This window comes from Triturus cristatus, chromosome 3_1 (genome assembly GCF_964204655.1).
Source record: "Triturus cristatus chromosome 3_1, aTriCri1.1, whole genome shotgun sequence".
Classification (NCBI taxonomy): Eukaryota; Metazoa; Chordata; class Amphibia; order Caudata; family Salamandridae; genus Triturus; species Triturus cristatus.
Genome location: NC_140583.1, coordinates 473901619 through 473973707, shown reverse-complemented (window position 1 = coordinate 473973707; position 72089 = coordinate 473901619).

Genomic DNA, 72089 nt, shown 5'->3' with positions numbered 1-72089 from the left:
ATGGAATGCGTTGTAAAGGTAGTTTTTAAAAATGCGTTGTAGTGTCATGCTATGTAATGGAATGCGTTGTAATGGATGTTGCGTTGTAAAAAATGCGTTGTAAGTGCATGCGTTGTAAAAGTGTGCGTTGTAACGACATACATCCTCATGAGTACGTGCTGCACTGTCAAATGTACACACACACACACATATCACTTAGCATACCATGCAACCATTGCACTGAGCCCCATAGTACCTGGGAGGCTGGAATTGTGCTCATATGATAAAACATCTTTGTAAATACACACACTAGCGTGTGAGCTGAATCTCAACAAACACACAAAAAGAAATTGAAAAATCCTGAAACTTGAAAATATACTGTATGTGTGAAATGAAATTGGCAGGATATTTGATTTTTGAAAGCACGTAATGCACATGTAATTTGTGATCCAATGCGATATCCTTTACCACTGTGCTTGTTTATTCTTCTGGGAGCTCTAAAAAATCCACAAGGAAAATGCGTAGAAAGCAGCACCATAGCAGGAGCCTGTTGCTTACTGAAAACCACTTATCTTTGTCTATTCTGCACTGGGATCAGGCCCTCGTGTGCACAAAAGAACCGTTGACTATAATCCATGTGGAGAAGATGTTTGTGGTGTGTCATGAAATGTGAAACAAACAAAGGTGACGCCTCGTCAGGAGTAGTAAGCGCTATATAAATGCAATTACAATACAATAAATAGGAATGAATCTATTGTGTGAGTAACATGAACTTGATTTACCAGTGGCATACTGCAGTTACCACCCCTCCCCGGGGATCGATCCTGTGCATCAGCAGCATTGCCCTTTACAATCCAAACCAACACATTATGCAACCTGATGCAAACTCGTGCTCCCTCCTTCCTTCTGTTCAACCAATCCAGTTTCCCTCCACATCCAATCAATGTTCAATCAATCCCATGCTGCATTTTCCATCCCCTTCCTATTCACAGAAGACCAGAGCAACTACATTTTACCACATCCTCGACCCCAGCAAATGCAGTGAACCTTTCCACATAGCACAGCCTCATCCTTTCCTCAAACCTGACAAGGAGCCACACTGTAGCTACTTTTGCTCTTTAGCTAGTGGTTCCCCAAAATGACCAATACTGTCTGTCACCTTTGTTATGCACGCATTTAGTCTCTTTGACGGCTGTAGAAACATTTGTGTACAGTGGCGTGAAAAGGAAGATTAGTGCGTTGAAATGCACTACCGCTCTTTAAAATGGAGCAATCCGGGCAAGGCACATTTTCTGCATTTCCAGTAGCTTTTCAAAGGAAGCACCAATGATGTAATTTTCAGCAGCAGTGGTTGGCTTATAGTTCGAGAGTTTGCTGACTTCTTCGCAGAGCGTATCTTGAATGACATTCCTGGGCAAAACATTGCACTGGACACCTGTTTCCAACTACTTGGTCACCTGCTTCTAGGTTGGGGTTCCACTTAGTCAACTGCTCATTGGCTCTAAAGATTGCTTGACTGGCAGAACTAAGATGTGGTGCATCTATGAAAAGTGCGAATGCTGTAGCCGTTGATATATATACACCTGGTACTGGAGCTGGAAATTAATTGGTGGGCAAGCCTTCCGCCCATCAACATCACTCTTTGTTGCGGCCACACCTGGGAGGTGGAGTGGCTTCCATATGACCAATGGCCTCTTCAGACACAAGAGTTAGGATGTGCTTTGGATGGAAATGATATTGTATCTAGAAAGAAATGATCAAATACTTGCATGTGTTTGCTTTTTGCAAAGCTTTGTTAATGTTGGAGTCAACTGTTCAGAGACGTTCGCGTTCTAGTGAATCATACGTGGTCAATATCAAGGTGCAATATACCTTCTGTATCTCCTTCATTGGGATATAGCTACCAGTGGCTCGTGGTATACATATGGTGTTGTTTCACTGTGTAACAAATGGGCTATACACAACATTGAACTTACGCCTAGCAGATTCAGATGTCCCTCAATACCTTCCTCAATGCCTTCTTCCCATTCTGCTACAGCTGTACGATCCTCAAAGATAAATGCCCTTCCTTCAAAAACAAGGGGGCATTCTATTGGTCAAAATGCCAAAGATGGTTTATGATGATGAGTCAACAGTTCAACATGGTTTGATTACTTTGGAACCTTGTGGTGTCATCTTAATAAACACACATACACGAATGAAAGCGCCTTCAATCTTATTCTTAGCAAACCGGTTTTTGAGTGGAGCTATGCTTGTGTGTGAATAGTTACAGCTGCTTATGTTAAAGGCAGCCCTATGCTTTGTTCTGGTATAGGAAGAAACAAAATGTCAGTGTTAGTTGAATAAAGCAATAGGTAAAGATATTAAATGGTACATACACTATGTATGTGTGTATGTGTGTGGCGCACACCTAGCCGAAAGTGAGTATTTAATCAAAATATTAATATGCTTATTCTATTTTTGGTTTTAAAAATATTTTAGAAGTTATGATTTTGATTAAAGTAGCATACATGTTTAAAGCTACCCTGGAACCGGTCGTCTAATGTAATCTCCACAAAGCCATTTGAAATAGAAATATTTTAAGACAAAAGAAGTGATCCTTAGGTTTGTGAAAGGAGTGTTTCAGCTCTGACTGTAAGCACAATGCTTGTGTATCAGTTGAAGACTGCAAATATTAACTTACAAGGGAAATATGCTCTGTCACCTTTTGTGGGGTTGATAGTGTGTTCATGCGCTCAGAGGCTGCTACTCCAGTAAGGCAGAGAAGCAACGCCCCACTGCTCACGAGCAGTGTAAAAGAAAAAAGAAAATGATATAACTGAAGTTATTATTGTTTTATTATTAGTATTGTCTGGTTAGGGCGGGGCTTGGCTCACCTGATGTCGGGGAGGAGGAGTGGTTGCTGCACTCTAGAGTGTGCATGACACTTTGGCCAGCCCTCTTGGGCTGGCCAAAACGTCATCCGCACTTTGCATGTTCTCCACCCAGGCTGCCTTACAGCTGCCTTATTTCATTTGTACCTCCCCCCCAACCCCGCCACCCCCATACCATACCGGCTGCCACTGCATGCCCTTGCCTCTCAGCTCAGTGCCATGAAGTAGCTGAAGCGAGGGCATATAATATCAATACTTTTTGCACTGGATACCGTTGCAGGAAACCATGTGCTGGTGCCATGTAAGGAAATCATGCCTGTCTCTGTTGCCCTACTGTTAGTGCTGGTGGGTGTAGGATTGAGGGGAGTAGGCCTGTACCATTGTTGGTGCTGGTATGCGTAGCACTGGGTGTAGTAAGTCTGTCCCAGGGTTAGTGCTGGTGTGTGTAAGATTGGGTGTAGAAGGCCTGCCCCAGTGTTGGTGCTGGTGTATGTAGGATTGGAGGTAGTGTGCCTTGCTTGTGTTTTTTAGGATGCTAAGTGTTGACCTCAATGAATCTCTTGCTGCTTTGTGGAAAGTTTCATAGGCCTGCTGGATTTGTGTGTGGCTTAAAAGTTCAATCCAGGATCCCGTGGCAATTTTTTAAATATACGAGAGAGGTGCTTTTCCAACTCGACATTAGAGGTAAGGTTCCTCTATGTAATCATTTTAACCTTAATTTGGTCGATACCAATTATGTCGGGACAAACTACCACTATGCTTGCTCTTTGGACTTGGTGCAAGATAAACCCACTAAAGAACTGAGCGACCCCCCCCCCCTCCTATGTCTCAGCCAATTTTGATTACTAAACTAAATAGTATTTTGCAGAACACAAGATCAGCAATCAAGCACAAATATGAACTCTTTGACTATCTGTACTTGTATACTCCTGACACCTGTTTTTTATCTAAAACCTGGGCTGATAAGTTTATAGACCCAGATATAGTGACCACTCTCCCTGCAGGCTATGTTATTTCTAGGTTGGATCGAGAGAAAAAACGAGGCAGGGTTTGACAATAAATTATAGGGACATCATTGATATTAAGTGTGAACCTCTTACTATGACTGGTGCTGAGGCTCTTGCATTCAACTATAAATGAAACCATAACACTATGCTTTATGGTTTATTGATTTACCACCCACCTGGCCCAAGAGCAACATTTCTTGAAGCTCTCACTGGCTTTTGGTAACTAGCATACAATATGTTAACCATACTATCTTAGTAGATTTCAATTTTCATTTAGAAGACCAGGCTAATAAAGATTCTAAGATGCTAATTAACAACATGTCCAGTTTTGATGTCAGTTGTTGGTTAACACCCCCACTCACATTGCGAGACATACTCTTGATGCTGCTTTTTCCAACTACCCGACTTGCAGATTGAGGATATTCTCCCAGACACCTAGTCGGATCATATGATTGTAAATTTCAGTATTCTTACTCCTTTTACCAAGTGGAGATGGACAAATGGGGTACATCCAAATCTGTACGATCCTGGAATAAAGTTGACAGAAAGGAATTATCTGAGATTTTAGAATCATCTTATACAGGCAAAGCAAATGAAACTGCGCCCAACTTTTCTACCTGAATTAAGGAGGCAGCCAATAAATTGCCACCACTTTAAGTAGCCAAAAGCCATAGAACATGCCCTACAACTGGTTGGTATTGCTGAAGCTTAAGGAATTAAAAAGAAGCTGTCGGAGACAGGAAAACAGTTGGAGGATCAACTACTCACCAGCTGAGAAGACTAAGTATAATCATCCTGTTTTAGACTATAAATTGGAGATAAAAGCTGAAAAAAGAAATTCTTTGCTGACAAAATTAAATCAACAAGTAACTTCTCTAAGGAGCTTTTTAAAGCAGTTCAGCTGCTCTCACGCCCCACTAATGCTAATACCTTTGTCCCTACACAAAAGTTATGTGATAACCTAACAAAATGTTCTAAGAACAAAGTGGAGGCAGTCTACAGGGACTTCAAGGTAGGTCATTGGGATGATTCCTCATTCCCTGGTGTTATCTCCATGGATGACAGCCACCTATCTCTTTGTAACTTTCGGTCTCTCACAATATAAAAGGTGGTGGAGTTGATAAAACTGACTAAGTCAGGGCGCGATCAGATCCCTGCCTCTCAAAAATGTTTCAAGACCTGGCTGGCATTTTAGCTACTCCCCCACAACATTACTGAATAACATCTTAAAAGTTGGCAGTGGTGTAGGAAGGGGGGTGCAGTGGGTATGGGCCGCTGCGGGTGTCATCACTGAGGGAGGTGACAAAATGGCAAAAATATGTGTTTTTAACACATATTTTTGCCATTTTGTCAAGCTGGGGGTGACAAGTGTCATCACTGAGGGGGTGACAAAATGGCAAAAATATGTGTTTTAAAAACATATTTTTGCCATTTTGTCAAGCCGGGGGTGACAAGAAATTTTCTGCACCGGGTACCACCTGACCTTGCTCTGCCACTCAAAGTTGGGAGCTTTCCTTTTAGAATTAAAAAAGCATGAATTCTACTTCTACTTAAAAACCCATCCCTCGATACAAATGAAGAAAATAACTGTTGCCCCATCTCTAGGCTTCCAGTACCCACTAAAGCTCTGGAGCGACACCTGAACTCGGTTCTCTCTGAATTTCTGGAGCAGAATAACATCTTGATGGAACCCAATTTGGTTTTAGGAACTCACGCAGCACAGAATCTGCACTGTTGGTGGCTAATGAAGAGATCCGTACCATCATGGATAATGGGGGAAAGGCTGCGGTGGTCCTTTTGGACCTATTCGCAGCCTTTGATATGGTCAGCCATAAGGTCCTGAAATAGCATTTAGTGGAGATAGATATTGGAGGTGCAGCCCTTAATCTACTGGAGTCCTTTCTTAGTAACAAAGTGCAGTCAGTCTCCTTTGGAGGCTATACCTCCAGTTCCTTCTCCTTCCCATGTGGGGTTCTACAAGGGTCCTCGTTGAGCTCTACATTGTTCAACAGTTATGTGGCTCTGCTGGCTGAATTGATTAGATCGTTTGACTTTAATACAATATCATATGTGGATGATGAGTAAGTAATTGTTTCTATCACCAGTAACGTAGACGAGGTAGCTCTCAGGTTTAATAACTGTAGGAGAGCGATTGCTAACTGGATGAACAGCCAATGATTTAAACTGAATGTGGGTAGGACAGAGGTACTCCTGTTTGGAAAACATTAGACAACATGAATCCGCTTCTAAGGGGCTGAGGGAGCTTCATTGGCTTCCTATAAAAAACAGAGTGCTCTGTATTGCACACAGGGCCTTGCATGGAATAGGCCCAGAGTACCTGAAGAAAATAATGCTGGCGTACTCTCCCAGAAGATGCCTACGGTCAGCTATGGCCAAGACTATGCGGGGTCCAAAGATTTTCAAAACCTCTTGGGGTGGCAGGAGCTTTGCTCGTGCTACCTCTCTGTTGTGGAATCAAATGTTGCTGCCTCTAAGATCTCAACCTACGTTGCTAACTTTCAGAAAACATTTAAAAACCGAACTTTTTTCTTTATCTCTGTGATGCTTATGGTTTGACTTCACTTTTCGCAGTTTTTGCTTGACAGATGCTAGCGCCAAGACAACTTCTCGCTCTAACACTACTCAAGTCAAATCAAGCTCCATGGAGCATTGTGCCTAATGGTCCTGTGTAATGGGAATGGTTCTGATTCAGAAACGTGCAGCCTCTGTTTATCCATCACCCTATATCTGTTTGCGTGAGCCTCCAGCATCTACCCTGTTTTCCATCTTGTAGAGAGATAAAATACAGCTGGTCGTTGTCGTGGAGATGTGGGTTCATATGATTATACACACACAAGTGGTAAACGTTGACAACGGTCGAATTCATCCTTTGCAATATCTCATGGACTATCAGTGAAATTCTCTGCCATGCACACTGCTCACTTCCTTTGTCTGGCTAGTGTACACCAAAGGACGTCAGCACTTCAAGGGCCTCTAAATCCCTTTTACTTTGAGCTCACACTATCCTAAGCACGCTGTCTCCAGCACACACCAGACACTAAGGCAAGAGCAAGTATATAACAACCTGCATCCATATGTAATCACGATTTTTCGCCATCTCTAATTTTTGCATTCCCAATTGATATGCATGTAATCTAAAAACAAGATAAAACATTTACATGCAATAAACCAAATATTGCTCCACCTATATGACACATTTCGACTCTGCCAACCTTACACAGAAACCATCTTGTTATGTTCATATAATGTCCATTTGAGGCACGAGACGGCAACTTCCGGTTATATCGTCGGCTATTAAAAGAAGGGCAGCCTGCCACTGCATACGAAGTCAGACTAAAGCTTCTCCTGTTTTTCGTCATTCCGCCCCTTCTGGGATGGCAGCAGCCCTTGACACCTGCAGGAAGTATGCCTTCTGACATTATAAACATTCTGAGCTGGGCCTGATCCCGCTTCATGTGTGTAAATGATCCATGGGAATTTCCTATGAGCTCAGTTCAGAGGACTTCAATAATTTAAGAATTCAGCTAGGATTTTTTCGCTGAAGCCAGCATTGGAATGTGACACCTCCAATCTGCAACAGAGCGAGCGGCATAAAACAGCATAAAGCAAGGCGTCTTCAGGGATTCGGTGTGAAAGAGGTAGATGACAACCGCATGTTAAATCAGATATACCCTACTCTTGCTTTCACTGCGCATAAGCTGACAAATCTTCCCACTTTTTTGACATTGATCAATTTTTGATTGTGAACACAGGGCGGTAGCTGCCATTGGTGCAGCAGGTGCTGTGACACCGCGGCTTGAGACCTGAATGCCAATTGACGCGTGATAATTGCTGTATTTTACCGCCCCAACATCAGTGAAAAGTGCCATTCTCCTTGCTTGCACCAGGGCCCGCGGAATCCTTGCTACGATACTGTGTATAAATATGGTATTACACAAGGGAATGAGTTGGTTTTATATAGAGAGGAGGGGTCAAATGTAATGTTTTCCCTAGCCTCGGGTGAGTATGCAGATATTTGAACGGGAACTCTCCCCCTGCCGATACGTGATGCCAACAAGATCTACTCCTTTTACTTAAGAAGCTCAAAACCTTCCCTTTACCTGCTTTCTGAACTGATTTGCATAGTGCTCTTCCCTGTGATGTACCTTACTCTTGCTTTGCTCTAACTTAGCTCCTACTCCTTCACCTGCCTATCCTCACATCCCTTCTTCTTTCCTATCTTCCCACCTCCTACCCTGCCCCTTATCACCATGCCCCCCTCCTCCCACCTGCTCTTTTCTGTGTCCTCCCAGGCTTCCTCTCCTGCCCACCCCGTCTCCCTTCATTCATGTCCATATCCTATCCACCTCCCCATCTTCCTCCACTTCTCTATTGACGACTGAAGTTTCCCCCCTCCCCCTAACACCCCTTTTGCCCTCTTCACCCTGCTACAGCCTGTCCAGGGTTCCTCCCCCACCCTTCCTCCACCGCTCCATCCTTCCTTTGATTCTGTCCCCATGCATTTTCTACTCCTCCCTCTTCCCCTCTACACCCACTCTGCTGCTTCTCCCTTACTACTCTGTACTTCACAACCCTCTACATCACCCTACTCCACCTGCTCCTCGCTCTTCTTTACTCCTGTTACGCATCATCTCCTGCCCCTTTCCACCCCGCCCTACTGTGTCCCCCAGTTAACTGTTCAATGTGCTCTAAACAACCCGGGCTCTGCCCTACACTATGCCATCTGTGTTACTTCTGTTTAATCTCTCCCTATTCCTGATTTATTTTCTCAAACCTTAATGTAATGCAATATGATTTAATACACCTCACTCTACTTGTTGCTCTTGATAGTTAAATTGTGTTTTTTCCCTTGAAAATAAATTTATGAAAATAGGATGCCGAACTTTGTTGCACATGGCTCAAATCCTGCAGAAGATAAACGGACATCCTGCAATTTGTAAAGATATGAGTCCAATCACTCTGCTCGTCCAGGACTGTAGGAAGCCGAAGATCAGCAGAATTTACTGATGTAAGTTTTTTTTACAGAAAGGATTGAATCATTTATAAATATTTCCAGGGCCCCTGGACCAAATGGTCGTGCTTCATTGAAGCTGTTTTATTGGATTCTTCAAGCAGGAATAGTACTTGAATTCTAGTCAATGAGTATGCAGTTGTCCATCTTTAGAAATGGCTATAGGAAGGATGTAAGAACTACTGGATGTTCACGTTGTTGGTCATAGAAAGATAAATGTTTGTAAATTCCTTGACAGAGGTGAGAGGACAATTTCAGACGAGTGCTGCACGGCAGAGAATGGGAACAAGCTTTAGAATTCCCCCCACAGATATTTCGTAACTCCAGTTTTAAAAACATATCATTTTTTTATACTTCACAGAGCCTACCTTACCCCAGTCCACTTGAACCTCTACTTCCCTGATTCGCAGGTGGGCTGCTCTGCCATGCCCCAGACACAGGACTTGCCCACATGATATAGTCCTGCCCTCTCTACATGAATACTGAAAGCCTGTGCACAGCACTCTACGTGAAGTCATGGAACTACCAGACATTTTCAAATTCCACAAACAACAGAAGGTATGTGCCGGCTTTGCATCCCTGATTGTCCTCCTTGCCAAGCGCACTCACCCTCCAATGGCGCTCTCCAACGGCCCCACTGCTGGCAGAATGGCGCAGGGTGGTACGCAATTGGGGTGCAGCTGATGAGGATGCGCTTTGCTATGAAAAGGTTTGACACTTGCACAAACGGCCTAACTCCACCTAATGGGCTATCCTCTTTTCACGGTTCCTACATGGGGTGGGGAATGACGGCCTTCCCCCGTGACTCACATGTGCCCCTCCTGCGATCCACCACCTCCGAAATGGGGAGCTCCGCGCTTATGCTCACCTGCTGTCTTCATTCATATGCGCTCCGCCACCACAGTAACACCAGTCTCTCTACCTGTCCACATTAATTTCCCCACTTCACAGACATGACTTGCCACTGCCTCCTAGTTCATCAACGTATCATCACCCCAGCTCATGGGTTTATACCCGGATTGCATCGGTGCGGCAGTACACTCCCAACATTTATAGTGACTCATTGACCGAGTTACCATGTACATTGCTGTTTCACATGCACTTGCTTACTTCCTGCTCCATGTCTTCATAGGCAATGCATTGCTAGTGCTCTACTCTGCTGTGTTTTGTCGTCCTGATGGACTCCGCCAATTGTAACCAAGGACCTCATTTGGGAGTAGTCAGGGGTCGCAGCTGGGACCTCTAGCTTGCTCCTGCTACTCCTGGCACTTCCTTTGTGACCTCTGGTCTCAGAGGGGGTAAAACCTTTGCCTTTTCAGAGAGCATGGGTCACAAAGGGAGTGCCAGGAGTAGAAGGGAGCAAGCTAGAGGTCACAGCTTTGAACCCTCACCACTCCCAAATGACGTCCATGATTGTAACGGTTGTTCATATAGAAAAACCAAATAATTATATTTTCAAAAAATGTCTTTTTGTAAAGTCCTTGTTACATAATGTAGTAAAATAGATTAAAACATTCTTCACTTGTTTTTCAAGCAAGGTTTAGAAGAGTTCTGTGAACAATTGATAATATAACAGATTTCTATTAGTCTGTCTAATCTTAATGGCCAAACCTAACAATTACTTGGCATTTTCTTATCTTCCTGATTGTCTGCCTCTGGATCATTCAATTTTCCCAAAAAATGTGCCAACTCATGTTCTGATAGATTGTTGATGCAGAACAGTGCTGTTAACTGCCAATCATATTTCAGGTTAAATTTAGCACTGCTATATTTACTGCAGGAAGGGCCTGGGGTGCTGTGGGTGCTTGCATCCAATTTTTGCATCCCTGTAGAAGTCTGGTATTACAGAAGGGGCTAAAGATGCCTGTGGGACTTATTAGATTGAGTGGACACACATTTTGCACCTGCACAATCCCATTAGAGCAGTGCTTCCCAAACTATCGGAACCACAACCTATTTTTCAGAACTAAAAACTTTCACGAACCAACTAGCTTTAAAGGACACAAGGTGGGTGTTTTATTATTGTAACTAAAGCATCGTGTGGTAGCGCAATGTCATTTACAGTCAGGATATTTTTCATTGTATTGGCCACTAAAGTTACACAGCTCTACAGTTTTACTAATAAAACTATACTGCATAAAAATGATAATGTGTGGAAATTGTGTTTCAGCGAATACTTATCATTTGTACATCATCAAGTAAAGTGTCTTGATTTGCTGTGATCCTGTTAAAATCTTTGATTCTATCAGATTTAAAAATTACATAAAAATTGCTTCATTTTTTATTTCCTAACTGCCTAATGTAAAAAGTTCATTTACAGGTATGTGCATTTTGTTGTGTGCTAGGAAAAAAATGATGTCCTACGTCTCACATTCCATGTACCCCAGGACGATTGTCACATAATTCACTTTACTTTTCTTTCTCTGACTGCAAAGTGAGAGGAGTTTGTAAACACCGCATCCCATGTTAAAAAATAAGCTGAAATTTGTCAGAAGGCATAGCCTAACATTTGACCTCTTTTTTTGAAGAGAGGCAAATGCAGCATCTTTATTTATTGTTCGGACTGTGTCCATGCTGATGAATCTGTAATACAGTGTGTGCACCAGGGTCAAGGCATTCCCTTATTTGCATGAGACAACACCACCATCCAGAGAAGAGAATGCTCGAATGTAGTGTTTCCCAAACTGTGGGTCGCGACCCAAGCTGATTCGTGGTGGCTCGCGACCGACAGTTTGGGAAACACTACATTAGAGCATTCTCTCCTCTGGATGGTGGTGTTGCCTCATGCAAATGAGGGAATGCCTTGACCCCCGTGCACACACTGTATTACAGATTCAAGGGCATGAGCAAACAATCTTTTGGAGGCCCACTGATGGTGTGCCACATCTCATTGGGAGTGGCCACAGGGCTTCTCTCCTATCGATGGATGGAGTCACACACTGCACCTGCCTCCGGGAAGTTCTCTGCTCCATCTCAAAGTGTTCCCGGTCCCCCTGCATTGAAGTATGGACTCTTGGTTTTCAAGTCTCTTGTTTATCTTATAGTGTTATGCTGATCTCAGTGTAGGGGAGAAGTTCACACCTGAACTGGGGGCAGTGCATTTTGTATGTAATATGGCACACTGTCCCTGTCTGTAGGTAAAGGCAGGTGCAGTGCAAACATGGACAGTGCACAATGTTACGCCCCATGAGTGAATACAATTATAATGCAATTCCTACTCACCCTCTGCGTGTGTGATATTTATCACAGAACAAAAACTGGCACCGATAAAACAGAATTATCAGAATAAGGATCATCAGGGAGAGTGTTATGTAAAATGGCCCAAACAGGGATAGTGTGTCTTATTGTATGAATTTCTGGCTGGCTTCAGTAAAGGAGCAACTATGTGCTAGCAGTGCAGACAGCACAGCATTGAAAGCAGAAAGAAAGGAACAGGGATCCCCCTGTAGGTGGATGCAGTGTGTGACTTCATCTGCATGCTGGAGGGTCCCTGCAGGACCCATGGGACCCCCACACCACTCTCCAGAGAGGCACCCTGGGGTCATTTTTACTGGGGCCCTCTTAATGTGAGGCACATAATCAGTTTGACTCCTGGTGGCCAGTTTGCACCAGCGCCTGCATCTGAAATATGACTTAGGCGCATGACGGTTCTCTTACTTTCATGGTCATGCCCCCATGTAAATAAGCAAAAGCGCCATAGGGATAAAAAGAGACAAAATATGGGCTAGTATTATTATGGGGCTGCATTAGCAAATACGGTCCCTTCTTTAACACCAGAGTCCCCCGGAAGGGGACATAAACCAGCACAGATGCCTGGTGCGCCCGAGCTGGACTCTTTGAATAAAGCCCCTGATGCAAATTGGTCCTGGTTTGAAAATTGAATAATAGAGCATGAGAAAACAAAATAGAATGAGAGGCCATAGTTGGTTTCATATGAAGAGCGTGCAATGGTAGACATGGAAGTGAAGACATGTAATGATACCCTAGAAGAGCATATTGATTTATTGAAAATGAGGCGGCGGGCTGCGATGACGCACAGAAAACCTATTTTCGGAAGGACGTAATGTCAACCCTAAACCTGACGGCTGAATGTTGAATGACAAATTAAAAGTAAATACACATCACTGAATTAGATGATTTTAATTTTGAAATGTGAATCACCGAAGACAGGGCACACTGCTGCTCGTCGGAGTGATTTCCTTCTTGCTTCCCCCGACAGGGATGTAAAATCAAGGGCTACATCACATAAAGTGAGCGCTGGAAATGCTGCTTGAAGACGGCTCTCTGCCACCGTTTTGGGCTGTCGGGTGTCTTAAATTGTTGAAGTTTTTGTCTGGGAATATAACCGCATTTGTTGGCATATTAAAAGTTATTACAGAACACAGCACAATGATATAACATAAACCAAAATAACACGACATAAGCAGAATAGGGTACAACATAACATGGAAGCCAACAGAGAATACAACACATCACACACAGGACAACATACCAACAAAACAATGTATTAATAAAGCTCAGAAAGCAACCCACCACATCAGCACAACAGCAAAATGCAACACAACAAATATACCCCGACATTATTGTCAAACATTGCCACCTACGCAATTCTGCTTTCATGATAGGGTGGTAAAAGGAGCCTGCAGGAAGTGCCACCCTTCGTACCACCATAGACATACAGCAGCCACAGTCCGAATGATTCAGGATCTAAGCCTGAAAGTCAAGTACTGGTGTTTATCTAGCTTGAGAAACCTCTGATTGAAGTTGCAATAATGATTGAAAACTGAACAGTATTGGTTTTTGTGAAAAATGAACTAATTTACTAAGTGCAATATTCATCAGTGTCAGCTGACTAATACTTTAATATATGCTTAAATGATATCCTTTTAATCCGGGCAGCAAAGTAGATTTTCCTAGTAGAAATACAGAAATGTATTGACCTCATTTATAAATTAACGTCGTGTACGACGATAGGTATAACGGAGGCGTAATTCCCAGCATTTTCATTCCAACCATACTTAACCCACTATTCAATGTATGAATTTGCACACAGGATGTTACTATTAGCAATGGCTGCATATATTTTTAATTTACAAAAACATAGTGAAAATGGAAAGAATTAGATGTTTGTTATGGGGCTTTCATAAATCTGCTGTCGAGCTCGATTACATCAATCAACATTGGCAAAAGGCAAAGGATCAGATATGCCATTCCTCCTTTGAGTTTGCCCTGGGTATCTCCACTTTACACCCCAAAACTCAGCAATAAAAACCGGTATTATGGGCCTATACCAGCATTAAAGTGCAGTTATCTAGCCACAGGTACAGATCCAAAGTATAATCCAGAGGCTACCTCAAGGAGTTAAATATATGATAATTGCATAGGTGGAGGAGAAAAAGAACACGTACATTAACTGACAATTGTTGAAATTATGACTGCAGTAGGGAACATCGAATCCAGAATATTGACGGGACAGAGTATCATTACAACAATATCAAGGGACAAAATATCAAAAGGTAAGTGAAGGTAAGGATTCACTATTCCTAACTTCACATCAACGTACTTCGAATATATATATATATATGAATTTTGAAAACTGTCCTTCTACCTGTGAGCAAGGCCGGATGAGGCTGAAACGTTAGCAGTAGGAAGGAATCTGCTGTGCCAGACGGTGAATAAACGCCGATGGTTTGCCAGCAATGGGCCTCTTGTGTGTTTTTCCGTGTTGGTAATTGATGGGCTGCTCTGTGTAGGGCAGAGGTCTTCAAACTTTTGGATGCCGAGACCCCCCTGTCAACATTTTGAGGCGTAAGGACCCCCTCCTGACAAAAATGTCTAAACCTGTTAACTAAATTGCGTGGGATGAAAATGTAAATGAGGTTATGTGATGCCGCGTATTTTGGGATAGCATTGCTTCATTATTTTGATGTTTGTTACACACAGTAACGCTGAGGAAAGATTTCACCCAATCAGTACCCATTTATAACCAAAATACAGCAATTATCATCAGAAAGATTTCAAGTCAACCTTTGTGAAGGGCCTTCCACTCTGCAGCAATACGTGCTGCCACATTAGAAGCTCACCTGGCCCTGACCGGAAGAAGCAGGGGTCCCTTAAAACCCTGGCGGTTTTGTGTAGAGTTAAGCCGTTTACCCACGCAGCTTTCCTCTCACCCCCTCCCTTCCATCCCTCTCTCCTCTCCTAACCCCGGATCCCTCTCTCACTTTGCAGGTCATTTTCTTTCACCCCTTTTTACAACTTCTGAACTCTCCCCATTCAACCTCTCACTTCACCTTTAATCACCTCTTGACATTCTGTCCTTTCACTGCCCTCATCTCTAACAGTCTCTCACATTTATCTCATGGCCTCTCTGGCCCTGTCACCTCCCGTGCCCCTCAGCACTTCTCATTCACCTCGTCTCTTCATTCAAATTTTTGTCTATTTGTATCTTACACCTCTCCAGTCCCCCCATTCCTCTTTCACATCTCCCCTTTGTTCTAACAGAAGCCCTCACCTTTGGATCACACTCACTTCTTGCGTGTCCACACTTCTCTTCGGCAATTCACATTTCTCCTCATCCCTGACCTCTTCAATCAAATTCTCTCACTCCCTTGCTGTCCTCTCTCATTTTGGGTGCGGATGCAAGTTCAGAATGGGATGAATGAATGTATGATTACTGATGGGCTTGTTTGAGTGAGTTGCATATTGAGTAGTGAGGGGGACAGGTGAGTGAAGTGTCACATGAGTGCAGGATGAGTAGTGTACTCGTGTACTCGTGTGACTGCAGGTTGAGGTATAGTGTGAGCAGGACAAGTGCATTTTGAGTGCAGAGTGATCACTGTGAGTGCAAGGTGAGCGGGTGAATGGTGCAAGTGCATGGTGATCAGTGTGAGTGCATTGTGATCGCTGTGAGTGCAAGGTGAGCGGGTGAATGGTGCAAGTGCATGGTGATCAGTGTGAGTGCATTGTGATCACTGTGAGTGCAAGGTGAGCGGGTGAATGGTGCAAGTGCATGGTGATCAGTGTGAGTGCATTGTGATCACTGTGAGTGCAAGGTGAGCGTGACAATAAAGGGCGAGAATGAGGAATGAGTTGTCTGAATGCAGGGTGCATTCCCAGACCCATGAAGTAACTCAGCATGTTATTGACGGGGGCGTAGACTTTAAGATCTAAGTTAAACTATTGCGGCATTTAGACACTTATTTACCCATGTCTTCTTCCATACATTTTTAGCTATACATATATTACAAATATTTTTTTTTCATAAAGACACATATGTCATCAGCAGAAGATTGCGGTCGCGTGAGTTATAGTTGCCTGCACTAACTATAACGGGGGAATTTCATTGTTTTTTTATCAGTAAAATTTCCGCTAACTATAACATGTGTGAAACCTATGGTTTTTTCAGTGAATTTGCAAGGTTTTTTAAATGCTAATTCCTAACTATAACGTGTGTGAAACCTATGGTTTTTTCAGTGAATATATATATATATATATACGTATGTATTTGTAGAGTTAATTATAGAAAATGTATAGAAACGTACCTTACTTTCCCAGCGTAGACCAGAGATTATTAAATCAAATTCTAATACAGTTATAAACTTTCACTAGCTGATTTTAGCATCATGAAGGATGGTGAGATATCCTCTGGGTCAGGTACGCAGTCAACTTTAAAAGCGTTTCACATTTTCATTTCATCTACTGATTGACTAGACTAAATAATAAATGTTTTGATAAAAAGTTAAATACTTCAAGAATCTTTCATGAAGTTCACAATGTGCTTGTACATTCTTTTAATTCTATTTTACCACTTGTGGCAAGTAAAATGCCAGATTATTTTTTCATAACCACTGTTCTGTTTTAAGATTATAGAGTAATGGATTCTGACAATGTAGATTTTTTTCTATCACATTTCACACTACGGCAGGAGAACGTTTTGGATTAGATGGAGCAAGGGAGATGCCAATTTTGTCCATGTCTAATAATAAGATTGATGTTTTAGTGCATTGAACAGGCATATTGCATCAATATGTATTGGAAAAACTGTGGGCCCGATTTAGGGTTTTGAGGAATGTTGTGTATCTGTCAGAGTAACAGAGTAAATCACACCGTCGCCATGATGGGCATTCTGTCCCCCAATTCTAGAGAAGTCCACTCCTCTGCAGACATCTTTTAACATTGGCAGGAACCTCCATCATGGCAGTTCCTGTCAATGCTGTAATAGGTTTATTGACAGCTCCATCCAACGTTTATTTAGTTTTACATTTTTCAAAACTAACACGAAATGCAGGAGTTTGTTTTGGAACAAAGTGCGACTAATGTTGTTTTCTTCCATGGTGTGGGGGTAATTTTTTAATTTTTACTGTCCCCCAATGCCAGGTTTTACCTGGTGGTGACAGACCAAAAAAAAAGCAATCCAATGTCCACATATTAATTGGATGGACCATATCGATGGCTAGCCTCTGACTGCCCATATTATGTCGGGGAGGTAGGAGGAGTATAACAGCAATGAAGCTGAGTAGGCGCCATCTTATTCATAGTTAAGGTTCCCCCATCCATAGTTGAGGCAGCAGTACCCTGAATTTGGCAGAGAGGGTACTCCATCACAGTTGTGAAGGAGTACCCCGTCCAGCACACTCTAAGTAGCCCCTCTGTCTGAAGTAGTCTGATTGGGGCATTTGGTTCTAATTACCAGTATACCAAATGTAAAAGAGTTAGGAAATTCAAGGCTAGAGATTTACATATAATATGCTTTTCAGTGCTGATTAGCTGAAAGGTTTAATACTCATTTTCAGGTGGGCGGTAGCCTGAGCATGTCTTTAGAATAACATTTTTTTGAGGGACTGCCCCTTCAAAGTATCCATCATATTTCCTGTTTTCTTTGACCAAGGTGATCCATATGTTATCACATTCACGAAAGACAAGGGTTTCTTCTTTTGACTAGGTGACTAATGCCCACTGTAGGGAAGGCATGCTCAGATCAGCGCAGTAATAAGTGACACACAAGTAAACAAGCTGTAAAGGTAAGTGGAGGCATTTGTTAGAATGAATCTAGGACAGTCTGATGGTTGGGCACCTGCTGGTGATCTATGAGAGATGAAAATAAATATCTGCAGTCTGCAACAGAAAGTCCTGCTTGAGCCATGAGATGCAATTTCAGATGCCTTGGCCGGCCATCCATAGACCTGGCATGCACACACACCCAGCAGGACGGAAGAGGAGCCTTCATTTATATTCTAAATTTCAGGGAGACAACACTAGTCAGTTGTATCTAGAGTTGTAATGTTGGGATGCTCAGTTTTATTTTGGTCTCGTGCTTTGGGCAACCAGCAATTGTGGGAGCTTCTGTAGACTGAGGAGACTTAAATATTTCGATTAGGATGTATTGTTGGGTAAGCTATGCCTTGAGTAGGGTAACCCTTTAGCACTTTAAAGTACTTGCACTTTTTTATTGCCTAGATTTATGTGGGAAGGTTGTACTCATCATATGTACTCTTTTAGTCCTCGGTTCTTCTCAACCCAACCTGGATTTTATACTCTCCTCAACGTTTTAAATATATTGGACTGTAAGCTTAGCATTTTTATTGTATTTTTAACTTGCTAGAATGATAGGCAGTTTCTTTTTTCCTTTTTAGGTCTCGCCTGGCGTAAGACTGCGCAGACATGCGCAGTCTCGCTGGCGAGATTTAACGTTTTGGTTAGATTTCCCTAGTGGGCTTTAAGCCCCGCCCCTCCTTTCCGTTGGCTGGCGTCACCGTTTATGCTAAACGGTGGCCAGCCATTGGAAAGGAGCATCTCGTGACGTACACTTTTCTCTTTTAGAGTCGTCCCAGTTGGACTGGCTGCCCCGACTTACTGCTGGCGTAAAAGGTTTTCTTATCTCTATGGGGCCAAACACATGGCCCCATAAAGATAAGAAACCAGTCATGCGAGTCAGTCCAACTGGGACGGCTCGCGAGCCGGTTCAACTGGGATGGCTCTAAAAGAGTAAAAGACTATCCCTTCATTTATCTCCTGCACACACATGGCAAATTCGCTCTCTTCCTACATACACCATACCCCTCTAAGCTCCATACCTTGCTCTTGGCGCACGTCACGCTCCGCAGGGCTCCGTAGAAGATGGGCAGCAGCGCCATGATCATTAGGCTCCCGTAGGCTAGCGCCACCCCTCGGGGGAGGCCGGCAGCTGGGCAGATGCGTTGGAAGCTGTGGGGTCCGAGTCGTTGATCAGCGACGGGGGAGGCTCTACCTCTACCATGGCTGGAGGTTTGGGGAGCTGCGGGTTTCAGAGAGGGAGGTGGGACGGGAAGGTGCAGCGCCGAGGCTGCGTGGAGCTCTGTACAGGGAAGGACAGGGAAGAGACTGCTCTTTCAAGCTCCGCTGCTTTTTGGTACTGGTAAGGCCACGTTTTTTTTTCTTGTTTTTGCATATTTTATATAGCGCGAACTCGACCCGAAGGTATTGGTGCGCTTTACATAGCACCGTATTTACATTACACATTCAGGCACGGAGATTAAGTGATTTGCCCAGAATCACATGAAGTGGACGCGACCTCGAGGCTCGAACCCTGGTTTCCTGCACCAGTGTCGGCAGCGCAGAGTGACGTCCCTCCCGGATGAAGCACTACGCAAGCTCCACTTTGTCCTTAGCAAATCCGGCAAACGTGCTTAACCTCAATGATAGACTGTACAGGTAAACCTTCATTTATTTCAGAGACCACAAGAAGTTCCGAAATTGAGACTGCATTTGTGAAACAGGGCAGGCAGCAGAGAACACTGGGCGCCAACAACCAATCGGCTTCTTTGTTGTTCTTGGAGCACACGCCAAAAAAGGGGCCGGAAAGATGCCACCCGCAACCGATATCTAAATGAACATCTGAGCGACATCTGCACAGCGCTCAGTTTCATTTGACAAAACGGGCTGGGGTGAGAGGTCACTTCTAAATCTCATTCAAGCAGGAGCGGAAATATTTTAAGTCACAGCAAAAAGCAAAATCGTCTGTCTGCCATCTATTTCTAGCATTAAATAGATTGCCAAACTTACTCCATAGTCAGCAATGTCAGTAGGGGCGGGATTCCCAGTAGAGCGCGCGCACTGGTACAGAGCAGCTAGAACAAGAACGGGCTTGCAGAACGGAAGAGGGGTCGACGAGTAATGGTTTCCTCTCCGCACTGTGCCACTCCACACTGTCATGAGTGAGTGATGGCCGGTGCTACCAAAGTGTACTCAACACTGTCAGCAAATCATTCGACCAAAAAGAAACAGACAAGATTCCAGATCACACGTAGGAGATGGACGCCGTTATACCATGTGTACCTTAGCCCTCAGGTCGGTTTGGAGGCACTGCTTAATTTGTATTAAAACAAGCATTGAAAATGCAATAGGCCTCGCCTTTTATTATGTTAAAGCCATTTGCTTTGCTATATAATACCATTAGCAAAGCAAATGGCTTTAACTTAATAAAAAACGAGGCCTATTGCATTTTCAATGCTTGTTACTAAAATTGTGAACATTTTAGTATCTGCTCTAAAGCGTACCTGTGGAATGCCCTGTATTTTAATTGTGCTTCATCAGCCCATGCATATGAATTGTTACTATGTCTCTTTTATGGTTTAAGCAAAACCGAAATAAAGATTCTTGAGATTAGGATCTACAAAAAACAGCTAGATTTTATTATTATAGTACTTGTGCATTAATTTCCCTTCTTATTTTAGCATCTGTGGAATAAAACGTGCCCTTACATGCCACAATATAGCGGTATGGTAATTAAAAATCTTTTGTTCAACAAAAGGAAGGAGAGTAAAAAGTGGTGGGCTATTTTTAACGAGGTCCTACACATAGGCCCTAAGTAACTGTGTCAACAAGAGATGTGTAGTTCCTGCAGGACAGGAAGTCGACAGGGAATAAAGTATTCCAATTCAGACTTCAACCTAACGAAAGAAAGTGCACAAGGGAAGGGAATCCCTTCAGGGTGGAACTAAAACCCTCACACACCCAGCAAGCTAGGTGTCATGCTTCATCATCTGGGTTCTGCTCCTCGTCGGGTCGGCGGTGCAATACCCGACGGGCACCCATACAGGGGCTCTTTGTCGGAGATCTTTTGTTCCCTGCCGTATGGTGCATGCGTGTGAGGGCCCGGGAGTGTAGATGTAGGTGATTAAAAAGGTTGGTTAATCTGAAATTGAAGTTTATTGGCTCAGTCAACCACCTAGTTAAAAAGGGGAGTGAGTGGCGTCAAAGCTATATGTGCTCACAACGGATGAGTGGCTAGCTACGCTCAACTCTTATGGTCAACATGTTTCGCGCGCATTGAGTCAGGAGGATCTCGTGGCGCTTCGTCAGGACCTATAGTGAAGTGAAGTGTGCTCGAAAAAAACTATCTACAGTGTGGTTATTCAACCTGCCCGCGTCGCCGAACCCGGAAGCTTCCGGGTTCGGCGACGCGGGCAGGTTGAATAACCTCCAGGGGATGTCTGTGTAGGAACGAATGTGTTTCTCCCCCTGTGGACGCGCCATGCACCTGATGAGGAGCTCTTTTTAACATAAATTGGTGACCCCCTCTTAAATCAAATACATAAGGTAGGGGCGCCTATTAAGGGTTGACCAACATTTTTGTTCTCACCCTTGTTTTTCTCACCACACTGTAGATAGTTTTTTTCGAGCACACTTAAGCAAGAAACATGTTGACCATCTATGACCACAGCGTAATACAGTCAATCTAACTGTAATATTACGCACTGTATTGCTTTTATTGTAAGAGTGGGACCCCAGTCATTTAATAAACACTATTCAGGCTCCCCACTACTTATTTTTAATACACTCCACTCACCACACTCTTTTCACTTTAAGGCCCTCACTTGCATTCACCCACCGGCAACTATGGAATGAAGATCTCCATTAAAAGGCGCCTTTGGGGTCGCCGATCGGGGATTGCAGCGCCGCCCCGATTCGGAGCAGACCCGATGATGACACTTTACATCTGGGCCACATGCTGACGACATATGACAGCTAGTCTGCCGGGTGTGTGAGGGTCTTTTTCCTAAAGGAGGATTTCCCTCCTGACATCAGGGACTCATCTATCTCTTTTTTCACTAATAATTCTCTTTAGGAACAGCATACTTTCTTATTTATTTGAGTACTTCTGGGCTATGTATGCTGGACCTGTCATAAACAGCCCCTGTTCCTCCTCTTTTTAAGTACCATGTTTTGCACGGGGTCATCCCGTAGGAACGACATAGGATACCAGAGACTTTCATTATTTTGAAGCCTTGGTCCACCCACACTACTTAAGGCACTAGATTATCTGCTGGCCTTATATGTGTATATTTTTCGTTGTGTCACACATAACCTACTCCTGTTTTTGGGTACATTGACTGCCCCTCTATTTTAGACTAACCTTATACTCAACCATGGATGATTGCCAAGGTTTGAGTTTTGGCGATGACATAGCTGCAGAAATTCTACGAACTCCGTCCCTTCTGGGGCCTGATAACAGTTCCACCTCTGGAGCCCAATCAGACGACCTCATGACCCTTACCACATTGAAACGAGAATGGCTGAAAATCACATTGCATGGAGCGATGATGACAGAATACCTGAGGGCCAACATCGCCCCGAATGGGTTAATTGTAAAAAATTTTCCCCGCCTCTTTCTTGACGATATGATTTTCAAAAAGGAATGGTCCCTGGTGTCATGGAAATGCACCAGGGACTGGTTGATTCTAATAATTAATACGTCCAAGAGACTAGCTGATGCTCTTCTGATCAGAATTCAGAATGCGGAGGGGGCTGTTAAAGTCACCTTAACCACGGCAATTTTTAAAACTAAATTGTCTGAAATCAATAATGAAATAGCGGAGAACAAAGAGTTTTTAATGAAACAGAAGATTACCAATCTACAAAAAGACATAAAAAAGTTTGATAAGGAAAAGGTTTATCCCTACCTTAAGGCGGATTATACATCCACGCTTAACAGCTACTCTTCTGAAGAGGAGTCTAGTGGTTCTAGACGCAACTCCAATACGAGTAGCGATTCTAGTGGGGGCAGCTTTTCAAACAATCGGAATAGACAGAGACAACAGAACTACTCCCACTATCCTATGATCCCGTTCCAGGGACAATATCAGCCAACCCCACCCTTCTGGCACTTTCCCAACTTCCAACCGGGTCCCCCTCCGCCCCCACCCTTTTACCAACAAGGCCCCCCTTTTTTAGGCAGAGGCTGGGGCAGAGGAAGAGGGCGGAGAAGAGGAGACGACAAGAAAGTGCACTGGCAGGAACAACCCTCAACATCCATGGAGACCAGGAGTCAAGCCCAGAACAAGAGACGCTAGTTGTTAACCTCTCTTCCCGCACTCTTGATGACACAGAAAGACGGGTGCTTGAGAAGGGTCTGGGCTTCGTACCAACACCTAAGGTCGATCACTTTAAAGAAATGTGTGAAATTCAAGCCTTTTTTCGCAAAGTACGTCTTAGAGCTTACTTTCAGGATGGACCAGAGGGTCAATGTGAAGACTCTGGCCTCCATAAACCCTCTACCTTTACACCACACAGCGGGATGGTCCCTAACGAGGTGTTAACTTATGAACAGGCCGTTCTTAAAGATTGGAAGCAAGCTAAACCCACTGCGACCTTCCACAATATCACTAACGAGGAAGAAGCAGCACTACGCTCACTTAATGACGACCCCCTGATCACCATAAAACAAGCAGATAAGGGTGGCGCAACGGTTATCATGTCAACCTGTGATTACCGCACAGAGTGTGAACGCCAGTTACGGGACAGGAAATACTACACTCCTATCCAGGAGGATCCCACCAACAGGCTCAAGTCCCTGATCACGAGCATGGTCTTCCATGCCGAAACTCAGGGATGGATCACGAAAAAAGAGGCTAACTTCCTAGTCATTGGCGAACCAAGAACTCCTTACTTCTATTGTCTCCCCAAAATACATAAGGGCACAAATCCGACCCCAGGGAGACCTATTGTTTCTGGGATTGGTTCCCTTTTGGAACCCCTTTCCCAGTTTGCAGACTACTTTCTCAAACCTCTAGTCCAAAGCACCCCTTCATTCTTAAGAGACACCACCGATGTACTCAGGCTTCTAGAGGACACCCAACATCAGGGAGAGGTTGACTTCCTCATTACCCTTGATGTTGAGGCCCTCTATACAAATATCCCCCAGAGGGCTACCCTTGATGTAATAGAGGATGCTCTGAGTAATCTGGAATGGGTATCACCTACCCCCCGCCCTTTCATTATTGAATGTGCCACTCTAGCTCTTACAGAGAACTTCTTTGAATTTGAAGGCCAATTATTCCATCAGACACAGGGCACGTCGATGGGCAGTACCTTTGCCCCTAGTGTGGCCTGCCTCTACATGGCAGCATTTGAGGAACGAGCCATCCATAACGAATCGAACCCCTACAGAGCTAATATCCTGTTATGGAAGAGGTTCATTGATGATATTTTGATCCTTTGGAAGGGTGATCAAGCACACTGCATTGAGTTTTGCCAATGGATTAATACTTTAAATCCATATTTAAAATTCACGAGTACCATCTCTGACCACCAGCTTCCCTTTTTGGACCTCCTGATCATATTAGACGATCATCAAATGAGCACCACACTACATCGCAAACCGACTGATAGAAATAGTCTGCTACATTTTAACAGCTACCACCCTGGGGCGCTCAAACAAAATTTACCCTTTGGTCAATTCCTCCGTATTAGGAGGAATTGTAGCACTGTTACTGACTTCAAAAAGGAGTCTATAACCCTTATGACCAATCTCCTCCAGAGGGGGTACCAGAACCGGGACATCCAGAGATCCTACAAACGTGCCCGTAACAATAACAGGGAAGGGTTACTTGAACCAAGAGAGAAAAAAACTGACGACTGCCTTACCTGTGTGATCACCTACACCCCAAACTCTTCACAACTCAAGAAAATCATTAAGAAACATTGGGGTATCCTCCACACCGGGGAACTTACAATACCTAACCCCCGGTTTGCCTTCAAACGCACCACCAATTTGAAGGAGAGATTAATACATACCAGACCTAAACCCAAACCACCAGTGAATACCATTCAATCGACCTTATGGAACCTTCCTCCCGTTAGGGGTCATTACCCTTGTGGTAATTGTGTGGTATGTCCTCAAACTAAAATAACCAAAGACGTCGTCTTTCCTAACGGGACCACGTGGGAATGCAGAACGCACACCAACTGTAACACTGCTTACTGCGTCTATCTATTAACCTGCCCGTGTAATTTACCCTACATAGGGATGACGACCAGATCAGTGAAGACGAGAATCATTGAGCATCGGAGTAATTTCCGATGCAAAAAAATGAACACTAGGATGACCAAGCACTTCTGTGAAAATAACCACTCCCCTGACTCTTTCAAGTGGGTAGTTCTGCAGTCCCCTAAGAATGTCACCAAAACTAAACTATTCACCCTGGAGCAGAGGTGGGTGATGAGACTATCCTCTAATACCGATGGATTGAACGAGGACATCCCGTGGAACAGCCTCACAAATATGTGACGTGACAGAATTAGCTGTCTCCAATAGACGTCTTACACCTTTGTGGATCCACCCTCGTTCTAGCATATGACTCTTAGACACCAGAGCATATTAAGACTTGTACCTTTAGGCATCCTCTGATACACTTATGTCAGTTTCCCTAACATGCAAGTTGTCAACAATATGATCTCTTTGCATTAGATACCCATTGAGATCCTATGATATATGCTTGCCAATTTCCTTAACATTCGAACTGGCTACTTAAAATATGCGAACTGGCAATACAACGATGACACTACTCCATGTGCTAACAACACGCATTTGTCATATATATAAAGATTCTTTCGCGGCTCGATTCGTGGAATTAAGTCCAATCCAAACATTTCGGACTGATACGAGTTCACTTGGTTACCATAACAACCCTAGCAAGAGCAACCAATAAGGGCTCATCACGTAACACTGTTGTCACACGTGACCCCGCGTCATCACATTCTGTGGTTTACGCGGCGCGTCCTGCCATACGCACATATCCCTCCCCTTTCCTTTACCGGAAGTAGACCTCGCGCGCTAGTCTCTCCGCCAGTACCTTTCTGACGTATCAATTAGTGCACGGCCCGGATTGGCTGATCTACGCTAGATAATCCCTTCGGGAGTTCTGAGATTCGTCCCCCGAGTCGGCGTGGATCAAGGGTAGGTGGATAGGCGTCCTGTACTACGGACTACGGACTTCTGTAAGTATCCCCTCGTGGTACCTGGGTCTTCATACTATGCGGATTTCCTTTTTATGTGATCATGCTACTAAATGATCAGCTCTCTATTTCTTTTTCTTGCGGATGTACCTTCTACCCGCTGGGCGCCGCTCTGTGTATCATTAGGACACTGTACTATCCGGTGTCTGCCTCCAGCGCCAGCTCGTTGGATTTTTCAGCCCTGCAGTTAAGGGTGAGTGGTTGAACCCAATTAACTGTTGTCTCTGCCCCGATGCCACCAGACACCTCACGCATCCGGCGTTCTCAATTTTCTGCCCCAGCACCAGTCACAGTGGGAAATGGTCAAAAATAATCATTTTGATTTCTCCCGTTTTTTAGCCCACTTCTATAGGGTGTTCACAACTAGTTCCACCTCATAGTTGAACACTTGGTAGTAGTGAATTTGCATGACAACTGATGATCGTAGTTGTTAAGAGATGAGACCTATCATGCTTGTCGCGATGTGATTGTTTTTTACATGTATATTTGTGTCCCTGCTTTTCTTTTTCAGGCATTTTTCCTAAACCTGCACTAGTCACCACTTATTAGGGTGCTGTATGTGTGGTAAGTGCCATATTAGCCACTACCACTACCAATGAGTGTGTGAATCACTTGGTCCTGAAGAATTGCGGTTACTATACTTAAGCAAGAAACATGTTGACCATCTATGACCACAGCGTAATACAGTCAATCTAACTGTAATATTACGCACTGTATTGCTTTTATTGTAAGAGTGGGACCCCAGTCATTTAATAAACACTATTCAGGCTCCCCACTACTTATTTTTAATACACTCCACTCACCACACTCTTTTCACTTTAAGGCCCTCACTTGCATTCACCCACCGGCAACTATGGAATGAAGATCTCCATTAAAAGGCGCCTTTGGGGTCGCCGATCGGGGATTGCAGCGCCGCCCCGATTCGGAGCAGACCCGATGATGACACTTTACATCTGGGCCACATGCTGACGACATATGACAGCTAGTCTGCCGGGTGTGTGAGGGTCTTTTTCCTAAAGGAGGATTTCCCTCCTGACATCAGGGACTCATCTATCTCTTTTTTCACTAATAATTCTCTTTAGGAACAGCATACTTTCTTATTTATTTGAGTACTTCTGGGCTATGTATGCTGGACCTGTCATAAACAGCCCCTGTTCCTCCTCTTTTTAAGTACCATAACTGCATTGGGCCACAAGGAAATATAGGCTGAAATCCGGGACGCCAAACCCCCTCTATCATAGGGTAAGGTAAGTGTCTGCCACCTAACACGGGGTCTCTTGCCCCCCCACGTTATTCGAATGAGATAAGAGCGCAGCGTCTGGAAAAAGTGATTAGTGAGTGGTATGGGGATGTTGTTAAACAAATATAAACATTTGGGGAGGACAATCATTTTAATCAATGCGACCCGGCCAGCAATAGACAGGGGGTGCCGGAGCCATCTCTCGATTTGTGATTCGAGAGCGTCCAATGCCGACCATAATTAAGACGGATGATTTGAACTGTATCTAAGTGTAAGTGAATACCCAGATACTGAGTGGATTACGTGCACCATTCCAGCAGAAACTCACAATCCCACCTCGTTGTGCTGGTGGTCAAGGGGAATATTATCGACTTAGACCAGTTGATATGGAATTCCGAGAAGCGACCAAATCGGATCGTCTACCGTATTAAGGGTTCGAGATTTACCTGGGGTTCGTGAACATACAAAATGATATCATCCGCGTACAGAGAAATTAATAACAGGCCGGTGTTAAACTGAAGACCCCGTTGAAGGTGCCGTTCATGGAAGTGACGGACCAGTGGGTCCATGGCTAGGATTAACAGTAAATGTGACAAAGGGCACCCCTGCCGCATGCCTCGGGAGAGAGAGAATGGTTGCGATAGTGTGCCATTCAAACGGATTCAAGCAGTAGGTCTGCGATATAGCAATGCAGTGGTGGCAACAAAGCCCAGAGGCATCACCATCCTGCACATCACCGATAGGAAGAAGGGCCCCTCTAAGGAGTCAAACGCCTTCTCGGCGTCCAATAGTTCTGCCGCAGCGGAGACGTGTGGGTTAATTCTGTGCAAGACCGCGAACAGTGTCCTGAGATTTAGCGACGTCGACCTGTGAGGAACGACGCAAGTTTGCGCTGGGGAAATAATGGTTTCCATCAGCAGAGATAGTCTGAGGGCAAGCTTCTTAGCCAATATTTTATAGTCCAAGTTTAGAAGGGACAGAGGTCTATAGGAGCTACAATGTTTGGGATCTTTTCCTGGTTTAGGCAGAAGGACTATGACTGCCTCCCGGAGCATAGGGGGTAGTTCGTTTTTTTCAAGAGCTTCCGCATATACCTCAACAAGTTTAGGGGCTAGGAGCTCTTTATATGTTTTATAAAAGTCCCCGGTATACCCATCCAGGCCGGGGGCAGTACAACCGTTAAGAGCCTCAATGGCGCTTATGATTTCTTCCGCGTAAAAATGTTCAGCAAGGAACTCCTGTATATTTTTTTCCAAGTATACCAGGGCGATTTCTGACAGGTAAGCCTCTTGGGCTGTTAAGTCTCCTTCCGTTCTAGTGGAATACAATGTATTGTAGTAATTGATAAACTCTTCCCAGATATCTACAGTGTCAGTGAGCATGTGATCATCTGGATGGTGCAAGTCCGTGATATAGGCCTTGGCATATGGGGGTTGAAGCATCTGCGCTAGCGAGCGCCTAGGGCGTTCGCCTTCCCCATACCTGTGGGCTGTCTGGTACTTATGCAAAAAATTGACCTCTCGATCTGCGGCATCCCTGTGGTCTAACAATAGTGAAAAGCGACGTTTAGCGGCGTCCGAGGTGGGATCTACCTGCATCTCGTCATCTAATTTAGCCAGGTCCCTTTCTAATCTAGCTGTCGTAGAGCACAAGTCTTTCAAGACTCTGCCGTGCTTGGAAATGCACACGCCTCTGATGTAGGCTTTAAAGGCTTATGCAAAAACAACAGTTGATGGGCAGAATGCAGAACAATGTCATACATTCACCCCAGTACAGAGATCTGGGCCTAAATCCATCGTTTTTTTGCTCACCATGCCGTTCCAGTTTGAACCCAGCCATATGCAAATCAGTCTTGACCCTGTGCCTCATGGGAACAGTCCTGCCCGAACTGCCAAGCCAGGTCCTCCCTGGACTGGAAACAAGCATCCTAGGACCGGTTTCGGGGTTTCATTCCTCTTCAGCCAGGATAGCTTGATTCCTTTGGCATGGAGAGCACGGGACCCACGTCTGGGCATATCCTTCCCACTCAGGGTGACAAATGCAAAAACAACAGTTGATGGACAGAATGCAGAACAATGTCATACATTCACCCAAGTACAGAGATCTGAGCCTAAATCCATCGTTTTTTTGCTCACCATGCCGTTCCAGTTTGAACCCAGCCATATGCAAATCAGTCTTGACCCTGTGCCTCATGGGAACAGTCCAGCCCGAACTGCCAAGCCAGGTCCTTCCTGGACTGGAAACAAGCATCCTAGGAGCGGTTTCAGGGTTTCACCCCTCTTCAGCCAGGATAGCTTGATTCCTTTGGCATGGAGAGCACGGGACCCACGTCTGGGCATACCCTTCCCACTCGGGGTGACAAATGCAAAAAAAACAGTTGATGGACAGAATGCAGAACAATGTCATACATTCACCCCAGTACAGATATCTGGGCCTAAATCCATCACTTTTTGCTCACCATGCCGTTCCAGTTTGTGTGTCTTTGGCTTTAAAGGCTTCCCATAGAACTGCCCACGTATCTACGGAACCGGTATTTATCCTGAAATATTCCTCTATGGCCTCACCAACCTCGAAATGGAAGGGCTCGGCTGGGGAAGCGCCACTGGCGTTCGTAGCCTTCCGGCTGCGGCACCTGGAGAGGTAAGATCAGTGGGGAATGATCAGAGAATGTTCTGGGAAGGATGGCAATGGAGACGAGCCACGTGTATACAACAGGAGATAACAGCCAATAATAAAAACGGGTCCATGTGTCGTGCATCTGTAGGAAATTGTTACCTGCACTCTACAGGTTCCAATCAAATTAGATAGCTCACAAGGTGATGTGCCTGCTGCAGTGATCTCTTGTAAAAAGAACTTTCAGGTGAAAAGTTCCAAGGACGGTAAAACAACTTGGTGGGCAAATGCGCCTCCTGCACAAAACAAATGTCTGCGATATGTGTGTGAGCCTATGCGTGCACACATTTCTATATGTGTGTGTGCGTATGTGTGTGCGTGTGTGTGTCTTTTCAAGGCTGTGCTTTTTATTTTGTAGTTACTTGAAAATTAACATGAGCCTAACTCTCAGGGACAGCTGACTGCAACTGAACTGTAGAAAAAAGTGTGTTCCAATATTTGACGATTGTTCTTTGATAAAAAAGAAAGTGAATGTAAATATGCATATTTGCAGCTGAAGGCATGAACTTGCTAGAAAGAGAGCTGGGAAGTATGAAGCGATATCTGCGAGGGATGTAAGTCTTGCCACTTTTACTACTTCCTGTTATACAACATATAAGCATGAAAGGAATGTTGTGTACTTTTGTAAAGCTCATTCCCTCTACATCCCTTCTTCTTCTTCAAAGCAAACAAGAACTACGTCAACAGAGGACAACTGGTATCTAACTAGCTGTCTCCTTTTCCATCGTGTCAAACATGTTTTGACATTCTGTATGGGCCCCCAAGAATCCGATCATTAAAAAAGTAACAGCTGGTACTCTTAGGGCCAAACCATACCTTGAAAGGATGGTCTAGGTCAGATGATGTGAGAGCCATCAGATTTCAGCATAGCTCAATAATTGCATTTATCTTTGCCAGATAGTGTGTGGGCCAGAGAGAGGTGTGCTCGAAATAAGTGCTACCTAGACTCAAAGGGGCATGGACCTCGACTGCGATGGAAGCTCAATGCTGATGCCATCAACCAATGCTTTTTATATGAGAGCTCTTGAAGGAAGAAGAGGTATTATTCAAAGAGAGTTCTCAGAATGGTTTGCATCTTTAGTTGTAATAGCCACAACATGGGGAGGCCTCTGGATGTGTCTGGACTCAAAGGCCTTCATGACATCTGGATGGACCAGAACCATCTACCTAATATTACAGACTACTGTGGGGCAGGCACGTGGATCTATCTTTAGTGACCAGGTTTCTGCATATCAACAATAAGGGATATATCTAGTCCTCTTTCATGAGCCACAATAAGTATATTCTATTTGTGTAGGTTGACATTTGCGTTGATAACAATGGCAACAGTTTTTCAAATAGTGATAAAAACATTTTCCAAGGGCTTCCCAAAGTGTTATTTTTCCAAAGTGGTATTTTGGAATATAGGAAATATGTTATGGGAGATGACTAAATCATAAACTGGATTAAAAATAGATACAAAGAAAAGTGTCAGTTGAGATTGTGTTGTTAATTACTTAGGGCATACGACATGTAAAGGTGTGGTAAGCGTAACTTTATCTAACACGTTCAGTAAGAAAGGCCATACTAAGAAAGCACCTGGAGTGGCAGAAGTCTTGTTTAGGTAACTGTTGGATGACCATTGCTCAAAATACATTAATGACTTTTTTTGAAGTAGGTCAATACTTTCACTGGTTTGCTTAAGAAGGGTGTTCAATTTGTATGATCTGCGAGTTTTGGAAACGATTTCCAGAGGGTGAACATGAAATCTGCGTGGCATCATCACTAGTAAAGTTTAATCTCTCATGAATTCCATCCTTACTATTAATGACAGTACTAAGGACCACGTATATTCTTAACTAGATGAAAGGAAAGAATGAGTGGTGGTTTTTGCCTCTACTTCTCTCAAGGGATATCAAACACATTTTGCAGTGATGGAATAATCGGCTCTAGCTTGTTTTTGGGCTCTGGAACATATCAGTAGGTTTTTTGGGGAAATGTTTGTGATCCTTATGGACAACATGCAATTATGGTATACCTTTATTTGCAAGAGGGGCCGAACCAACATTGTCACATAGGTGTGGCGCAATTTAGCGATTCGTACATACATACATTACATTTACACGTTACATGAAAGCACTATTAATCTGTGTGCACCGTAGTAATTAAATAATAGTAAGTGGGCATATTTACCTGTAGCGAGAGCCACACATATAACCAAAATTATAATCATTGTATACGCTCTTTCTATCAGTACCTGTATAGTTACCATCTTTTCATAAAATTGACCTGACTGGGGGGGCGTGGCCTGACAACATGGCTGGCTAGTCACACGCGTGCGGAGCTCTTGCCCCATATAAGAGAAATCCTCCGTTAATCCTGGTGGACCTGTCGGAAATCCCACCCGAAAAGGCATTGGAACCTCTCTAGACAGTGGGGAGCATGAAATCAAGAACTGGCTGGGTTCAGAACCCCCGAAAATCCGAAGGGAAGGAATCAAGCGACGCGACGGGATACTTGACGTCGAAATGACTGTGCCTGACCTACCTCCAAAGGCAGTCTAAAAGTGGAAGAGTCGCGAAAGGTGCGGGACCAGCTGTCAAATCCTGACCGGGATCCCCTCCTATAGATCATCCTTCGCTTCCTCCACCATATGGTGGAAGAAGGGCCAGAGGAAGAGGACACGGTGCTTCCGGAAGTTATCCGGACCTGAGGAGGCCCGGGATTGGAACACACAGTTTGCGGGAGGTATAGAAGAGACTGAGGGAACGACTCTCCTGAACCCCGAAAGCCCGCATCTTATGATAATAAGGAGCTCCACCAGCAGCTGGGCGGATCACCGAGAGCAGGCAGGGACAGGAAATAGTACTGCAGGGCTGCAACACTGCAACTCCAGCCCCAAGAGGAGACGAAATACACGAGGCACCCCTGGACCCACCGCGGCCTGGTTCAGGGCCTAGAACCTACCAGTGCATTTCGGGGGCAGGGTGGGCTTCTGAGGCCTCGGCTACTTCGAGATAGCTGTCCCAGGTGAGGCCAATACATCATTTCAATACTGGCTCTTCTGGGCAAACTGTGACTGCGGCCAGGCCCTGGTACGGGCCTCGAGTGAAGAGCCCCGGAGGCCCTGACCTATTGGAGAAGACTACAGTGGGGTGCACTCCTGGAGGACAGTTAGTAGAGCGAATCCCCCATGAGCAGTACAGGACAGTAGAAGCTAACTAGCAGGGAGGGGAAGACCTGCTACTAGTGATGTAGACCCGAAGAAGAGGTACTTTAAGAAAGACATAAGTGATAGCTGGTGGAGACAAGATACGGCAGAAAGGTTTGGAACGGTAGCAGACCCTACAACCCTATCGGAACCCCAACTGGCTCCACATTAAGATCAGAGACAATCGCAGTGGGTAATAAGAAATATTTGAAGACTGCAGTACTAGGCCAGAGCATGGGCAAAGACAAACCGACGAGGGGAGCACAGGCCAACAAAATAATGCAATATACAGTGCCGGGTCCAACAACAGCTGAGCATAATAGGAGAGAGCCGGACCAGACGCTGCACCATGGCACAAAATAAAGCGGATATGTTAAATGCCATTAATGACTCACGGGAGGCTCTGGAGGCAAACATGGATACCATGGCAATGGACATAAATCACCTACACCTGGACCTGCAAAAAGTGGCGGATCGAGTCACAAGTACGAAAGGAGAACTAGGTACGCTACGAGAAGAAGTCCAGAGGCTCTGCACAACAGTAACCTCACTTCAAGAACATTCCAACCAGCTGGAAGACAGGGCAGAAGATGCGGAAGGGAGATCGAGGAGGAACAACTTACATTTTTGGGGATTTCCGGGGAGAGCGGAGGGCCTGGCGGCAGGTCTCTTCCTAGAACAATGGATAGGGTTGGTTATTACAAATATCTCCAAAATGTTTGCCATAGAAATGGCCCACCGCTCCCTCGGCACACCGCCAAGCCCGGGATCACCGTCTAGAGCCATGATTGCATGTTTATTTAACTTTAGAGACAGAGATATAATATTGCAGTATGTCCGTGCAAATGGCCCACCCAAATTTGAAGATCAAGATATACATATTTACCCTGACTATATGAGGAAAGCGCAAGATCTGAGGAATTACTTTTTGGGAGTCAAGAGGAGACTCCGGAACCTTAACATCAAATACAGCCTAATGTTCCCGGCTCGTCTCCGGGTACAACATGAAAGTAGGGCATATTTTTATAATACCCCACAACAGACCACAGAATGGATGGACTCAATAGGCCAGGCCGGTCAAGAACAGAACCATGGCTGGCACGAACAGCGGAGAAGGAGCGAGCGGCAGCAGAGACAGCGTCGTAACACAGGAGAAAAGAGGCCAAGGCTGCAGGAACCATCGGGGTTGGGACGTATCCTGGTGGGCCCTGATGGAAGCTTACAGAACGAAGTAGCAGGGATACTAACTGACAACCAGTTCTCCCCTCTCTGCCTGGTGCAAGAAAACCAATCATGGATGGATGACAACCCTAGCCACACTGAACAAGACCCATAAGGTATACCGAAACGCTGGGGACGAGCAGAAAGGGGATACGGACAGTGACACTGACACTGTAAGTACAGAAGTTACATGGGGCGAATGAATATGGAAGGGCTCTGCTGAGGGGCAGCTTCCCCTGAAAGACTGAGGGACAAAAGACTGCAATATTTGAGTTGGGACACAGTTCCGCCATCTTAAGGTCTACGACAGTCCAGCTGTGGCGCACTGACATGGACTAACTATGCCAAATCGGTTGGGCGAGGCGGTGTGGTGCCTGACAGACTGGCTGAATATCAGGGACTCGTTTCATTTTATTTATTTGCTAAATTTGTTGAATGTATTGTTGGGAACAGGGATCTATGGTGGGGGTGGGCGCTCGGAGTGGGGCGGAGACCCGAGTCCTTAGACAACGGTTGTGCTATGAGAATGAGGTACTACTGCCTGTGGGGGCAGGGGGGACATGAGGGAACTTATAGTTATGTTAGAAAGTCTAAAACCAGAAATGTACAGAAACGAAACGCCAAACAACCTATAGGAATAAGGGGAGTGCCTGACATCCTTGACTGAAAAGATATTCCCCATCCAGAAAGGGAGGACCCACACCTCGGTACACGTGAACCAATCTGGGTTTATACCAGGAATACACTGAGGAATATCGGCCGACTTGCACATATAATGCAGACACTTGGGGAGAATGCTAAGGAAAGTGCTCTGCCACTCTTCTATATTGAACAAGCGTTCAATTCAGTTAGATGGGAATATCTGTGGCAGGTGCTTCTGAAGCTAGGACTGGGCCCGGCGTTTGTAAATTGGGTAAAACTACTATATGCTAAGCCTATGGCGAGGGTCTGAATGGGGGGATATGTATCAAATGCCATGATGCTACAGAGGGAGACACGGCAGCGGTGTCCGCTTTCCCCTTTGTTATTTGCTCTTGCAATGGAACCACTCGTCTGCTGCCTTCGGGTGGAGTTGGAAGGGCATGGCATTAAGATAGGCCAAGTGGAACATATAGTGTCATTGTATGCAGACAGCGCGTTGGTATACTTGCGCCGCCCAACCCAATCAGTACCACTACTGCTTCATACTCTAGAGAACTTTGCTACGGTCTCAGGCTTACGCATTAATAAACTAAAATCACAATTATATCCAATAGGGATCATGGAAGTAAGGGAGGAGTTCCAGTCCCCTGGGTTGGAGCTCCCATGGGAGTTGAAAACGATGCAAAATCTGGCAATACGGGTAGCCAGGAAGAAAGACAATTTTTACAAGTATGATATGGGTAGGATACTCAAGGGCCTACAAGGAAGCATAACATTTTGGAATACACTAAAATTGTCCCTGATGGGGAAGATCGCGTTAATAAAAATGGTGGTACTGCCCAGATGCATTTCACTATGCAGGGGTCCTTCTATGAAATTCCACATAAAGTATTCAAAGAGCTGGATGGAGCTGGACGTGCTCCTTACGCAATTGCTCTGGAATGAGAAACAATGTATGGTTAGTTTAGAGGTGACGATAATTTTGCTCCCTATATAATTTTGCTAGGGGATTTTAATTGTAAAATCTCTAACTTCAGTCTAGAGCTATTTAGAAATAAGCACAAAGAGGAAGCCTTGCAGATTCCTCAAGCCCTTTTTCCAGGAAACATCAAAACAAACAAGAGAGGGAAATTGCTCCTTGAAGAACTGACAGTAGTTGATGGAATCATAGTAAATGGTAGGCTTCCTTCAGATACTCCGGCGAATTTCACCCACAAATCAAATCAGAGTGAATCCATTTTAGATTACGTGATGGTGGAAAGCACCTCTTTTTCCCTTCTGAAGGATCTTACGGCCTCCTATACATTTTATAGTGATCATAAAGTAATAACTGTTACTGTAAATTTAAATCCGCCCTTGACGGATCGTTGGTCTTTAAACAGCGAACTTGTCAGTTTTGGAGATAAATCAGGGAGATGCTATTGGAATATTAGGGCAATTAGGGGCTTGGAAAGCATTCTAGAGGTTGCAGTAAAAAACTTGGTGAACTGGAAAGGACTTGAAACAATATGTTTCGCTGATTTCATGAATGCGGTGATCTCCATTGCAAAAAAATCGAATCTAAAAGGAAAAACCAAAGTAGTCCCTAGTTCTGTTCGTTTACTTAATACTGAAATAAACAAATAAGTAAGGGAACAGTATTTGAGTTATTCTCCCGAAAGATATCATAGAATAGTTTTACTAAGGAGAAGGAGGTCCAGGGTGAAGGTCAAATTGAAAAAAGAGAGGGAAGACAACTTATGGATTAAATTGCGGGAGGCTGCATCCAAAGGTCCAGTAAGATTATTCTGGTCGCTCATCGGGGAGGGATGTGGAGTAAGATCTAGACCGCTTCCAGTTCCCATCGAAGAGCAAATTTGGGTTAACTATATTGAGAACCTATATTCAAGTAATGGAACAGTGGTTGGGGCTAGTAGAACAGTTGAGGACAGTTCTTTAAATAGCCCCCCTTCTGAAAAGGACATTGAAATTGCTATTAAGGGCTTGCGTTCCTCTGGGGCTATGGGTCCGGATGAGCTTCCTATTTCAGTCCTAAAACAGGATAGTGAACGGTGGAGCAAAATTCTTTTACCGGTGTTTAACTTTTGTTTTTCAAGTAAAACCGTTCTCCCTTCTTGGAAGGGGAGTATATTAGTACCCCTTTTCAAGAAGGGTGACCGGGATGCTCCACAAAATTATCGACAAATTGCCCTCTTGGACGCTATAGGTAAGGTCTTCGCAAAATGCCTTTTGAAGTTAATTAATGATTGGGTGGTCAAGGGCGAATTATTACCCCTCGAGCAGACTGGGTTCAGGCAAAGGCATGGTACCCTAGATAACTTAACGGCATTACAAGTTATATCAGAAAAAAACATCAAAGTCCGAGGAGGGAAAGTCTATGAAGCCTTCATAGACTTCTCCACAGCATTTGACAAAGTAGATCGTCCTTTGCTGTGGAGGAAATTATCGGACCTGGGCATGCCAACCACGATCCTGGAGCTGGATCGGGCTCTTCACTCTGATACCTGGTGTAGAGTTTTATTGGGAGGGGAAAGAGGTCTCTCTCAAGTTATTTCTTCAGTTAATGGACTAAAACAAGGTTGTTTATTGGCCCCTTTATTATTTTCCCTATATATATCTGACCTCCCCCATGCCCTGTCCTTAAGCGATGGTATTGCCCCTGTATTAGGGGACAAGCCAATTGTCTGTCTGTTATACGCAGATGATATATTAATATTGGCCCTAACTCCAAGAGGATTAAACAATCGTCTACAGGCACTACATGATTACGCAGAGACACACTATCTGAGGATAAATGTGTCTAAAAGTAAAGTAATGTGTATGACGGGAACGAAAAAGCTGAAATATGGGAGCTTTACTTGGTCTGTAGGTGGACAGAAGTTGGAAGTTGTAAAATCTTATGTCTTCCTAGGAAAAACAATATCTGGTAATTTAAGTGATAAGGCCCATATAGCAAATAATACCCGGAAAGCATTGGCACAATGTAAAAGTTTAAGTTCTCTTTATAGATCTACTGGCAGAAGACCTTTTGCCCTTCTACTAGAGGTCTTCCGTGCCAAAATCCCAGCTTCCCTACTGTATGGCATTGAATTACTTGAATTGGGTAAATGGTTTTTTTTTAACGTTACGGAGGGCAAGGTCTTGCGGTATTTAACTACGGTTAATACCGCTTGTACCATGGCCGCTCTTAGGTTGGAATTTGGCCTGCGTAGCAGTTGGGTCCAGGGCCTCGCTGGGCAAGTGCGATGGGTCTTTAATATTGTAAAGGGAGAACCCGGTACTCTAAGATATCTTATTCAAAAAGAACTACTGGGATCCCTAAAAGAGCACTCCCTAATTGTAAAGAATTTCAGAATTGCAGTTGATCTTTTACAATTGGATGAATCAGCACTTTTTACACTATCTGCATATCAGCTGAAGTCCACCTTGAAACTAGCTACATGGACATTAAGTTTTGGGATGGATAGGGAAGCCCTCATCTTAAAGAAAGGTGTTTCCCCGGCCATTGATTCCTGCCTAATAAGGAAAATACAACCCTATGTTACCTGGAACCTTCCTCATGGTGTACGCCGCTTTTTGTTTCTATTGAGGCAGGATCGTCTTCCTTTGAATAATGTATTGTCTAGATGGTATGGTTCTTCAGCAATGTGTAATCTTTGCAATAATGCTTCTCAGGATATCACTCATGTACTCTTTGTCTGCCCAGCTCTGCTTTTACATCGGCGTAAGTGGTTGAGACCAATTTGTTTAAAATTAAATATTTTGTCTGCCACCACATTCTTAGATGCCATTTATAATCCCCCCAATCAAATGTTTTGTTATAAAATCTTCAACTTTTTTAAAAGCTTTCTAGATATATACTAGAGGTTCTCAAAATGTTCTTTTTCTGTTGTTTTTATTTTGATTTTAAATGCATGAAAATGTATTTTCCATGTGTTATCCTTTTATGTGGATCTCATTTGAGTTCCAAAATCATAAATAAAATTAAGATAAGATAAGATAAGACAGAGGAGGCCTGGAAATCCCAGACTTTGAATTATATTACTTAGAATCGCAATTACAACACGCTATAGCATGCCTGGATGCGGACCCCTCTTGGGAACGGTCCCTGCTTGCTGGTACCTATGGTAGCCAACAGTTGGGAGCACTCCTCTGGATGAATAAGAAACAGCAGGGAAGATACCCTCCACTGATTGCTCTATTGGCTAGAATATGGGATAGGACCGCCAAGAAGTTTGTTAAGGGGGGCCTTATACGCCCAATGCTAATATATGGAACATACCGCAGTTTGCTCAAATAGAATGGGCAATGTCGACTGAAAAATGGAAAGAGAGGGGTTGCCTGATGTTATCAGACCTATATTCGGGGAATAGGTTTATCACCTACCAGGATGCGATAGACACGTTTGAATTGGGGGTTGGACAATTCCTGCAATATGCCAAGATAGCAGCTATGGCTCGACAACTATGGCCGACATTCCCAGAAGCCCCAGAGCATACATGTACATTGGTCACTATGATCGCAATGACGGAAGGCTGGAGGTTGGTATCTCATCTATACAGGGTGCTAAGAGACGATAACTAAGCCAGGCCCCTGAAGGTAGAAGAGAAATGATAAGAGGTTAGTGAGTATATGATGTCCATCGTGCATCGGGCCCTCTATGGCTTAGGCCCATTTATCTTCAGAAGAGATTTGCTTTCTATAAACCAGGGAAACAGTTGCGTTTGTCTGCTCAGCTACTGATACAGACCCCTAGGTTCAATCGCCAAAGGCTCTGTGGGAGCTCCTTTGTTCGCAAAGCTGGTCTGGCCTGGAACATCCTGCCCTTGGCGCTCCGGAGCACTAAGGATCCATTGCTTTTTAGGAAAAAACTAAAAACAGCTCTTTTAGCTTATGATCTGTGTGCATTTGTTTTCTTTCTGGAGCAAGCGCCAGGACACTCTTGAGTAGCCGTGCGCTGTATAAATTAAATATAACATAACATAGAACATAACATAACAGAAAAAGACTGGATGAGAATTCATGAAAGTGTCCAAAAAGTGCCAATATGTAGTAGATTTAAGTAAATACAGTACAAAATAGTCCACATGACCTAGCTCTCACCCAGATGACTACATGCCATAAATGCAACTAGGATCCCAAAATGCCCTCGATGTCAGCATATGCAGGCAGACTTCGTACATATGGTATGGCATTTCCAAATAATACAAACTTATTGGATTGACATTTTGGAGCAACTGAATAGAGTGACAAATTGGACGATAGCCCTGGAGGTGAAGACCTGTCTTCTTGTTTTGATTCCCAAGAACCCCAAACATAGGACGAGTAGACGATTTCTGATTCTGGGGTTTATGGTTGCTAGGAGAAGAATAGCAATTCATTGGCTAACCCCGCAGGGCCCACAGTTAGATAAATGGAGGAAAGATTTAAAGGAATGGGTGCTAGCTGAAGAGGAACATATGAGGAAAACTAGAAAAGATAATCAGCTCCCGGAGGTAATGATGGTATGGAGGGGCGATGGTTCAAGAGATAGCAGAGCCTGCTCCACCCACACAACAGTCGTTGGTAGGGGAACACCAAAATATGATTACTACTCATAGTCATGAAGCAGAAGGAAGGTACTCCTAGTGACTAACTCAAGCATAAACTCAGGATATCAATCTGGCATACACCGGTAGAGGGGAGTGGGGGTAAGTGGGTGGGTTGTTATGTTAATAGTTAATATATTTAAGCTCAAAAACATGAAGCTTAGGAAAGATATTTCCACTAAAATGTTGAACTCTTAATATTACATGTATGATAAATGTCTGTCTATGAATATTGATTATGTTTTTTGAAATAATTAAGATTTTTTTCTTTTTAAAACATTGACCTGACTAGTGTTTAGGCTTCAGCAACTCAAAAAATATTTCATAAATAAATGCATTGCAATTTTCTCTCTCCTTTGCAGGCGTGGTATCAAGAAGTCCTTGCTAATTATAATAGGATCTTGTTTAGTATTGGGAACTGTTAGATTAGATAGCATAATTGGAGTTTGGATGTGGGTGTGCAGTGCATGGGGTGGAGTGGGAGACAGCCTCAGAAAGCAGGCTAACCAAACTGTTTCTAACTTCAAAGCCATACGGCTGTGTACGTCTATGTCTGACCCTAGGAACCTGGTGAGTCTACATGCTCTCAGAGAACACTATCTCCAGATTGGACCAACTAGAGGGAGTTGATGGGAAGAAGCTTGCAGAACTTTTAATTGTTTATTAATTGTATGTTCCTAAAAATAGTTCAGCAGACCTTGTACTGACTTCAATGAGAGTAGACCTTTCTAAACTCTGCTCATATCCCATACCTGGGTGTTGAACTTCGTGCTTGAATACCATTTCTTTCCCCAAGAACGTTAGGGGCACACGTACAAAAGTATTTTGGTGTTTGGAGACAGCCAATCATTCCTTTTCCGACCACAAAATATTTGTTCATATGTACAAAACACAAATTGCAATTCAGTAACATATTAACAAATTGCAATTTGTGTTTCGGAATTTGGTAGGGGCGTGTTCATGGGCGTCCCCTCCTGAAACCGAATCGCAGTGGTTTGTATGAATGTTTTGCGACCGAATAACGGTCCAAAACATTCATTTGTTAGCAAAACCTCAAAGGTGATGGTAACCATTTGCAAATGGGAAGGAGCCCATAATGCTTTATTTAGAATGGAGAATTTCCTTTATGGAACCAATCTACTTCATATTTTGTGCTTTTTACATTGTTATATTTGTAATCTTTTTCTTTATAATATACATATTTAGATTAATAGTTATATAGATAATTTTGGATAAATTGATTTACTAGATGATTGGCAACCTTTTACTAAATTTGGTAATAAACCCTCATAGTTTGGACACCATTTTCTCTGTCATTTTTGTGAAGCCACATTGGTTTCACTGTTATTAAAATATAGCAGCCCTTTTGTTTCATTTAGATCCCAGGGAACTCTTGATAAAAGGAGGTAAGAGCAATTATTGATAGAATTAAGCTTCCTAGGCCTGCAGCCTGGCAACATTCCAGCAGTAATAATTACATCAAATAGTGACTGGTGGGCAACCGTATATTCCCTCTTGTGCAATTGGATTACCTTAACTGGCCTCTATCCTCCTTCGTGGAATGGGTCTATAGTAAAACATATCTTTAAAAAAGGAAATGGCTCAGACCCTACACATTATAGGCTGATTAGCCATTTGGATATTTCTGTTGAAGTATTCTCAAAATTATTCTATCCAAGCTGAAAGACTATGCCTTTGAATCTAAGATAATTCCAATTGAGCAGGGACTTCCGAGAGGGCCATTCCACCATAAAACACTGCTTTGAGTTATGGGCCATCATTCAGAAGGCTCTAAAAGTGAATCAAAGGCTGTGCTGTTGTTTTGCTTACTTCAGGACTGCTTAGATTATGTGGACAGGTACACCCTATGGAGAAAACTACCCTAGCTTTAAGATTCTTTAATAGACTCTCGGAGGACGACTTTGTTGGGATGATATTCAAGGCAGTGAAGAAGGTGAACAAGGGAAGTAACGAATAGACTAAGTTGTATCAAGAACCATTCCGATTGTGGCACAATTACATCCTGTTCCCGTTTCCCATATGAACAAGTATTGACAGAGTCTGCAGCAAAGGTGGCCAGGACTCATGACCTGGCATACCTGAGTAAGAAACCTTCTATCAGTTTTTCCATAACTACTCTAGGCCAGGATATTGTTTTTCACATCTGATGCACTTACCTGAACCCGGCCTACGGAATGAAATTTTAAGGGCAAGAGTGGGATGTAATCCAATCCATTCATCCCATTCATGTTGGGCCAGTGTCCAGGATAACTACAGTCTTTGTCCCTGCCCCCTGAATGTAAAATGTTCTTTACTGCATATAATTATGGACTGTGCTTTTTACCTTTCAAATCGTATTACGTTTTTAAGACCTTTGTTTTTTAAATATAGACTGTCCAAAGGAGGAAGAATGTAGAGCTGCTGTCAGAGAGTGTTATTTAGGTGTGGCAGTAGGAATTGCTCAGGTTTTACATTGTGTCAAACAGAGTTTTAACAATGAATTACAGTGGGGGGGGGGCAGGTTTGTCATACGAGTTTAAATCAATTTTACACTCTTACTGTTTATGTGTTTTTAGAAAGCTTTATGAACAATTGTCCAAATAATTTTTTTTTCTACCCACCTAAAATGTGTTGTAGATGCTATCTCCTTTTATATGCTTGCAGTCAACAACCAAAGGTTCATACGACTAGTGGAGTGACCTGCATAACAATTATACGAGAACATTGAGATATGTGGTGCTCTGCAGCATCGCATTTTTGGGATGGAAGAACATCATTTTAGAGTGAAATATATGCTGAGTTTAAGAATAGGAGTGCAGTCTGTATTTCCGAGTTTCCTTTGCAGCAGCAGGAAAGGTAGACATTTTGATGTGTTGACTGTGCAGATAGATGGAGGGATTGTAGGAAATATTAGTGATCGAAAAGATAATATGCTTGGAGTTCTTGAAGAGAATGAGGTAACAATTCAGTCTCATATAATAACATTGAAAAAGTAAGAGTGGTTTTTGAAATGGATGGGTTGAGTCTGCAGAAGTGTATGGTAATGTGGGGAGGCAAGTTGATACCACCTAATACATCACCAAAATGTAAGCCATGTTTTACTGCACAGGACCAACTACCCAAAGAGAACCCCAGTAATCCAAATCACATTCCACATTTTGACAACGAGGGCAAATCAAAAATTATACCAATAGGCATAAATACGCATCAGCCTCCAAAGGGAGAATATTCAGTAAATATCATTTTCATCAGATATGAACAGTTTCTATGGTTTAGAGCATTGTTACACAAGTTTTTGTTGAAGAGGTGGGGCATAAAATTGATGCTGCCACATTGCCATCATAGAGTTGTGTGGAAGGAATCGAGCCCCTATATTACAACAGTGTGATAGACAGTGGAGGATCTAATCAGGCTGCACTATTTATAATGCTGGTTCTAGCATAATTGTTGGACCTGACATCCTTGGTGTGACTTTTCCCCATCTTGAAACTGCAACTGAATGGGCTGTGCCCTGCCTTCACATAAAGGACTTGACACCACTGTTTTATTCATGCTGCCATGTTGGAGCCAGGGTAGGCAAGTAAATTTATGAACCTCAAAGGGAATTATCTAGTAACTTCTCCTACTTCAAAGAAGGCAACAGGTGTACCCACTTTTCCATACACTCCTGGACCTGTGGATACTGCAGAAAAGGGACTGGTTTGCTGCTCTGCTGCTAGAAGGACGGCCGCTCTGCTGGGATGAAAGACTGGACCTGCACCCTTCAATCCAGGCTGAAGTGAGTCCAAGGATCAGCTGACTGACCTTCTGTTCTGAGGTCCAGACAAGCCACAGCAAGCTCCAGAGCCTCCTGCAACTGCCGAACTCACCTGCTGCCTGGACCTGCATCTGGGCCTGCCTGAGCCCTGCTGGCCTCTCCTGAAGTGAGGTCCTGACACGCAAAAGGTGCCCTTCAGGTCCTGGATCCTTGGTGTGGCATGAGTTGAGCTCCTCTCCAAACAAAAGGAGAAATCTTGAGGTTTTGGATTGCTTGTGACTGCAAACAGGACTATTCACCCAAGATCTTGCTGCCCACTCCGGCCACCATTGCAAGTCCCTGAGGAATCCAACTGTTCGCACCACAATGACCAACAGGGACACCCAGAAATGTGAGATCTGCACTTCGTGTTACAGCATCAACAGTCTGTGATTACTGTCGACGAGATGCTCCAGCAACGACTGCCAATGACACCCAACAGCGATGACCGTTCACGATGCCCAGCCTACTCTTCACGCTACATTGACGACCATCTGCAATGCTCTCTCTGCTCCTCGCAGCCCCTTCCACAACCAACGAACCTTTCCATACTGGACTTTGAAGGTAACTCTTTCAGGAGGAATCCTTGTATCCAGCACGCTCAATCGCAGTCAGCTTGAACTTGAGACTTGTACCCGCGAGTGGCGGTTTGTGTTTTTAGGTGCTTTACTTACCTGAAATCTTTAAAAACCTTCCTATATTCGGTTCCACTGATTGGATTTTTGTCATTTTGCTGTACAATAATTTATTAAATTGTACTCTGTTGTTCTAAATTGGTATAGGATTTTACTTGTGTTGTGTTTTTTCAAGCCTTTACTGTTGAAGTGCTGCATAAATACTTTACAGATAGCCTCTAAATGAAGCCTGGCTGCTTTTTGCCAAGCTACCAGAGGGTTAAGCACAAGTTAGTTTGGGTTTGCTTATGTTTCACCCTGACAGAGCTTGTGATTGACTCTTGAGTAGGGTTCACCCCTCAACCAATAACCCAATTTCCAACAATAATGCTTTTAATTCTTGCCTTATTGGGGATCAATGGCATGGCAGTTCCCACTCCAAGTAAAATGCTCTGATGATACAGATAATTTATGACAAAATCCGGTGTGATGACGTTCACCCTTAGGATCAAACTGCCCTGTGAAATCTGCAGTAATTCATTGTCTGTTGTGCATACCCATGACATGATAATGCCTACTTTTGATGAAAGGCTGGAATGGCAATTTGGAGGGTATCTGTGACGTACTGTGGTCATCCATGGAATGAGAAACGTCTTAATAGGCATACAAGACAACATCTATCCTTCATTGATACATGGAGAACAACTCACTAAGGCGACCAGCATACTCATACTATCCCACACTCCATGATCTACATGTCCGGCTCCATACATTACTAAGGACACCAGATGTTCAGGTAGAGGTAAGGGAATCTGAATACCTAGCCAGAACTATATCAGATCATATTCCTATAGACCTTAAGCTGGTTTGGGTTCCGACCTGACCCTGAATACCTAGTTGGAGATTGAACATCAAAACTTTAGAAGACCCACTTTTCCAATAACCTCTAGGGGAAGTGATCCGCAACTATTTTGCAGAAATAAGTGGGGTTTGCTGTACACTATTACAGGAGGTAGAAAACCAGGAAACAATACTTTGAAATATAGAAAAAGATACACCCACAATCACTAACCTGCATCGAACCCTGTTAGAGGAGAAAGAGAAACTAGTGGAACCTGTTGAAAAATAGCTTTGACTACAGATAATACATGGTAAAGACACAAGCAGAATTAGACACGGTGGGAACCTTACTTGCATGGTTATCCAACCTAACTAAAAGGGGGTCTTGGATTCTGGTACCCGAGCATGAACACGGTATTAGAATATACAAACAGTCAGAAATAAATGAGTCTATCAAACTGTACTACACTGATCTGTAGGGAACAAGAATTGAGAGACTTATTATAACACTTACCACTGACCACCCTTCCATGTGATGCTATGGAAACTCTGTGCCAGACATTATGCCAGAGGAAATCAGGGGAGCTACCAAAACTATGGCTCATGGGAAGGTACTCGGATCAGATGGACTCTCAGTGGAGTTCTATGCTAAGTACTTTGACCAACTAACCCCGCACTTAGGACATCTATAGGGTCACTAAAGAAGAACATGAACTACTGAAATCCACAAGCGAGACATTAGTGACCCTTCTACTTAAATCAGGATGAGCCCCACACGATGTACTGGCCTACAGGCTCTTGTCAATGTTAAATGTAGACTATAAAATATTCAGTAGTTTGCTGGCCTCTCATCTATTACCTCACATGCAACATCTCATACACCCTAACCAGACTTTTTTCATACCAGATCGAAACACTGCAAATAACATCAGGAGAGTGATAAACATAATACCAGTGCCGCAATTGAAAAGTGGCAATCGCCAAAATGAAAGCATCGCGGTGATCTTTGTATTTATTCACTATCTTGCCAATGATAGTCCACAGAAGCTATTTCTGGGAACTAGATACATTACTGGTTGACTTTATCTGGGGCAAAGGAAGGAAAAGGGTAGCGTTATCCAAACTGCAGCGTCCGTATATCGTTTATTAATCGACCAGTAGTATGATCATAAAACAGCATAAACAAAATACAAATACACATTGTCCCCTAATAGATAAATAGAATATTTAATCAAAATGTGGTTTTGTAGGCATGCCTAAAACATGTTCAGTATTAAAAAAAGAATTTATATTTACAATTTTTTAAATAATTATACAGACATAGAAAGACATGTTCAAATGAGTCCATCTCAGGCAATAATTCACAGCACAGCTTTCGATCTCTGCCACCAGACATATAACAAATATCTTGTAATTGCAAAGACAAGCCATTGTGTTGTGTCCGATCGAAATATACGTAACGCTTCCGATTGGCCTGAAATGGAGAGCAATTGACAGTCTGGGATGATCCATGTTTTCCTTATGTTATTGTATGCAGGACACAAAAAAAAGAAGTGCTCAATTGACTCTTGTACAGTCTGACATATAGGGCACATAGGAGTGATAGTAGCATTGGCCCATTTGCTTTTCCAAGCATTTAGTGGTAGGGTAGCAAGCCTGAACCAGATATAAAGTGCTCGTGCCTGTGGTGGTTCGATTTCATCCATATACATGTCGAAATTAAAACAGGTCTTAACATTTAAAAATTGTAAAGTTAAAGTGCCACGTGCTACGGTTTCATTACTAGGGGAGGTAATAAAATCCCAGTATCTCTTCTTTAACAGGGGGCATTGTTAATGGAACCAGGAGCCTCCCACATCATATCCAGGCCCAGGCGATACAACCATTCTTTAACCGTCTTTTACCAGAGCAATTCTCCTTTCTGTTTTTGTAGGGTTAATAGTTCCACCACTGCATCTTTAACATGGATCTCCGAATTACTAACCCAAATTCTGACCCAGAACATCAGTGCTGTAAGAGGAGCAAAGTGTGAAATAGATTTAACTCCAGGGTCAAGACGCAGTGGTAACATTGGGGTGTTGATTGGAACATTAAGTATTGCCCTGAGAAATTTGTTTTCCACTACCTCTAGCTTTTTAGTGTTCTCCAAGCCCCACAGTTCGGCACCATACAAAGCTGCACCTAATCCTTCGGCCCTATGTATCTCTAATACGGGAAAAATTGGGCGATAGGTTGAACACCTTAGCCTCCTTGCTATTGCACAGTCCACTAATTGTAATGACGACTCACTCTTTTGGGTATGGGGAGTCCATGCTAAGTTGTCACTGATTCTGACTCCCAGGCAGTCAAAGACCTTAACCAGTTCTAATTGTTGGGTGCCCAATATCAACTTCCCCTTTGAACTCTTATTGGAGTTAAAGACCATATATTTAGTTTTAGAGCAAATAATTTCAAAGCATTGGTCTTTGCAAGCTTCTGCAAACTTGTTTAAGACGTTTTGGATACCCTTCGGAGTCTTAGAAATAAGGAGTGTGTCATCTGCAAACAACAAGGAGGGTAAGAGACTGCCCGCTAGTCTGGGAGGATCACCTCCCCACTTATATAGCTCCTGGATCAGCCCATTAATGTACAGGGTGAATAGGGTTGGGGCAAGCACGCACCCCTGGCACACCCCTTTGGAGATTCCAATACTATTTGAAAGGCTGCCATCTGACTTCCAACTTATTCTCACATAATTACCATCATGCAGGCGAACCAGTAACTGGAGAAGATCATGTGGTAGTTTTAGTTTCCTTAATGTGGCCCCCAGTTTATTACGATCAATGGGGTCAAAGGCTGTTTTAAGGTCAACGAAAACAACATATAGGTGACCCTTCAGAAGCTTAACTTCCTTCCAAATTAATAACACAAATCTAAATACTTTATCTAGGGTGCTTGTAGATGACCTAAAGCCAGCCTGCAGGTGGGAGATAATGTTATTATCTTCCATCCAGTTTTGGATATGGAGCAGAATAACTTTACAAAAGAGGTTTTGGGAGACGTCTATAAGACGTATCGGTCTATAATTAGAGGGGTCCCCTTTCTCTCCCTTTTTAAAGATTGGTATTATTTCCGCTACTTTCTATGTCGGGGGAATAACCCCCCCTCCCTCGCTGGATGGCGTTAAAAACCTTTTGAAACAGAGGGCCCCAAATATTAGGCTCGGCTTTGTACAAATCTCCTGGGAGTCTTTCTAAACCAGGAGCTTTTCCTGCCTGAAGTAGGCTGATTGCTGCTGTAATTTCTTTAAGGGAGAACCCTTCAGCACTTCCCTTTGTTGACGCCAAGGTGACTTCCCCTAAGGCTACCATGGTTTCTTCTTCTAACACGGAAGAGGCCACTCTAGTATAAAGGTTTTTAAAATAATCTTCCCAAACCTGTGGCCGGATAAAAAAGTCATCTTCACTGGCCTGCTTAACTGAGCCTTTAGCAAGTAGATGCCAGTACGACCGTCTATCTTTCTGTTTGGAGGCCTCAACCAATGTGCGCCAGTTATTAGCCTCCCAGCTCTTTTTTGCTCCAGCCTGTACCCTCTTATAGGATTTTTTACAATTTGTGATGGCCTCTTGAACTCCATGCTTAACTTTTTCTGTTAGGATAGCCTTTGCTAATCTACATCCTCATTGTACCATGGGGCAATGCTTCGTTTAAAAGTCTTAAAACTAATAGAATCATAAAAATATTGCTTAATGCTATTGGACAACTTCTGGTAACTAACTAAAATAAGTTCATCTTCATTGTGGTCTAAATCGCTAAGTAACGCAAGGGTCTGGGCCACTTCATCATACATTTTTGGGATTAATTGCCCATCAGCTACCACAGTAGGCCATTTAATACGTCTATTGTTGTTCGTCGTAACAATAGGTGCTATGTTGCTAGGGGTTTGTCTCTCGAAGATTGGCAGGCCAGTTAGCTCCAAACAGAGGGCATTATGGTCACTATCATCACGGTTTAAAACAATCATATCCTTGAAGTAAGGCCACATGTCGTGGTCCACCATGATCTAGTCTATCCTGCTTTTTGTACTACCCCTTTTGAAAGTAAATTCCGCTGCCTCATCAGCTGGTGTCCGCCCATTACAGGAACGCACCCCTTGTGCAAGGGTAAGGGAGAGTACCTGCTGGCCTACTTTGGTGAGTCTTTTAATGGGAGGATTAAGACATTTTTTAACTCCCCTAGCTTGCTCTTCTTCCTGCACTACCTCTTGAATATACTCCACCAGCTCATAGGTTGTGTTAAAATCACCTGTGAGAATGAGAGAAGGGCCTCCACTGCATTTCTCTAGTCAACTAAAGTTGTTATTGTTTCTGAGGGCTTATATTGGCTGCTGAACCTATTGTAGATATTAATCAGTCTGAGTTGGACAATCCTTTTTGGCCATGACAAATCAATACCAAGAATCTCCTGAGAATCTACTTGATTCTACAGTTCAACATTGTCCTGACCCAGATTATCAGCTCTCCCGCGGGTCGTCCCACCTTTGATGGCCTGGCTTTGAGGCTAAATGTGGTGAACCCAACCCTGTGTACACTCTCTGTCACACAGGTTTCTTGAATTAGGCATATGTGGTGACTATCAACCATCCTGCCTCATTCTAGGTCTCTTAGTTTAGATCTAATCCGGCAATGTTCCATGATATAATCTGTACAGCTTGTTCATTACACTCACTTCTCCATTGCCCTTGTCTCGGTAAAGAGTTACCTTTTATTGGTATCTGGGTTCTTTCATGTGTGTTGTACCTTGGAAGTGGGGTAGTAGCTAATTTCTTGCCCGCAGTGTTGTCGCTGACTGCGTTACCCTCAACATGGGGTATTATGGCTGCACTATCTAACGGGGCCCCTCTCCCTCGATTTAGTCAGTTGGGACTATCTAAGTCGGAGAGAGCTTCAAATCTATTACTGACTTCCAAGGGGGAGTGGACTTGCCTTCTTACTAGGTTATGAGGTGGATGGACAATTTGTTGGGGATTTGGCCTGGTCTGCTTGAAATGCCTATAGAAGAAGCCAAGGGGCATTAGCTCAATTTTATATTCTGGTTCTTGTCCAGGTTGTTTCCTCCAGCTATTGAGTAGTTGCCTTGCTATGTCTGGTGATCTACAATTAATCACGACACAATCGCCCTTTGCTGTCTTCCGTAGGGGACCAACGCAGTGAACTAGAAAAATCAGTATTCTGTGTGAGCCAGTGACAAGCCTTATTTTTTTATTGAATAAAAGGTTCCTTTTTCTCTCTGCTAAGAACAGCAGTCTGGGGGAAGATGAGGAGTTACATCATTATCTCATCCTTCGCTTAAATGAACATCATTCAATATTATATTTGACTGCCTGGGTAAGACAGATTCTTTCCTATTCCGTGTCAAACTAGTGCTGGTAGGATCTGTGTCTCCGTCATGTTTGTGCTGCCTGGTAGTACCCCTACTATTATCTACTAGTTTGGCCTAGTCGCTCATTTGATCCCTAGCCTTCACTAGAGGTTGCACTAAGTTGCCATGGGCCTTTCAGCCTTATTGCTAACTTTCCTGTTAGCTTCACTCCCTTTATTATTTCCTCATTGGTTTTCAGACCCAGGGCCTAATGAGCCACAATTAGTTGGTTGCCTGGTTTGATATGAGAGTATCTTTTTTATACTTTCCACATTATTTTCTAAGTTATCAAGCCTATTCAGGATGGGTGATAATCTTTTTTGCATTATTCAATCAAACCCATCCATAAGGAGCTTGATGTCTTGTGGGGATAACATTGTTGGAGACGAAATCATGGGATAGGGGCTCATTTCAGCTGGTGATACATCAATAGGCCTATTGCTATCCCCAGTGGGGACCTGTCTTTGTTTTCTCTTGGATCTCGTGTTTAGTATTGATTCAGGCTCTAAATATTTAAGCTTCCTCTTTCTTTTGGCAGGGGGGGCAGATACGGTTAATCCTTCGGATTGATGAGAGGGCAACTCAGGCCTAACTAAGTCATTTGTCAGCATCAGTGACAGATGGGTGACTGCCACCCCAGGTCTCTGAAACGTATTACCTAGCGGGACAAATGCGATGGATCCCAAGATGGGTGCATACTAGAACTAACAATGAGGTGCCAATGAAACCGAACGCATCATTAGAGTAGTTAGCACAATAGATATCAGAATATAGAGAGCAACAGCACCTAATAGACTGTTGATGGTAGTCAACACTGCTGGTTAAGATGTTTTGAGAAAACTGGAGAAGAAAATCCTCCCCCCCCAGAGAACTCCCACAACAATTAATGGAGGCCCTTATGCAGTTTAATCCTCAAGGGAGATTGGGGGACTGGGCAAGGCTAGGAATAAATCCATTTTTATTATGACTTTCAGCAGGTCAATATCTGTTATATGGAACAGTGGTGGCAACACTTGAGAAGAAATGGAGAGCAGGATCAGATGAACCTAAAACTAGGGGTGGACGAAGAATTCAGCTCCGCCGAATTTGCAGAGTTTTACCCACTCTGTGCTCCGCTCGTAGTCCTGAAAAACTCCACGAAGTGACGCGGAGTGCAGTTTTTTCTCTCGAGCAGCTCGGCAACGTTATCTTTGCAAGCACTCGTGAGAAAAAAATCACATGCTAGGCCAAGATTTCTCAATGTGAGCGGTCTCGCAAGTCATGACTGCTTGTGTTGATAAATCTGCTGCCCTCGTTAAGGAAGCTGCAGCTCGAATAGAAGGTCTACTTGAGCAGCAGAATGCAGCAGCGCCCTCTGGCGTGATGGGTAGTGCCGTTTGTGCAGATTATACAGCATGGAACAAACTCCAGGCGCTAAAAATCAGTACAAGTAGTGCAAATGAACAGATTCCGCTGCTGCCGGAACTCCGCAGCATGGCAGAGTTTTACCGGTACTTCGCGCAGTTCCGCAGAATAAAACTCAGCGAACTCCACCCAAGCCTACCTAAAACACACCAGGGATGTCATATACTATGCACAAGCAGAGGCAAATATAAGTCAACGAGTCTATGTAGAGCCTTGAGGGTAGACATGGCTACGTCCTTGCACAGACTATGAGACGATTGGGTGGATGAAATAGATGAACCTATTGTAGGAACGGATTGGGTGAAGGTACTGGATAGAATCTCAGAATTATCCAGAAACATTAGATTTAAACTCATATTTTTTTATCTAAACAGAGCATATCTGGCAAAATAAGCAAATTCTGGGTGCCTCCAATGCGGGGTAGTGGGAACATAAATGTTTCTGTGAGAAGTTGGCCTGGTATATGCTGGTCACTAATTAAAGTGGCCACCTTGCACCAGTACAATTCGACTCTTATGGTAGATAGGTTTAAGACAACCTTTTAAAGAAAGCTATCCTAGTGGTAGCTGTGGAGAGCAGCCTTCAGGCTAAGTCTTTAGAGGAATCTAAAGCAGTTTGTTTTACTGTATAATCTCCTGAATTACTAAATGAAAGGACACCACACAGGTATATATATAAAATATATATATGTATTTATTACTAGACACACTCTACTAATCTCTTTATGAGATTAGAAGTCAAGGACCATTGCACAAATCAACATTTCACAACAAGTTAAGCACAAATATGGCTGGGGCCCTAGGGGCGTACCAGACCATATACTAAAAAAGAGACTTAGGAATATCGACTTGCGAGGAGACAAGGCCTAGGGCCTTCAGAAGCGCTGGGGCCTCACTAATCCACCCAAGGCAGGTAAGTAAAGGACCCACGGGAGACGCATGCAGTGTGAGAACACAGCCGCGGATCCCAATTGACTTCAATGGAGCAAGTCGCGGTTGGAATTTTAAAGTTTTAGGATACTTCGGGAGAGTCTACAAGCAAATAGTTCTAGAGCCAACACACACAGGAGCACCGTAGCGCTGGAGTTACCTCACCCAGGGAAGCTGGGTGCATAGGTGTCTTTTGGTGTCGGGTCGCGCGTCGTTTTCAATGGGAGCCAAAGAAGACTTGCTGTTTGTGAAGACAGGAGAAGTGCCCGGTAGAAAGGCTGGATTCAGAAGAAAGAAGACCTGAAAGCAGAAGGGACAGTGTTCAAAGTCAGGGGCAGTGACCCGGGGCAAGGAAGCTGGATGCCCACAGTCGTCGGGTGATTTCAGGTGATCACAGGTGTCTTGACTCTTCAGCCACGAGGTCCAGGAGGTGTCAATGACTACCAGGAGCTGGACTCGCCATGTCCCATGAAGTCTGCGGCTTACTGCGGTGTCGGCGACCAGATTGGAGCCAACAAGCCTTGGCAACAGCAAGTCTCATGGAAAGTGTAAAAAGTCAGCGGTGCAGACCAGCAAGGATTGAGGGACTCACCCAGCAAGGGTAAGTCAGGGCAGGCCTGAAGCAACCAGGGGAGTCCTTTGGTTCTGTAGAAAAGTCTTCTGGGGACCCACAAGCCAACTGGCAAGGGATTGCAAAGACGCCTCGGGAGGATTCACTCACCCAGAGCCCATGGTCACTAGGGACGAGGTAGGCCTCTGATCTTTGGAGAAAATCCTGCTGGAGGTTTGGACCACATGTGGTCCAATGCACAAGTTTGTAGAATGTCGTGAAGGGGTTGCACTCGAAAACAGTGCCTGGTACCCGGTATTGCAGTTCCTCATCACTCGTGGGGTCCACTTGCCTCAGCGTCGCTGGGGACTCATGATGGCCTTGGAGAAGTCAGGAAATCCACTTCCGGGGCTGCAGGGACTTCAGACTCCAGTGGGAGCGGGAAAGTTTGCAACCATTGATTCAAAGTTTTGGTCCCTGCCAAATGTAGTAGAACATCTTATGTCCAGGATTATTCTTCAGAGCGTCGTCCAGGGATATCTAGTTTGCAATGGCAAGGGTTCCCTAACTTATACTAGAAGCAAGGGAGGGACTGGCTCTATGACCCCACCTATGGGAGGGTCAGGGGAGTGGGTGGCTACACCCACTTCCCTTTGTCCAGTTTCACGCCAGAGCAGGGGCTGGTAGCCCCTGAACCGGTTTGAGCTGGCATATGCACAGAGGAGCCAACTGCTCCCCCAGTGCAGGACTTCAAAGCACTCTAGGAGTGCACCCACCCAGTCCCAATACACTAAACCCTGTCTGGGAGGTGACCACATCTCCCTGTGATAGGATGCCTATTGTTGGGCCTCCTCCACTGCGAGTTTCGGTCAGCAGCAGGAGCATCCATTTTGTGATGACAGGGCTCTTCAGGATTCTACTGTGTTTCCACAGTGGGTACATGTCCATCCCTCTAGAAGGGTGGGATCATACTCCCACACCAGTTACTGGTGTGGGGGTATGATTCCAAAGCGTTTGACACCAAACACAACATGTTTTGATGCAGCCATCCCAAAGTTAGCATTTACCGCTAGGTTATAATGCACTTAAGAGTATATGGTTTAACCGCATCCACAAACAGCTACAGAGAATGGACTCTGAGAGCTGCAGAGAAGCCGTGCTCAGGCAGAGGCACCCCCTCACATGGAAACCAAGCACCCTGCCCTCAGGATTGATAGGGCCTGCCTTAGGGGTGACTGATAGGATTATATGTGTGTGTAAGGAGAGATATAGTGATCCTATATCTCAGTGAGGAGTGCTAACACAACCTCACCTAGGCTGCAGTAGCAGGTCTGTGGTGTCAGATTTAGTCTGCTTCCCAGGGGTGGCATAATACATGCTTCAGCCCCTGGTAGGCTTGTGAGATACCTATGCCCTTGGTACCTAAGGTACCATATACTAGGGGCTCATAAGGTACCAGAGTATCCAATCACTAGTGCATCTAATATGCACTCCAAGTTGTTTCGAGAGAACAGAGAGGCTGGGGCCCTGATTAGCAGGGTCACAGCCAGACTATAGCCAGAAACCAGCGTAAACATCAGAAAAAAGTGGGTGCAACATAAGGTGCAGATCCTACTCTCCTACAGTTTCACATGGTATGGCGTTGTACACATCTTCACGACTACTGGAACAGCATTTTAGAAATTATTAATGATGTGACTGACTGCAATATTGCTGGGTCACCAATATCTTGCCTACTAGACAAGTTACCCTTAGCTGCCAAATTTAAAATCACCTCTAAATGTATCGATCTGGCTTTGGTGTTAGCAAATTACAATGAACTGGAAGGCAGTGATAAAAGTTGTTAAAAGGAAAACCGAGTTTATAAAATAGCCAACTTATGAAAGTATCAATATTCTAATGCAGTGGTTCTCAACCTGTCTTCCGAGACCCCTGGGGGTCCACGACTGTGTTAGAAAATAAGGAAGCAACATTGAAAATGTGAAAACCTTTTCTATATTTGATTGTGAATTAAACTAAATATTTCAGTATTTGAACATTTGTATACTTGTTATGCATTTGTGTGTATTGTTTTGTGGTTCAAATCATAGACGTTGCTGAGGCTGGGGGTCCTCCGCTTCCAATGATGACTCCGGTAGGGTTCCCTGATTCTAGTAATGATTCCGTGGGGGTCCATAGAAGTCAAAAGGTTAAGAACCGCTGCTCTAAGGGTGCCAAGAGAGGACAGGGATCAAGAGCCTGGGAAGAGCTATTGAGAGTGCTGTAGGCAGACGACGACGTATCAGTGACTATTACACTCCCTTTGCCTAACCGGGCAGCAGACGGGGATCCATACTGATAGAGCTTGAACATCGCTGCACTAATGCACCACCTAAATGCCCACAATGACTAACCCCCCTAACACCTACAGCACACAGAGAGCCCCTGACTTAAAACGTTAAATTAAGTAGTTATATAGTTATACAGGTACAAATAGTGGCAGGGGCACTACAACAACCCATTTATGTTGAGACATAAAGCAATACATGGCCTGGGAATTAGAAGGGAGGGAAGTTGGGGAGATGTTATGTAAAGGTTTAAAAACAATTCTGAGCAATGTTTGATAATGGATGTCAGATTTGTCTTACATTATCTGGACCTATAAAGAGCACCAGCTAAGTGTATGCATGAATAACTATACTATTTACATGTAAAATGTTATGAATGCAAAAATTCTCTGTTTACGAATACCTGATGTCAAATCTACTTGGTGTACACTGCAAATGTGCAGCAACATCCAAAGCAATAAAATACATAAATAAAAACAAGAATTTATCCATGTGTGGCAGTAGTGATTATGAGGAGTTGATGTAAATACAAAATTGAAGTTTGGGTACTGTAGTATTCTAGTATTCTGTATGTTCACATTACCTGTATATCTGAGCTGGTGTCTGGAATGCTGAGAGTAAATAATCTAATAGAAGCTAGGAGATAGGGACTGCTGGCAGTAGAATGGAGCCCCAACAGAACCTACCTTCTGTACCTGCAACCGAAGGGGTAATAAAGAACTTGGTCCTACTTGAAGGCTCCAGACTCTTGGATGAAGCCTCTGCCCTCCTTTCTTCAGCATTTTGGTGACCGGTTGTTAATGACCTCTGTGAAATTGCAGAAAGACTCTGGTGGTAGTAATGAGAGATTTTTGGCAAAGGGGCAGGCCTGTCATGAGAAGTATGATGGCTCTGTGGCCCATCCTCAAATCCACCTGCAGGTCAAGTCTGCTGGGCATGGGGACGCCAGTGAGGAGGATGGGCCGGGTCTGTCAAGGAGAATGAGTCCGGTGAGGAGAGTTATGTACTGAGGTGATGTGTCGCAGTATATACTCCTGAACGTATGGACATACCTATGGGGACAGTGTTATAAGGCTAGCGCTGTAGGGATTGGGATGGTTCTATGAAGACACTGTTGTGAAGTCAGTGGGAAGATGCAGGAAATCCCCTCTACAGTGAACATTACTCTGAAATGCCACATTGAACATCAGGGAGTAATACATTCAACAGTGATGGTGGAATAAGAAGCAAAGTTAAGAAGCAGCATTGGTGTGAACATGGTATGATTTCCCAGTTAGGTTGTTGCAGTACAAGCAATTCATGGCTTTGGAGGGTCCTGGGTGCATTCCACATATCTCATAGTGCCAAGCATGATGTGACCGGTGAAGCTGACAGTTCCTGCTAGTGCTATTGTCAAGGCGATGGACCAATGCTAGGTAAATGGGGACATTCCTCTCCAGAGTAATTCATTCATGACTGGAAGAAGAGTGTGTGGTGTTTGGGGCTTTGCAACACAAATTGTTCATGAGAGACTGCGGGGAAATGCAGGGTAAAATGTGGAGATGTGTAGTATTCTGTGGACTTGTGGGTAACACCCACATGTTTTGCCTGAGTGTGCTCTGGGACTAGTTGTATCTCTGTCGAAAATGTGGAGAGCTGGTGAATTATGTAGCTTTAGTGTGTTGTAGGTGATTACCTGTTTACCTGGTGATGTGGTCAGCTGTTAATGGTTGTATTGCTGCACTGCTCTAGTGTTTGATTACCGTATTGTGCCGATAATTCTTCAGTATACCTCTACTGGAGGCTTTCATCATTGTGTACAGAAGATATTCTAACTGGTGCAGTTTCCAGGCGGCGTGGTGGCGGGAGCAGATTAAATGCTTTCTTCAGCCTTACATTTGGTCATATAGGTTGGGCTGTTGTAAATTAAAACAACGATGTGATTAAGCATTTACTAAAGACATTAGTTCCTTTCCGTTAGAGCATGTTTTCTCTGTTATGTTGACCGAAGTTCGGACTCCATTTTGTATTGTCATGCTTCCACGTGTTCACCACGAGAAGAGTCCAACCTCTGTGTTAGTTGCTCTTGTAATCTGCCCAGTAACAGTCTATAAATAGCTCCTTTGTCCATCTGCTACATGCCCAGACTTGACCACATCTGTTATCAGTTAGCCTTGCTTGACCATGTTTTCGCAGGCTCAAGGAGTGTGTTAGCTCCGCCCACATATTGATTCAGTATCGAAAATGACCATAAATGGTAATGTTCTTCGGCCTCATGTTGTATCCACCCACTTATGAGCCCCTCTATTGTGTATAAAAGGGGACCGTGTACGCAAGTTCTTTGTGCTACTCTATGCAATACTGAAGAGTGTTGTGTGGATTGTAGGACCACCCTTAAGGGTTAATAAATGCTGTCTTTGTACTTTGCAGTTTCCGTGCCAACTTCCTTATAGATTCCATTACAGGAGAGCGAACCCTTGTGTCCTGCGGGCCTAGCTGGGGCCTGTATTCATCAGGGCCAGCTAGCATGACTGAGTGTGTGATGTGTTGGAGTGCTGAGCTGCTCTTTTGTTTGTGAGTGTGTGGTGCACTGTGTTGTCCTTGTGGGAATGTGTGTGTTGTCTGTGGAAGATGGAGTAGGTGTGAGAGTTTGTTGTGTTGTGTAGTTTAGAAATTAGAGTTAGATGTTTTGGGACCTTGTGTACGCATATGGTTATGATGAAACGTTTTTTGTTGGACTCTGGTCCTGGGAAATTTGCGTTGAACTTTCCATTTTTGTTTTCGTTTTGTACGTAGAATGTATAGTCTTAGGGATGACAGGGAAGCCTTTCATCAACGGAAGACCTCCAACTGTGTAAACAGTCTGCTGTGCAAACCTTTAATGTCTCTATAACCAGAGCTCTGCTGTACACTGATAGAGACTGCACAATTTGTGTAACTTGTTTTATTGCTTTATCCTGCATCTTCCAAAGACACTGAGTAATAAAATGTTGAGAATATACTAGGCTTGCTGGGAACACCCAAACAAGCCCTGGGATATTTCTTGAAGATCCTTACAGACTATAGATTTTTAGGAAATTGTTTGCAATTTTTACTCTAAAATACAGTGTTTGGACTCTTTATTTCAAAATATTCTTGGATGGACCCACTAGAGCACCCCTTGAGAAAGTCGGGCTTGCTCACTTCTCATGAGCTAATCAAATCACTATCTATTTTGATACCAATTCTCTTACACTGTGCTCTCCTATTTCTATGGATATCACAGTCAGATTTCTTAATTCACTTCAGTCTGGTTCTCCGCTAGATCCTTGTGTCTATAGGTTTTGGCCTATGCTATTGATCAGATCAGGTCAGCTCTTTCTGACTTTTGCAGTTCTTCACTATCTTCTGTCATAGTACCTATTTTGTGTAAGAAGGCTATGGGGGTTCCTCTATTTAAGAAGCCTTATGCTGATCCAGCAGCTTTGGCCAATGCCCGGCCAATCTCTCTGTCATCTCTTCCCTCTAAATTCTAGAAACACATGTTAATTTCCAATTTGCTTTGTATTTGGAAACCAACGTCTTGCTTGCCCCCGTACAATCAGGTATAAGACCTTTCCCAGCATGACGTCTAAATTACTGGCTGTTACTGATGATCCTGGGATGATGTAGATCATGATGGCACTTCCGCCCTATTTCTCCTTCACTTGTCTGCAGCCTTTGATATTGTCAATCAATGCATTCAATTAATCATCCACAGAATTGCTGTATTCATGGCAAAACTCTTCAGTGGTTTAAATCTTTCCCCAAAGGACATTGCCAGGCTTTTCTCCCTCTGCCTTATCAGTCTAACTCCCATCAAGTTACTTGCTGCGTTCCTCTGGGATCATCATGAAGTCCTACGCTTTTTAATATATGTGTGACTCCTTTGGCTAGGCTTATCCCTTCACAAGGGCTGTCATTTATGGATTATGCTAATTATACTCAAAGAATCGTATGTTTAGATCAGGCTCCCAATGTAGCTCAGACTAATCTTTATACCTGCTTTCGTAAGGTGGTCTGTTGGAGGAATCATAATCATTTAAAGATCTAGATCTCAGACTGGTGGCCATCTGAGCTAGGTCCAATGCATGGGCCTACTAACTCCCAAAACTCTTGGAGAGACCTCAAACTCCGCCCGTTGTTCTGCACCTGCTGAACCCCAATGCTACGGTGACCTAGACCCCCTCTTTTGATTCTCAGTTATCCTTTTCTACTCGAATCAACAAGGTCTGCTCCATTTGTTTTTTCTACTTCATAATGGTGAAGAGGATAATGCATCTCCTGCTTGACAATTGTTGTAAGACAGTTAAATCCATAGTTCTTTATAAGTTTGATTACTCTTTGTGCTTGTGCCTTCCAAAATATCTGCTTTACCGCTTGCATTTGAATCATAAAGATGCTGTGAGGCTTCTGCGTAAACTCACTTATCATGCTCACATCTCTATGAAATGAAATGACTAAATGTATAGAAGCGCAACAAATACCCAAAGGCGTCAAGGCCTCTCATGTTCTGAAGTAACTATATTGGCCCCCTGCTGGTAAGGATTGTCTTTTTAAAGCCGTATGTTTCTGGCATAAAGCTGTATATTCTCTAGGTCTATCTACGTTCAAACAGATTCCTTATGCACCTGCGAGGACGCCCCATTGCTTTTTCACGTTCCCAAGATCTATAAGGCCCGTATGAGAGGTTGGACCTTCGTCTTCCTTGCTTGGAAGTGTTGGGGCAGCAAACCTTCTTCACCGTGTTCGAAATAAAATCTTATTTCTTTTTCTAACGTTTCAAAACATTTCTTTTGACCGCTTCCTAGTCTTCCTAATGAGGTCTTTAGGTGACCTCCTCTGCTCAGCCCCAGGACGACCCTCAGGGTAAAGGTGCACTTTACAAATTGGCATCATTACTATAATTATTACGTGTTTTGTGTGGGTATTGACACCGGTGTCAAACATCTGCAGCAAGCAGTGTCACCCGATGGCATAAGGATGGCTTTCCTGCAGTAAATATCACAGCACATTACTTTCTTCTCATCAACAGGCGAGGGGCACAATGTACCAGCACTGTGCTGCGAGAAATGAGACCTCACGTTTCTTTAAAACATACATTTGGTGTAGTTCAACCTGCTCAGTGTAGTTTTAAGCCACCGAATGACTGCCTCTTGTTTACCACAACAATTGCAAAACTGTAAGGGCGCTGCAAACGAATATGATTCATTAAAACCATTTAACTGATGCAAATCTAATATTTCGGGAGATTAACTGGATACTTAGGAGTGATTACCTGTTCCTCCTCTGATGACGATTTTTAAAATAACAAAAATTATCTTTTGGCATTTTGGAACTATGCCACACGTTGTGCCAGGCTGTATGTGTGTTAAGTAAAATGGAATGTCCCCTTCTGTTGTGAAACTAAAAGCAGAGACATATACGTTTTAGATAAATAGATTAATTTAAAAAAATCTATTAATACCTCAGAGAATGCACATATTTCAATAAACTTGCGGAGACAACCCTCGCCAGTAACCGCATTGGAAGATATGGACCTACTAATAGTGCGACTCCTCATCTTACCTTAGACACTCTTAGACGAGCAGTGCAACATCCAGTGGCGGCTCCTCCGCTAAGGCACAGTGCATTGTAAAAAAAGAAAATTATGAGTTATTTCTGTTATCATTTTTTTCCCTGCCAGGTTGGACGGGGCTGGGTGTGGTGTAGCGGTCTAGTCTGCGGGCGCACACTGCGTGTGATGTCAGCGGACTTCCGGTAGCGGCCATTTCATCGGCAGAAGCGCTCCGATTCCAAACAGTACGGAGCTCCGCTCCGGCGCTCCCGCACATATACCTGAAATAAAGAAGCGTGCACAGAAATAAGGCGTGAAAGTATTCCTTGCCACCAGGTTCACACAGGTACACACCAACTTTACAATGGCGACGAGGTGGTGAGGGGGTGATACGCACTCCGGATCCAGCCCACGTGGGAGGTAGTGTACCAGGCAGGACTCACCATGTGCACGCAGACAGGAGCGCGGCAGAGTAGCGGGGAGTGCACCCTTGAGCAGCGAGTCGGAGACACAGCGCACCAGCTATACCTGGTGCCGGGTACCCTGCCAGGAGGGCTCGTGTCCACAGTCCCCACGCCGCCGAAGAGTGAAGTGCGAACCAGCCCTTAATCCCCGGAAGGGGAGGTGTCCTGCATCCTGGAGGAGGTCAGTGGAAACCACACGGAGAGTGGGGAGCCCAGCCAGGAAGACGACGTCCAAGAGGCAGAGACACCTGACAACTCCACCCCTAGAAGAAGGCGCGCCAGCGGCGGAGAGAAGATGAGCTCTCAGACCTTCTCGCTGACGAACCCAGTGCACATCTTGGCAAAAGCCGGGGAACCCGAGATGCCGTGGGAGGACTGGAAAAGGTATTTCTTAAACTACCTCTCAGCACTAGAAGAAGAGGGTGAGGCACAGTTCACGAGTACGCGACGGAAGAAAATTCTCCTCCATCATTTGGGCCCGGCGGGACAAAGAGTATACCAAGACCTGGTGAAGGAGGATAGACCAGCAGCGGACGATGATGTGTTCCGACATGCAATAGAAGACCTAGATGCCCACTACCACCCGGTAGTATGCACAGCGATAGATCGGTATAACTTCTACCATAGGAAGCAAAACAAAGGGGAATCGGTCGATGAATACGTGGCGGCCCTACAGAAATTGGCTCTAACATGCAAATTTGGAACCTTACAAGAAGAACTGATAAGAGACCAAATCATCATGCACACTGTGAATTCCTCCATTCAAGAGAAGCTGTGGACAAATGGCGACGCACCGTTGAAGACAGTCGTGGCCTTAGTAAAAAAGGCAGAATTGACCAGGAGGTGCGCAGAAGCAGCCAAACGCGAAAGCCACCCAGAGCAAGCGGTGTACAAAGTAGAGGACCGGAAGACTACAGACAGCAAGCAACCAGCAGGACAGCAAGGAACACGGAACTACAAAAGGTTCAATGCCAGAACAACAAGACCACAAGGACAACGGCAGTGGAGTAAGAATGCCTGCTACAGATGCGGCAATGGCACGCATTCCGCCAATGACAAGGGCTGTCCGGCATTCGGCGCCAAGTGCGCATACTGCGTGCTAGTAGGACACTATGAAAAGGTGTGCCGAAGGAAGTCCCCGAGGCAGGAAATAAAGTACGTGGCACAGGGAGCACGCAAGGAGGATGAAGAAGAGAACGAAGAAGAGGACGACGAGATCTTGATAGTGTAAGAACAAGTACTGGGCATAGAGAGCTCGGCTGGCAAGAAACCAAGGTGCGAAATGATGATTGGCGGGGTAAGAGTTACAATGGTAGCAGACTCAGGGTCGCCCTACACGATTATACAAAGGAAGATATGGGAGGAAGATTTTGTAACGAGAACGAAGTATCACTTGAGGCCCACTGACATCCATCCAGTGACGTTCACCGGGAAGCCTGTACCCATGGTGGGTTTTTGCCCTTTATCTTTTGAGTTTAGGGGCAGAATGTGCAAAGGGAAATTGTACGTGGCAGAAAAAGGACCATCAGTACTGGGCTGGAGAGACCAGGGAGCTTTAGGAATGAAGCTGAACCCAGGAGGACACACGCAAGTTCTCATGACCGAAGATGGACCAGAATATGAAGCACGGCAATGGAAGGAAGAATTCCCGGAAGTTTTCAAGGACTCCATTGGCCACATGGCGAAGTTCACACATAGAATCCATCTGAGAGAGGGGGCTCAACCGGTGTCCCACAAAGTGCGCAACATTCCATTCCGGACCAGGGCTGCGGTACAGGAAGAGTTGCAGAGACTGGAGGACAACGGTGTGATAGAGGCGATCGACAATGCGGAATGGTTGGCACCCTTAGTGGTAGCGCAGAAACCCAACGGGAAGGTGAGGTTATGTGTTGATCTAAGGGAACTTAACAAGAACATTGTGGTGGACAAGTTCCCGCTTCCCAGGATCAACGAGATGTTAGCCAAGACCCAAGCGGCACAGTGGTTCTCCACCATAGACTTGACATCCGCCTACCATCAGATTGCCTTACATCGATCATGCAACCATCTGACGTCGTTTATCACTCTGTTCGGATGCTACAAGTTCCTGAGGATGCCGTTTGGACTTGCCTCTGCGGCAGCAGTTTTTCAAAAACTGATGCACAGGTTGTTCCACAAGAAAATAGGTATCCAATATTTCCAGGATGACATATTGGTAATGGGAACATCCAAAGCGGATCACAACAGGAAACTGAAGGAAGTGTTAACCGTGTTAAGGCAAAATGGACTCACTGCCCAATGGGACAAATGCAAGTTCGGAATGAACAAAGTCACATATTTAGGGCACGAGATAAGTCAACACGGTATCGAACCTAAAGCGTCCAACGTCGCAGCAATAAAAGATGCCCCTACGCCCACGAACAAGGAAGATGTCCGAACCTTCCTGGGGATGGCAGAGTTTTATAGTAAGTTCGTACCACACTTTGCCTCCAAGACCAACCATTTAAGGTCACTTCTCAAAGACAAATCCATGTTCCAATGGACTGAAGAGCAACAACATGAATTCGAGGACATGAAAAGACACATCAGCGAGGCAGTGCCCATACATGGATTCGATCCAAATGCACAAACCATGTTAACCACGGACGCTAGTGACCGAGGACTAGGGGCGGTGCTCACGCAAAGGACCATTGATGGGGTGATCACCACAATAAGTTTTGCGTCCCGAGCGTTGGCTCCCAATGAGAGTAAATTCAGTGTCATTGAGAAGGAAATGCTTGCGGCAGTGTGGGCAATGGAGAGATTCTGGCAATTCCTGTGGGGCGGAAGGTTCCTTTTGCGCACTGACCACAAGCCGTTGGTGAAGGTCCTCACGTCCTGCGGGCATGAACATGCCACTCCACGAATCGCCAAGATGACGCTGAGACTACTGGATTATGTATACGATGTGGAGTATCTACCAGGACACAAGAACAAAGTGGCTGACTTTTTGAGTAGAGCAGCATCCAAAGAAGTCACCGAAGTCCAGGACGAAGGAAGATGGGAGGACTACGCTGTTACGTTCGCAGGAGATCATGAAAGAGCCATAAGTGCCCAGGAATGGGAGACCGAATACGACAAGGATGAGAAAATAAGTGCAGTAAAGGCGTATGTAACTAATGGATGGCCGGACAAGAGATTGCTGGAGGAAGAATTGAAACAGTATTGGGAAGTCCGGGAAGAATTGTCTGTTGGGGACAAACTGTGGTTCTTGCTACGAGGCAGTAAAGTGGTCCCTCCGCACACATTGAGGCATCGCATTGTTTCCATCGCACATGAAGGCCACCTAGGAATAGTGAAAACAAAATGGAGAGCAAAGGAAGACTACTGGTGGCCGGGGATGGACATAGCAGTAGAACGTCATGTGAGGGCGTGCGAGCAATGCAGCAATGCGGACAAGACCCAAAAAGTGTTACGTCCGCCCCTGGGGTGATACGAATATCCAGAAAACCCATGGGAAGAGATTTCCATCGACATCCTGGGACCTATACAGGACACGAATGACATCCAGAAATACATCACAGTTGTAATTGACCGTTACTCTAAGTGGCCGGAGGTCCACGTAGCTGATAACGCGGACACAGAAACAATACTAGAATTCCTGACGGACGTCTTTATAAGAGAAGGGATCCCCAAAGGGATCCTGAGTGACAATGGCCCGCAATTCACATCAAGTAAGTGGGAAACTTTCATGGACAGGAATGGCATCGCAGTACGACATACACCGATATATCACCCAGCAGGAAAGGGATCGGCGGAAAGATTTAACCGGGTGATCATGGGGTCAGTGCAGGCAGCGATCAGCCAAGGCGTCAATTGGGAAAGGAGTTGAAACAGCTGATGTGGGCCTATCGGATAACGCCCACCACCACGGGGTACAGTCCGTTCCGAGTGTTGAGAGGAAGAGAGCCCTTTACTAAGGATAATGTGGCCTGGAAACGCCTCACGGTGCAAAGCCACTGGTCCCCAGCGGTGGTACGCAAGAACCTGGAGAGAGCGCAGACAGTGTACACGGAGCATTACGATAAGAAGCACAATACCAAAGAGGTCGCACTCGAGAAGGGTGAATGGCTGAGAGTCAAGCTACCCACTCAAAGGAAGAAAGGAGATAGCAAGTTCACCCCCCCGTTTCAAGTGTTGGAACCATATTCCAGGTCAGCTTTTCTCAGTGACGGGAAGATATGGTCCCAAGACCACATGGCGAGATGTACACCTACTGATGGGAGGAAGACAAGTGTGGAGTCAGATAACACCGGAGCAGCCAGCGCCAAGTGGGGCCCGGAGGCAGAACGGGAGAGTCCCAAGGAAGGAGAAAGCAGTCCCCGGTTGGGAACTGGTCACAGAGGGAGAGAGGAAACGAGAGGACAGGCGTCCAACACCCAGGAGGGGACAGAGCTGTGGAGAGAAGCAGGACTAAGGGGCGGTGAAGAGGCACCCAGCCTGGACGAGGTCACTACCACTCCGAAAACTGGCGAGAGCAGTAGGTGGACACGGTGTGGCAGGAGAGTCATGCTGCCCAGGAGGTTCGGGAAGGTCAGTATGGACAGCAAGTAAGACTGTATAAGTTCTAGGGGTTGTTGTTATGTTATATGTTGTTATAAAGGGGGAGATGTGGTGTAGCGGTCTAGTCTGCGGGCGCACACTGCGTGTGACGTCAGCGGACTTCCGGTAGCAGCCATTTCATCGGCAGAAGCGCGCCGATTCCAAACAGTACGGAGCTCCGCTCCGGCGCTCCCGCACATATACCTGAAATAAAGAAGCGTGCACAGAAATAAGGCGTGAGAGTATTCCTTGCCACCAGGTTCACACAGGTACACACCAACTTTACACTGGGCTCCCGTGACTTCCAGGAGGAGGAGTTGTTGCTGCACACTCCAAAGTGCTCATGACTGCTTGGACAGCCCCCTTGGGCCGCCACAAGCAGTCATGCACACTTTGCATGTTCCTCACCAGGCTGCATTACACTGCCTGGTGTGAAATATGCAAACCCTCCTAGGTCCCGTCTGAGCGCCGAGCCAAGGTTTTTGTTTTTATTTTGTAATGTCGCCCCCCCTGCGCGACCTCACCTCCCTGTCCCTCCACTTTTATTTACAGCCAGCCACTACTGGCAACAGCCCTTAGAAGCTCAATAGTGCCACAGTTTGTGAGCACTCTTAGCAAAACTCATGCTCTCTCTCAGAAGACACAAAAGATCTCTCAATCCATTAAGCAAAGCACTACACACGTTTTCTCTAATCAGAAGTTAACATATGCTTGCAAGACTATTCCCATATCTTGAACAAACATTTGGCAAGGCCAATAGGTCTCACATTAATTTCCTAAGTCATGCAGACAGCATTTGCGCATACCCTGTGTTTGCGTGCATTAGAACTGTAAATCTAGACCTTTGGGCTGTGCTTTTACCTCATCATTATAATCCATTGTCCTGTACTCAGAATGGCATGGGAAGCGACCTCTTGACCCAGGATATACAGTATATCGAAAGAGACACTGAGGATTTTGGGACGCAATTGGATGCCCGCAAACTGAATTACTGCAGACGTCGTCTTATTAGGAACCCCCAATTTGCAGGTTGGATTATCACCGCAAATCAACCTTGATAAAGTCGCGGGCATATTACCCATTTGCGACGAAACACGTGTCGGCTGTTGGATGAACAAAGGAATAAAAGAAGGAAAATCACAAGAATCATTTTACTTTGTTTAACTTGATGCTCACAAAGTGCAATTCTAATTTATACATTACTATTTACGTGTGCTGAGGACATTGTTTGTCATACTAAAATATATTACATATTTCATGATGATAAAAACAGTAAACAGTTTGGGGCAGAGCTTGCCTGGCACAAAGATGGCCACACTTTAGAGTAGCTCCGCAAAACCCCATACCTAATCCTACACAATCCTGCTTCCCTTTACTTAGATTTCCCCTCTCTACCCTTTCACGGAGCATAGGAGTACGTTTGGGAGTGTTTTCAGCAGACTCTGGGGAAAATACTGTGAACTCCTGAACCGCGTGGAGTGCCTCGCCCTAGAGTGTGGCCCAGATCGCGGTGCGGCCACAACTCGCACTCATCCCTTCTGATCGGCACGAGGGAAAGGCCGACAGAGATGGGCGCGATCCTTGGTCTCGCTGGCCACAGAGGCTGGGACACTGTCGACATAAACACCCTGAAGGGTGCCCAAGTAAGGTACTGCGAGGCTCCGGGACTACACGCTGACAGCTTCCAGAGAGACGCGGGAGACACGCTGGCGGAAGACACGAGTACGCTGGCACAGAACACTGCGTTTCCGAAGGGAGCAATAAGGTAGGTGACGCTCACCTAAAACTGCCTCACACACCGTGCCCCTGCCAGCATATCCTGAACCACTCCGCACGCTGATCTCAGAGAAAAGGGAGAGAGGCCCGATTTGAGGCCTAGACTTGGCCTGGCTGCCTTAACGGGTTTCATTACAGCACTCCGGCTGAAACCCATGCTTTAAAAGGGGGCAGCGCCACTTCGTCCAGCCATGCACTCATGCCCACATTATTTACGTTGAAACGCTACAAAATCTAGCGGAATTGAGTCCACCATATTTTGAAGGAGCTACCACAGAGTAGCTCCTAAGGGATTTGCAGACCTGCGCGGCGACCACCCCGGTGAGACACAGAGCATTGCTCATACTAAGGCGCAGACCAGAATGTGCGCTTGGGGCGATATATAGAGGTGCGATCATATATGCCCATTCAGATCCCCCGCCAGTCACGAGAAACAAAAGGACATCCAGGGGCACAGAGCACCATCAGTTCCTGGGGACAGGTGGAATAGGGCGGAATCCCGCACAGCCGTGGCACCAGAGGGGGCCATGGTGTTGTGGACAGTCTGCTGAATGCGTCTGGACCTGGGGGTCCAGCGGAACGGGCCTCTACTGAACTTGGAGCCCAGTCTCTACTCCTACACAGTGGATATCGACCTTAACCTGTATTGGCTGCCCTACCGCGACCTGGTCTGGAATAGCGCTCTTCATGTGCCCCATCACTTTACCTCTGCAAGCACCCACTAAGATCACAGTGTTACTACAAGGGCCCTGCTTTACCACATTATAATCTGGTTGCCCACATGAGACCTAAAACCCTAGGGCAATCCCAGCAAGGGAAGAACATAAAAATCCTAGTCCAAGCTCCACTTTGAGCAAACCAAGACCCCCAGACAACAGGATATTGATAAAAATGCTTCTGAATTCGGCTCAGAAATGGGGGTCCACCTACAGACTCGGACCTAAAGCAAATACTAGCATCCATGCGACGCAGCTTAACCAAAATTGACAGGAAAATCGATGCTCACCTTCTGAATGGACAGAATGTCTGAGCGACTGAACAAGCACACAGAACGCTGAGAAACAATGGAGAAAAGGGTCTTGGACAGAGAAAATGCGCTAAACTCCAACTTACTTACGTTCACGAAAATGGACAAACTGCTTCCCAGCTTCCAAGCTGAAGTAGAAGATTTGGAGGCGCGCTCTAGGTGTAGTAATGTGCGAATAGTTGGAATTGCAGAGTCTACTAATATTCCTAACGTGGAGCTCTTCTTCGATCAATTGCTAGTCACTCTCCTGGACAGGGACACATTCTCGAAAATTTTTATTGTAGAGCATGCGCATTGCTCGTTGGCCACCAGGCCAGTGCCAGGCCCAGACCTGCACCCCATAATTGCCAGAGTGCTCAACTACAGGGACAGTGACGCAGCCCTTCAGAAAGCCAGAGAGCTACAGATGCTAAGATACCAGGGAATGGACATCTGCCTCTATCTGGACTTCTGATAGAACAGAAGTTCCAAGACCTCAATCTGGACTACAACATTATGTACCCCGCAAAATTGAAGATACATGCTGATGGAAAAGCGTATGTATTTACTGAACCAAAGCTGGCATTACAATTTCTAAAAAAGAGAGAAAACAATAATCCTCATAAGGGATCCCAGTCTACTCTGGAGGAGGACACCCTGGATTTGGAAGAACAGTGAAAACCACATGATACCGCATCCCGCCAGGGATTGGAGGTGGCTCCCCACAGCTGAATCATTAGTATGGCCTATGAGGAACTGAGTACGACGAGGCCTGTGGACATGTTACCTCCTAATGTTAAGGTAATCTGCGTTGATAACTCATTTATTTTTTATTCTTTCTAATTGGGTAGCTGAGAGACTGATATCAGTTCGCTTACACTATGAACTCTCAGAGACACTACATGGGACAGTGAATCCAGTCAATATATAACAGAAGAGTAAATAGTGATACACTATATTTCCTCCCTCCCCTTATTGATTGAACGTTGGGATTTAGTTGTATTCAGGACATTTGCAGGAAAGGGAGATAAGGTCCTGGAAGGGAGGCGCATATAGCGGAATTATGACCTAGGGAAGAATTCTATACATCATATCAAGAGTTCTGCTGGACTGTAGATAAGATACAATGCCGGCAACAACTGCCACCCTGTGTTAGCCACAACGTTATTTTGATCACCGTTAATTGGGTTGGCCTGTTTCACGGGAGGGGTTGGGCAAGATGTCGACTATGCCATGTTGTGGGTTGCATTGCGTGTGAGGGGAGTTTTAGGAAGAAATGGGTTTATCAGATCTTGAAAGGTACATGATTTTATACTATGGCTAGCAATTCATCGCACACAATAGTGCAGCATTCGGAGACACCAAATAAAATGGTTGTAACAGGTACACCTCAAAACACAAATAATAGAGTAAGGTTCCTGCCGTGGAATGTCTGTGGTCTGAATGATCATAGAAAGCTGCATAAAGTGGTCACATACTTAAAAAGACACCAGGTTGATGTTGGCTTAATACAAGAGACGCACTTGGCCCCTAGTTGCATGCTCACCCCGAGACGACTGCAAGGACAATATTATGCTGCTGGGTTTACTTCACACACCAGGGGAGTCCTAACATGGGTTAACTCTAAGTCAGACATCACACTACAGGAAGCAGACATAGACCCCAATGGCAGGTTTGTCATCACTAGATGCCACAAAGAAGGACTAAATGTGAAGCTGGTGAATATATATGGCCCCAACTATGATGATTCACAGTTTTACTTTTCACTCGGCTCCCACCTTCTTAAAGCGACTGATCTTCCACAAATTTGGGGAGGCGACTTTAATTGCATATTGGACCCTACCCGTGACTGCTCCAAGTGCCTTCCACACTGCCCTTCTGCTGCCGCAGGAGCAATAGTAGATATTATTGACCAGCTAAGTTTGCTAGATGTGTGGCAACAGCGCTCTCATGACACCCCAAGATTCGCACATTATTCTGCACCCCACGACACACACACCAAGATTGATTACTGCCTGATATCTAAGAGTCTCCCCACCCGGTTGGCAACTGTGAACCCGTTCCAAGAACATATTCAGATCATTCCCCGGTATGTTAGACATAGAATTATGCACTGATCACTTAGCCCCTTTCACTCGGAGGTTCCC